The sequence below is a fragment of the Pituophis catenifer genome, unplaced genomic scaffold (genome assembly GCF_029215685.1).
Source record: "Pituophis catenifer annectens isolate HBS135680 unplaced genomic scaffold, rPitCat1.0.hap2 SCAF_2, whole genome shotgun sequence".
NCBI classification, from domain to species: Eukaryota; Metazoa; Chordata; class Lepidosauria; order Squamata; family Colubridae; genus Pituophis; species Pituophis catenifer.
The window spans coordinates 293,600,502-293,671,868 of record NW_027256882.1 but is presented as its reverse complement, the minus strand read 5'-3'; the positions used below and the strand labels follow the sequence as shown (position 1 = coordinate 293,671,868).

At 46.2% G+C, this 71,367-nt stretch overlaps 1 protein-coding gene across 1 annotated transcript; it reads left to right on the top strand.

Annotated features, from left to right (window-relative positions):
* Positions 1-21,495: 21,495 nt before the first annotated feature.
* LOC139310422 (maestro heat-like repeat family member 5) lies at positions 21,496-47,156 on the top strand. The gene is made up of 25 exons (XM_070934577.1): positions 21,496-21,549; positions 22,889-22,984; positions 23,976-24,092; positions 24,345-24,467; positions 24,587-24,736; positions 26,683-26,802; positions 27,330-27,409; positions 28,682-28,817; positions 29,770-29,865; positions 30,261-30,365; positions 31,024-31,159; positions 31,732-31,850; positions 32,017-32,166; positions 32,770-32,924; positions 34,898-35,045; positions 36,920-37,071; positions 37,503-37,640; positions 38,586-38,700; positions 41,431-41,574; positions 42,465-42,641; positions 43,741-43,890; positions 44,142-44,267; positions 45,217-45,319; positions 46,809-46,874; positions 46,993-47,156. Exons 1-25 carry the CDS (start codon positions 21,496-21,498, stop codon positions 47,154-47,156), a joined length of 3,120 nt encoding a protein of 1,039 aa, XP_070790678.1.
* The last annotated feature ends 24,211 nt before the right edge of the window (positions 47,157-71,367 follow it).

Genomic DNA, 71,367 nt, shown 5'->3' with positions numbered 1-71,367 from the left:
AAGTCTCTGTTGATTTGGTTTCCAGAAACTGCAGTAACCACAGCAATGTTTCTCGAGTGGCTGACAAAATGGCTGATTGAGTGGGTGGATTTTCATAGGGTTCTGGGGTTTGGTGTTTGAGGTGCTCCAGGGGGGTTGTGCAAAGTAGTGAGCCTTGTGTCTTTTGCTATTCTAAAGGTGGTGGGTAAATCCTCTTAGGTCCTAAAGATCCTGTCCTTAGAGTTTGGGTGGGGGATGTAAATTCTTAATCCCATGAGGTCCCATCCTGGGGGAGCTGTTGCTTCACAAGCCGCGAAGTACTATCCTGAAGAGCAGCGGGAGGCCGATTGGTGTCAGTGCAAGCATGGGCTTTGCGGGGGGGATCAGCTGAATGATTGGCACTAACTCTTCTTCCTTTGTTTGATTTAACAATACAGTGCAAGCCATCAAAAACTTAATCATGTGTGCCGGCTATCAAGAGGAATTCAACGATTTGGGGGTGCTTGGATGCTGGGATATGCTGGTGACCCCTGATAGCTTGTTTGAAGCCATTTTCTACCTGGTCCGGAAAGAAATTAAAAGTCAAAAGAGCTTGGCTACAAGTGGCAGCAGGTGGGAGAGGGAGGGGAGGGGAGGGGAGAGGGAGAGGAAGAAGAAGAGGCAGAGAAAGAGAGGTAGGGAAGGAGAGAGGGAGAGAGAAAGAAAAGAACTGGGAGGGGGAGAGAGAGGAAGAGTAGAGAAGGAGGGAGAAAGAAAAAGAGAGAAGGAGAGGGGGGTGAGAAATTCTCTAAATGGAGTAATTCATTGAGTAGTTGAATTCAGATCATGATATCTCTAGCTTGGTGATTTTCTTCTCCCTAACCAGCAGATCTCGTCTGAGCTCTCCGTATTTGCTCTTTTGGGAATTTATTCAGCTTCTCTAAAGAGGAGCTGAAGGTGATGTTCAGAGAGGCCAATATCTACCTGCCCCGTCCCGATCTAAGAGAGAAGACCATCAGGAAGGTTTTCTTCTCGGAGGTGAGGAGACCTTGGGATGCACCCCAATATTCTGGACAGCCATTTGTCTGACGTTGTAGAGCAGGGGTCCTCAAACATTTTAAACAGGGGGCCGATTCACAGTCCCTCAGACTGTTGGGGGACCGGACTGGGTGGGCGGGCGTGGCTAGGTGGGCATGTGACTGGGTGGGCGTGGCCAGTTTAACTGTCCATTTTTTTGCCTTTCTCCTTCTAAGCCCCCGTTTAAATTGTTTTCAAAGACTTTTAATTTAAAGCAGTACTTTACAAGCCCACAGCTGCTTCTCAAGGCTGCACTGGTGAGATCAGCCCTCAGCTGGCCCTCAGCTGGCCTTACAGCTGGCTCCCTGGAAGATAAGGCAGTGAGGGGCGGGGCAAGGGGCGGGGCTTAATCACACCACTCCGCGGGCCGTATTCTTTGCCCGTGGGCCGTAGTTTGAGGGTGCCTGTTGTAGAGGGTCTGCTGCTTGAGCAGGGGGTCTCCAAGGTCTTCTGCTAGTCTGTTAATCGATGGAAGGGCTTCCCTCCAGAAGTTGTTGGGGGGGAGGGAGGGAGGCAGGGAAAAGAAGGGAGGGAAGGAGGGAGGAAGGAAAGAAGGAAGGAAGGAAGGAAGGAAGGAAGGAAGGAAGGAAGGAAGGAAGGAAGGAAGGAAGGAAGACTCAATGACCACAATTTCCTTTTACTCTTTGTATTATAGGCAGTTTTGTATTCTTACAACTATCATTTACATTACCTTTTGCCATACTGTAGTCCTCGACATATGACCGTCACAGAACCTCCAGTGGTCACTAAGTGATTTCAGCAGTCCTTAAGCCAATGCCGTGGTCGAATATTTAGGATAAACCTGATCTTTCAGTGATTTCTGTCTAAAAGTTGTCCTCCATATACGACCACAACTGAGCCCCAAATTTCTGTTGCTGAGCGAAAGTTCTTAAGCAAGTTTTGCCTCATTGTTCAACCTTCCTTGCCACAGTTGTTAAGTGAATCGCTGCAGTGCAGTTCTTATGGTGGTCAATCTGATGAATTAGTGAATCTGGTTTCCCCATTGACTTGGCCTATCAGACAGTCACAAAAGGGGATGACGTAACCTTGAAACACTGCAACCGTCATAAATATGGACCGGCAAGTACCCAAATTTTGAACACATGACCATTAGGATGCTACAATGGTCCTAAGTCTGAAAAATGGGCATGTCCCTTTTGTCAGTGCCATTGTGACTTTCAGGGGTCACTAGACGAGGACTGTATTTTCTTTTTCTCTCCCTGTAATGGCTGAAAGTGGCATCTCTTAGTAGAGGCTCTCAGGGCAGTTCCCTTCCTTGGCTTGGCTAATGCTCCGTATCTCTACTCTTCTTCCTCAGCTGCTGTATCACCTGGAGGTTGGAAACATCTTTATGATGCAAGACATTCTCGAGGTTCTCCTGGAATGGATGATTCAGCCGTATCCTCTCATCCAGATCTTTAGCATGAGAGGACTGGGATATATTCTTCAGCACCCTTTCGAGGTAAGAGATGGGGGGCAGGAAGTGAGTGGCTTCCAAGGTGGTAGCAGGTGTGGCCTCACTCTCTGGGAAGTCTTCAAGGATGGGAAGGACAGAAGAAGGAGAAGAAGACAATCATCAGGAACAGGATGGACTCAGCTAGAGTGGTGTCTCTTCTACAAAGATGGGTGCACCCCTGGAAGATCTGAAGGATCAAGTAGATCCTCTTGGAGAAGATCTCAAAGCAGAAAAAGAGGAAACATATGGGAACTAATGAAGGAGAGAAACAACCTAGACCTAAGGAGAAATTTCCTGACTGTGAGAACAATTAATCCTTGGAACGACTTGCCTCCAGAAGTTGTGGCTGCTCCATCACTGGAGCTTTTCAAGGAGAAACCAGACAGCCATTTGTCCAGCATAGTCTAGGGTCTCTAGGGGTTGGACTAGAAGACCTCCAAGTTCCTTTGCAACCCTCTTCTTCTCTGCTCTGTGGGCTTCTCTTGTGTTTGTCATGATTGCTGCGAGACTCAGAGAACTCCAGTGACCATGTTTAATTGCTCGTTCCTTTCCCTGCTTCCTCCAGAAGAACATCTCAGGGTCAGTTTTCATGCCGGTCATCAACTGCGCTTGTCACCCACAGAAGACCGTAGCAAAGGAAACTCTCCGGACCCTCCATTTCCCCCTTAGGCACCTTGCTGCGGACATCCATGCATTGAAGGCGGTCCATCTAATTCCTCTCCTGTTGAAATATTTTCCTGACATAAGTCAACCAAATCACGACAAACTGGTTTCCCCTCCTCTTTTTTAGTTATTTCTGTAAGATATAAGAAATGAAGGAAGGAATCAATAAATACACGAGTGAATGGATGAATAAAGGAATAAATGAACAAAGGAATAGATGGATAAATGAATAAATAAATGAATGGATTAATGAATAGATGAACCGATGGATGGATGGATGGATGAATGAATGGATTAATGAATAAATGAACCAATGGATGGATGGATGGAAGGATGGATGGATGAATATTAAAGCTATTCTGGCGAGGAAGCCCACAGATGCCTCTACTTTCAGTGGTGCATTTTGGAGGGTGGGGGTTTATGTCAAATTTTGCTCCAATTTCAGCCCCCACCAGTTTGCCCTCTGCCTCCCTCCAACCAGGGCATGCCTGCTCTTGATGGGGAGACCCCCCGAGGGTGACTCTTCTGCTTAGCCCCTTCCCCCTTCTCTCAGGCGTGGCCCACCTGTAGATCTAAGGAAAGGAGAGCCGCCAGTTGAGGGCTTACCGCAATGGGCATGATGGATTTGCTATTTCTCCTCCCAAAAGCTTCGGTGCTGGGGTCTTCCTTCTGAAGCCTTTTGAGGAGGGGCTTCATGATCTTCATGTTAGCATAGGGGTCTTCAGCCAGCGCCCTCCATAACTCCTTGGCACTTCTGTGCAGGTGGAAAAATAGATTGGGGGAAAATCAGATTCTTTCCCCATTTTTGAAGAGACGGCCAATCCAGATAGATTAACACCCCCCCCCCAATGGAAGAAAGGATTAGAACACAGATGGCCAAATGAACCACTTTAATACAAACAGGGTGTGGCTAACTGATGAGGACTTATAAGTCCGAAATAGATCTATCTTAGTCTCCTTAGTCTCCCAATGGGCAGCAGAGTGTTTGCTGGCTGCCAGAAAAAAAAAGCCTAGAAACTTGGATTGTGATTTCACTGAATTAGGGCTGCATAAAAATCTTGGTTTACGTAGGAAGAACCTGGCTAAAGCGAAATACACATAAAGCCTATGAAAAGGAAAGGAAAAAAAAAAACAAATACTGTACCTTTACAGGGAGGATACATGGGATGAGGGTGTGGCTAACTGATGAGGACTTATAAGTCCAAAATAGATCTATCTTAGTCTGCTTAGTCTCCCAATGGGCAGCAGAGTGTTTGCTGGCTGCCAGAAAAAAAAAAGCCCAGCATCAGACGCTTGGCCAATGGATCAGATTTATGACCGTTGCTGTGTCCCAAAGTCAAGCGATCACAGTTTGCGACCTTCTGACGAGGAAAGTCAGTGGGGAAACCAGATTCACTTAACAACCATGTTTCTAACTTGAGAGCTGCAGTGATTCACTTAACAAATGTGACAAGAAAAGTCCTAAAATATCTTTAAAAGGTCATTCCCATATCCTCTCCCGCTCCCTCTCCCCTCCTTCCCTCCTTCCCTCCTTCCCTCCCTCCCTTCCTTCCCTCCTTCCCTCCTTCCCTCTTTCCTTCCCTTCCTCCCTTCCTTAATCCCTTCCTTCCTTCCTTCCTTCCTTCCTTCCTTCCTTCCTTCCTTCCTTCCCTCTTTCCCTCCCTCCCTCCCTTCCTTAATTCCTTCCTTCCTTCCTTCCTTCCTTCTTTCCTCAACAACTGTTTCTAATTCAACAACTGCAGTGGTTCACTTAACAACCATGGCAAGAAAGCTCGTAAAATGGGGGAAATCCACTTAACAACTGTCTTGCTTCAGAACAGAAACGTTGGGCTCACTTGTGTCGTAAGTCGAGGACCGCCCATGTATTCCTCTGGGTTGGTATCTCCCTGTGAAGGAGCAAGGGTTGCCAACTGATCTGATTGCAGGAAGCCTACGTTGCTCCTGGGCCTTTGCTGCTTTTTCTCTGCAGCAATGAAAGCCTTCCGAAGCACGGAAACCCTGGTCCACTCCCGAAGTTTGCTTTTCAAGGAAGCCCAGGCAGGTAAAACGTTGGCCATTTCCCTGCCACATCTGCTGAGGAGTTGGCAAGCCACCCCACACCCTCCGTGGCTGAGAGTTCAGTGGGCCGTCCCTCACGGAGGGCCTCTGCGCCACCGGAAGTGCCAGGGACCCCCAAAACGGATCAAGGGGGGGGGAGGTTTCCAGGAGCAGCGTGTCTCCAAAATTAACCCAAAGGTGCTTTTCCCAGAATGACCCAGTTGGAAGTTGGAGCAGTGGGGAAATTCAAAAATTGTCCCTACCGGTTCTGTGGGCGTGGCTTGGTGGGCAGTTGACCGGGTGGGCATGGCTTGTGGGCAGTTGACCGGGTGGGCGTGGCTAGGTGGGCAGTTGACCAGGTGGGCGTGGCCTGGTGGTTATGTGACTGGGTGGGCGTGGCTGTACAATTGACTCACACGCAATGCAAAAACAGCTGGACTTCACACAAAATGGCCCCTGAAACAAACAGGAACCTCACAGAGTCACAGAGAGCTCAAAAACAAACTATCACACTTTACACAAAAATAACACAGAAGCTGCACAACTGACTCAAAATCAGCTGGACTTCACACAAAATGGCCCCTGCAACAAGCAGGAACCTCACAGAGTCACAGAGAGCTCAAAAACAAACTATCACACTTTACACAAAAATAACACAAAAGCTGCACAACTGACTCAAAAGCAGCTGGACTTCACACAAAATGGCCCCTGCAACAAGCAGGAACCTCATAGACAATCAGGCACAGCTGATCTTTCACAGCTGATTGGTAGTAAAAAAATGCTAAAAAAAAGTTTTAAAAAAGCTCCGATATTGCCCGGTTCAGCTGATTGTCGTTCTTTTTAAAGCATTTTTTAACCATCTGTTTGGGCGAATGGTAGCAATTATTACTATCGGTTCGGGCTCACCTGCCCAAACTGGTAGCATGTCACCCCTGCCTTGGAGGTCTTCTACTCCAAGCCACTTCTCAGGCAGGAAAGAGTCAGGGTTCCAGAAAACCCCCAACTCCAAGGAAAGACTCTCAAGCAAGCATTTCCCAAAGGTCTCTTTACTAGGATAGGTAAACTGGCCCATCTGGGAAAACCCGAATCTGAGAGGTCCAGGTTTTCCCTCAGTAGATCAAAACCCCCCCAAACCGTCCCCTCACTCCTCAGTCGATCCCATGCCCCAATCACCATCCGTCCATCTCGAGACCTCACTCCGACCACTCCTCCTCCAGATGCAGGATCGCCCTGACCTTGACCGACAGGAAGAATGCGATTATGACCTCAGACAACCCCTCTACTAACCCCCCCCTCTTACTTTCCCACGCATGAGAAGGTGGCAGCATGGAAGCTTCCGGCCTAATATGGCTTCCAAAGCTGACACCTACGATCAGTTTTGCACCTAACCATTCCTTCTTTCTTATGGGGGTTACACGGCACATCCAGGTGTCTGCTGTTTCTCCAGAGATCTGAGCTGCTATTCACTTGCTGTACATTTTCTGGATTGGACAAAAATAGTTTCATTACTGGAAGAGACTTCAGACATGAAATAAACGCTAATAAGTCAAACAACAATATGAGATCGTGTTACGTTCAGGGTCCCAGCGTCTGTGAGAAATATACCCTATTAATAATGTCTTTGGGTATTTCGAATGCCTTCACTGAACATAATTATCTGCTCTTTCCTTGAGTCACAGCTATTGTCTTAATCAGTTGAACTTTGACCTGAGTAGAATTCTCCAATTATTTCAGAATAAGAGACCTGGAAGGGACCTTGGAGGTCTTCTAGTCCAACCCCGAGCTCAGGCAGGTGACCCTACAATCATCTCAGAGAAATGGTTGTCCAATCTCCTGTTAAAAGCTTCCAGTGTTGGAGTTTCAACTTCAGCTTCGACTTCTGGAGGCAAGTTGTCCCACTGGTTGAATGTTCTAACTGTTGGGAAATCTCTCCTTCGTTCTAGGTTGCTTCTCTCCTTGATGAGTCTCCATCCATTTAATAATAATAATAATAATAATAATAATAATAATAATAATAATAATAATAATAATAATAATAATAATAATACCGGGACTTACAAATTGAAGTTGAGCGACTGTGGAAAAAGAAATTGTGTGCTGTCCCGATTGTAATTGGAGCCCTCGGAGCAATACCCAAAGGGCTACCCCGCTATTTAGAAATCCTAAATTGGCCGGACTTGAACATTTTGACTCTACAAAAAACCACCTTACTCAGAACAGCTTACATCCTCCGACGATACCTTAACAGTTCCTAGGTCCTTGGTTAGGACTCGAGCTGCTGAGCTATTAACCAGCCTCAAAGGCTATGAATCTCACTAAAGATTAACCAATAAATAATAATAATAATAATAATAATAATAATAATAATAATAATAATAATAATAATAATAATAATTTTATTTCTATACTGCCCTTCTCCCGAAGGACTCATGGTGGCGTACAGCCTATTTAAAAATATAGAACAAAACAACGATTAAAATTTAAAATCATTAAATAATTAGGCTCCAATTAAAATCCCAGAAATTTAAAATACCCCAATTTAAAATCGTTATGTTAACAGCCCGGCCTGGCGGAACAACAGGGTCTTCAGTGCGCAGCGAAACACCTGGAGGTCGGAGATCTTACGTATTTCCGGGGGCAGTTCGTTCCACAGGGCTGGGGCTCCCACAGAGAAGGCCCTCCCCCTGGGTGTCGCCAGCCGACATAACTTGGCCGATGGCACCCTGAGGAGACCCTCTCTGTGGGAGCGGACTGGTCGGTGGGAGGCTATTGGTGGCAGAAGTCGGTCTCGAAGGTACCCGGGACCTATGCCATGGAGCGCTTTAAAGGTGGTAACCAACACCTTGAATCGCACCCGGAAGACCACTGGGAGCCAGTGCAGCTCGCGCAGGAGGGGTGTCACGTGGGCGCAACAAGTTGCACCCATAACCACCCGCGCGGCCGCATTCTGGACCAGTTGGAGCCTCCGAGTGCTCTTCAAGGGGAGCCCCATGTAGAGAGCATTACAAGGGGAGCCCCATGTAGAGTGACTGTGCGCAGGGCGTCCCGATCCAGAAAGGGCTGCAACTGGCGAATCAGGCGAACCTGATAAAAGGCCCCCCTGGCCACGGCCGTCATATGCTCTTCTAAAGACAGCTGTGCATCCAGGAGGACACCCAGATTGCGAGCCCTCTTTGTGGGGGGCAAAGATTCACCCCCAATAGTCAGCGATGGCACCTGCTGACTATATCGGGGCACCGGAAGCCACAGCCACTCGGTCTTGGAGGGGTTGAGTCTGAGCCTGTTCCTCCCCATCCAGGCCCGCACGGCCTCCAGGCAGTGGGACATCACATCAAGGGCATCGTTGGGGCGGTCTGGGGTGGAGATGTACAGCTGAGTATCATCAGCATACAGATGACACTTCACCCCAAAACCACGGATGATCTCACCCAGCGGCTTCACATAAATGTTGAACAGGAGGCGCGAGAGGACCGACCCTTGCGGCACTCCCCATGCGACATGCCTCGAGGTCGACTTCTGTCCCCCTGCCAACACAAACTGCGAGCGGTCGGAGAGGAAAGAGGAGAACCACCGCAAAACGGTGCCCCCTATTCCTAACCCCCTCAACCGCTGCAGCATGATACCATGGTCGATACAGGGGTTTAAGGCACCCTGTTATTAAGCTTATTAAGACCAGCTGCCTGCAATTACTGCAGGGTTCGAATCTCGCCAAGGCTCAAGGTTGACTCCGCCTTCCATCCTTTCTAAGGTAGGTGAAATGAGGACCCAGTTTGTGGGGGCAATAAGCTGACTTTGTATAAATATACAAAAGGATGAAGGCTATTGCTGAGCACATTGTAAGCCGCCCTGAGTCTTCGGAGAAGGGCGGCATATAAATCAAATTAAAAAAAAAAAAAGCCGCTGAGAGGTCTAATAGGACTAGGACAGAGGAGCAACCCCTGTACCGAGCCCTCCAGAGATCATCCACCAACGCGACCAATGCCGTTTCTGTGCTGTACCCCTGCCTGAAGCCCAACTGGTACGGGTCCAGATAGATAGCTTCATCCAGGTGCCAGGGAAGCTGTCGTGCCACTACGCTCTCAACAACCTTTGCCACAAAACGAAGATTGGAGACTGGACGGTAGTTGGATAATTCAGCCGGCTCCAGGGAAGGCTTCCCTCACTACCGCCTCTTTCAAGGCGGCAGGAAAGGCACCCTCGCTCAGAGAAGCAGTTATAATCCCCTGGAGCCAGCCTCGTGTCACCTCCCGGGAGGCCAGTACCAACCAGGAGGGACACGGGTCCAATAAACACGTGGCGGCACTAATCTTACCCAGAACCCTGTCCACATCCTCGGGAGCCACAGGCTCAAACTCCTCCCAGATAACATTCTCAAGACCTGCCCTCGTCTCCTCCCGTGGACTCATCCAATCGGAGTCCAAGCCATCCCGAATCTGAGCGACTTTATCGTGCAGGAATTGCACAAAATCCTCAGCACGACCCTGCAAGGGATCTTCCCGCACTCCCCCCCGAAGAAGGGAGTGGGTCACCTTAAACAGGGCGGCTGGGCGGTTCTCTGCAGATGCGATAAGAGCGGAAAAATGGTTAGATTTTGCCGCTTTTATCGCCACTAGGTAGGTCTTGATATAAGACCTCACCTGTGTCCGGTCGGAATCGGATTGACTAGTCCTCCAAATGCTCTCTAGGCGTCTTTTCCGATGCTTCATCTCTCTCAGCTCCTCAGAGAACCAAGGAGCTAATTGAGATCGGTATCGGGTCAGAGGCCGCAAAGGCACGACACGATCCAAAGCTCCGGCGGCTGCACTCTCCCAGGCGGCCACCAGCTCTTCAGTCGAGTCGTGTGTCAGAGTCTCAGGAAACGGCCCAAGCTCCATCAGGAACCTTTCGGGGTCCATCAGGCGCCTGGGACGGAACCATTTGGTCGGTTCCGTCTCCCTGTGGTGGGGGAAAGCGGTAGGAAAGTCCAGGTGGAGGAGCGAATGATCTGTCCATGACAAGGGTTTGATGTCTAGATCCCCTCTACCAAGATCATTCAACCACTGACCAGAGATAAAAATCAAGTCCAGAGTGTGTCCCCCTATGTGAGTGGGGCCCTGAACTACCTGGGTCAGGTCCATGGCCGTCATGGAAGCCATGAACTCCCGAGCCACCTCTGACGCCTCACCCGCAGATGGAAGGTTGAAATCCCCCATGACAATAAGTCTGGGGGTATCAACCGCCACCCTGGCAATGACGTTGAGTAGCTTGGGATTCTTCTTGGGTTTTTGCTCTCTCAGTACCAGCAGAAGTTCCATGCGCAACAGTTTTTCAGGCAGTTCCTGCCCTCTTTCTTAAGGGTATGGCTGCCGTTGTTAAGTTAGTCACATGGTTGTTAAGTGAATCCGGCTTCCTCCCGGATTTTGCTCTCCGAAGATTGCAAAAAGTGATCTTTGACCCCCAAGACACTCTAACCGTCATAAATACGAGTCGGTTTGCCAAGAATCTGATTTTTGATCTGGGGGATGTGGCAACACTTGTAAGTGTGAGAATCAGTCATAAGTCACTTTTTTCAGTGCTATTGTAACTTTGAATGGTCCCTAAATGAACTGTTATAAGTCGAGGACTACCTGGCCTGTATCCTTCTCTCTTGTATAGGCAACCCCACAGCAGTGTTTTTTCCCTCTGGAAATATTTCCAGCTGGCCTCCCATTCTAGTTTTGACTGGATTCAAGGCTGCTTAGGTTGTTTCCCAAGATGATGGTTGTTTGCACAGTCCTAGAAGATAAAATAAGACAGTTGGAAGGGACCTTAGAGGTCCTCTAGTCCAACCCCCTGCTAAAGCAGGAGACCCTCTTCCATTTCAGACTGGTGGCTGTCCAATCTCTTCTTTAAAGCCTCCAGTGAGGCCTGGAGACAAAAACATACGAAGAACGGCTACCCCTCGTCCTTCTTTTTATTAGACAGACCCAATCCCTGGAACCATCCCGTAAAGTCCCAAAGCGACTCTTCCAAGTGGAAACCAATGAATTGCGTGTTTTTTTCCTGAATCAGTCGATTTAGCCGTCTCTGTTAACCCCACCAACGTTTTCTTTTTATGCGCCTAGGCTGCTGCGCGCAATACATGCAACCGGAAGTGGTGACTTCTAAACAAATCGAAGAAGTTTTCCTCGGTGAGTTTCAAAGTTCCCTCGCTTGAAACAAGGAGTTTTTCTCCAGAAGCTCTTTCGCTGATCAGGGTTGGTCCTCACAGTTGATCCTGGAAATCCTTTGTTTTCTGGATTCGTTTCAGGTCTCCGGGATCTGCAAGGCGATCGTGAAGCCTCTGTGGCTCAGGCTGCAGCTGACTCAATGGAAGAAATCTTTTGGCAGTGTGGCCATCGGATCGAGCCGGGTCTTGTTAGTAGTCAACTCCTCTCCAAGGTCATCAGGAGGATCTCCGAGACCAAGCAATCATAGTTTAATAGTTTCATAGTTTTCTTTATTATCATGGCACCTCATACAATTAAAGTGCCATCTTCACTGTATATTATACTTTTTAAAAACCTTATTAAAATAAAACAAAAACACACCTCCTTCACATTGGATGCAATTGAATTGAAAACCCCTGATATTGCATTAATATTGCACTCTACAGTAGAATTGTATTGTTGGAAGAAATCTCCTTCTGGGTTCAGCTCCAAGTGGGGAAAAAGACACTGGAGACATGGAGACTGCTTGGAAAGATGGTGTAATGGTGGACAGGATCACATGGCTTGAGTTCCCGAACAGAAAAGGGCAGAGAAGCTGAGTGTGCCTTGTTTTTTTATGCCCTCTCTGGCTTTGAAGTTCCTGGGGCCCAGGAAGAATATCCTGATTGGTCATAGCTTCGCCCTTTAGGTTGTCTGTGTGCCAAGTTTGGCTGAAACTTGGTGGGTGGTGCAATAAAGGGCAATAAAATGGCTCTGCCTGAAGGAGGTAGATCTTTGTTATGTAGAATAGACTGGCTCAGGCCTTAATGGCCCATTGACAAAGGTGGGGGGCTGAGTTTCTGGTTCTCTGAGTTTGTCTTTTAGGGAAAATATTCTGCCTTTTTAGTATATCCTAAAATATTTTCTTTTCCTAGGAGAGGAGTGAGTGCTAACTTCCTACAGTCTAGTTACTGCTCTGGGATAGAAGCAGTTGTTCAGCCTATTTGTCCTTGTTTTTATTGTCCTGTACCGTCTGCCAGATGGTAATAGTTCAAAAAAAGGGGGGGCCCAGGATGAAATGGACCCTTAAGGATGTTTTGAACTTTCTTAAGGCAGTGGGAGCTATAAAGCTCTTCCAAAGTGGGGAGGGGGGCAACCAATGACCCTCTGGGCACCTGCCCTCCAGCTGGTCTTTGGGGAAAGTGAGGAAGCACGAAGAGAATTCTTACATCGTGAAGGACAACGAAGGAACATCGTGGAAACAGGACCTGGCAGGGAGATTGTGGAAACAGGCCCTGGAGAAAGACAGAACAATTTAATGTCAGAGAGAGGAGAAGGTTCCACGAGAAGGTCACAGAGCCACAGGTGCTATTGGAGAAGGGTGGTAGCAACCATCAACCATCGACGATATCTGGAACATCTCCACTCTTGGTCGTCTTCCAGCAGAAATAGGAATGCCTAGAGTAGGGCAGATGCAGAGAGCTGAACACTCCGTGGGGGGAGATCTAATGTCCTCCAAAAAGATGCTCATTATTATCCACATAGATGGAGCATTTGAATAAAAGCCTTCAGGAAAACCTCTGGATCCCAAAGGCGTCTTCCCATGGGCCCTGATCTCCTTTGGAAAGCATGCAACGTTTCTCAACTTAGTTTGTTAAGCCAGAAGGTGGCCGAGCACTGGTCCCCTCCTCATATCTGTTCCTGGCAGTCCTTTCAACTTTCAGCCCTGAATGAGCCCAGCCTCATAGGTTGTAAGTTGCACCGGTCATAAACCAGGTCACCCTGGGCCCGTGATCGATTTAATGACCTTTGAATGGATTAAGGGAGTTGTTCAAAAGTACAGATGTTGTAAATAATCATATATTCGTCTGCCTCTCCTAGGGGGAATTGTTTCTAAGACTAGAATTAAAATGACCACAATTGAGCCCAAAATTCCTGTTGCTAAGTGAGACATTTTTAAGTGAGTTTTGTCCCATTTTACGAACCATTCTTGGCACCGTTGTTAAATGAATCGCTGCAGTTGTTAAATCAGTAACAAGGTTGTTAAGTGAATTGGCTTTGCTGGTCAGACGGTCACAGAAAGGGATCACGTGACCCGGGACACTGCAACCGTCATAAGTCCATGCCAACCGTCATAAGTACAAGCATCTTGAATTTTGATCATCTGACCGTGGGGATATTTCAAAATGGTCATCAGCCACTGTTTTTACTGTCTTCACTTCAAAGCGTCACTAAATGAATGGTTGTAAGTCGAGTACTGCCTGATACGTAACCCAGGTGGTCCTCAACCTACGACCACAATGGAGCCAAACATTTCTGTGGCTAAGTGAGATATTCGTTATGTGAGTTTTGCCTCATTTTACGACCTTTCCGGCCACTGAATCACCGCCCTTGTTAAATTAGTCATACCATCGTTAAGCGAATCCAGCTTCCCCATTGACTCGGCTTATCAGAAAGTGACGAAAGTTGATAGCATGACCCAGGGACACTGCGACCGTCGTAAATGTGAATCAGTGGCCAAGTGTCTGAATCTTGATCGCGTGACAAACAAGGCATACCTTGTTTGGACTTTCTGATCATGTCCCGGTCAGTTTCTCAGCATGATCAGTTTTTCTTTGCCTCCTTCCAGGATTTCTTTCCTTCTTTTTTTTAAATCTACCTCTTCCCCTACTTCTTTGTTGTTGGTCTCTCAGCCCCTGAAGACTTCCTGACCATGCTAGGATTTTAGAAGAGCAGAAAAAGGCAGATGGGTGCTGCCATCTGCTGAAAAAGAGACCACTTGGAAACCAAATTATATTTCAGAAAAACTGCTCGGAAGAGGAATGTTGGGAGTGCCTCCTTAGGACAATTCCTACATCAGTTTAGGAGACATAATAGGAAGCCTGCCTTCAATTTCTCCCTAATTCCTTCTCTGTCGGTGCTAATGAAAGACAAAGAGAAGGAAATGAAGGTTAATGTTGATTGAAGGAAGGCAAATCTATGCGTCCCAGGATAATGTCTATGGAGACTCTCAGCCATCCAAGTCATGGTTGTCCCAAAGGTGCCTTTTCAAGAGGCCACTGGACTTCCTCGGTTTTTCTTGGAAGGCGTTTTGCTTCTCATCCAAGAGAGCTGAAGAAGCTTCTTGGATGAGAAGCGAAATGTCTTCCAAGGAAAACCAGAAAGTCCAGTTCCCTCTGGAAAAAGCAGCTTTGGGAGTCCCAGGATAATGTTGCAAGGTCCGATCTGGGTCAGTCTTCTCAGCTTTTGAGCTCATGCTGGAGCCCATCTTCAAGGAACTTCTCTCTACCAGAATATGGGCTATTCTACGCTTCATTTTTATGTGGTGCTTTCCTATTGGTTGATTGGTGGGTTGATGGCCGGTGATTGGCTGTTGTTTCCTTGTGCTGCCAAGCCCTCGGCTCCTAAGTACCTGATAAGCTGGTGGTAAACCAGCCCTCCAATTGACTGGAAGGGACCTTGGAGGTCTTCTAGTCCAGCCCCCTGGTCAAGTGTAGGAGAACCTATACCCGTGATGACGAACCAATTTCACACGTGTCACAGGTGGCACACGGAGCCATACCTGTGGGCATGCGAACGTTGCCCTAGCTCAGCTCCAGCACATAAGAGCATGCCAGCCGGCTGATTTTCAGGCCTTCCTGGCCCACCAGAAGTCGGAAAATGGCCGTTTCCGGCCTCCGGGATGGGGGGGTGGGGAAGGCTGCTTTTGCCCTCCCCAGGCTCCAAGAAACCTTCTGGAGCCTGGGGAGGGCAAAAAAACAGGCCTACCAGGCCCACCAATAACCTTTTTGCTGTCGCGTGCCAAAAGTGGGGGGAGCATGGGAGGGTCGCATGCTCATGCGTGGGGGGTGCGGGGTGCAGGGGGCATTGAATTGTGGGTGTGGGCACACACGCACACGACCCCACCTGTTCTCCACCTGCTTTTGGCACGCAATGGCATAAAGGTTAGCCATCATTGACCTATACCATTCAAAATATCCAAGGACATTATTAATAGGGTAAATCTCTCACAGACGCTGGGACCCTGAACATAACACGATCTCATATTGTTGTTTGACTTATTAGCGTTTATTTTGTGTCTAAAGTCTCTTCCGGTAAAGAAACTATTTGTGTCCAATCCAGAAAACGTTCAGCAAGTGAATGGCAGCTCAGATCTCTGGAGAAACAGCAGACACCTTGATGTGCCGTGGAACCCCGTAAGAAAGAAGGAATGGTTAGATGCAAAACTGACTGTAGGGAGATCTGATGCCATGAAGGTTGTTCAAAGCTGAAGAGGTCAAGAAACTCGAAATTTAAAGAGCTGCCGGTGTTTAAAGCAACTGGAGCAGACTCAGCTCTGGAAGCAGAAGCTGCATTGAATCACCAAAATCGCCCCCTTCAAAACAAACTTTCTTTCTTTCTTCATCTAAGTTTAAGGATTGTCCATCTCACAAAGGAAGAGATTCTGGATGGTCTGCAAGGAAACGGAAACGCAGGCAACTCTTGACTTGCCATCACAATCTGGGCCAAAATTTAGGTTGCTAAGTGAGACGGTTCTTAAGTGAGTTTTGCCCCATTTTACAACCTTTCTTGCCACCGTTAAGTGAACCGTTGTCTAGTCCAGGGGGCTGGACTAGAAGACCTCCAAGATCCCTTCCAGCTCATTCTGTTCTGTTCTGTTCTGTTCTGTTCTGTTCTGTTCTGTTTCTATCCTATCCTATCCTATCCTATCCTATCCTATCCTATCCTATCCTATCCTATCCTATCCTATCCTATCCTATCAGTTAGTCACACGGTTGGGAACTGAATCTGGCTTCCTTATCATCTTTGCTGGTCAGAAAGTCAGAAAAGGGGGTCATGTGACCTCGGGACACTGCAACCGTCATAAGTACATGCCAGTTGCCAAGCCTCCTGGGCTGAATTGTGGCTCTACGTCTAGGTAGCCCAGCCCCAGAGAGGAGGCAGGCCCCCAGCCTCCTGACCTTCCCCAGGAGCACGAAGACTCAACTCTGCCAGCTGGTCTGGGGGCCCAAGGGGGCCCTGCAAGCCACGGAGGGGTTGGTGGGCCGAAGGAGCTTCCTCTCCTTTCGACTCTGCAATTGTCCCTTTTACCTTTTTGTTTAAAAAAAAAAACTGTTTGGTTTTTTCACAAAAACTTTGTTTTCAACTGCAGCTTTTATATCGTTGGAGAGTTTTACCAAAACTACTACAACACCCCAGCGATGATGGGCAGTGCAGAAACTGGACCCCCCCAAAAATCATATATACAAGTAGTCCTCGATTTGCGACCACAACTGAGCCCAACATTACATTAGTAACATGGTTGTTAAGTGAATCGGGTTTCCCCCTTGACTTTGCTTGCCAGAAGGTCGTAAAAGGGGATCACGTGACTCGTCATAAATGTGAGTCACTTGCCAAAGGTCCGAATTCTGATCATATGACCATGGAGATGCCAGAATGGTCATAAGTGTGAAAAATACTTTGTTCAGTGCTGTTGTAATTTGAACCATCACTAAAAGAACTGTTATAAGCCAAGGACTCCATAAAAATAGAATAGAATAGAATAGAATAGAATAGAATAGAATAGAATAGAATAGAATAGAATAGAATAGAATAGAATAGAATAGAATTAGAGAGTTGGAAGGGACCTTGGAGGTCTTCTAATCCAACCCCCTGCCCATACAGGAAACCCTACACCAGTATATCATGTATCCTATATCTCCTATGTCATATCTCATAATAAAAAAATATTAAAAAACCAAGCTCAGTGGAAGACTTAGCCAATCAAAGAACAAAGTTGATCAGCCGTAAGCTTGGTTAGGTTCTTTTGAGATCTACCAAGTTGAGGGACACCATCACACGGGGTCATTCCATAGTAACCCCTAGCTTTGCTCCCCATAATGTGGCTAATGTTATCAAGGGGGTTATCCAGGGGACCCTCCATATCCCACCCCTATTATCTTGGGAAGTAAGAGGCCCCTTGGGTCATGACACCAGCTGTCCCCCCTGAGAACATAATGCGCTGATGTCACAGCCCCTGGGGCAGAGATATAAAGGCAAAAGGGAAGAGAGGGGAGCTGTGGAGAGTTGAGGAGAGGAGGAGAGTTGAGCTCAGTTGAGTTGTGTTCAGCAGACCAGAGCAGAGCGGAGTGGTCTACTTTGTCAAAAGCCTTGCTGAAGTCTAAGTAGAGTATGTCCACCGCATTTCGCTGGTCTACTTATTTAGTCACTTTGTCAAAGAATGAAATAAGATTGCTTTGTCTTGATCTGTTTTTAACAAACCCATGCTGGCTTCTAGCTAGAACTTTATTTATTTCTAGATGTTGGCACCTCTGTTTTTTGATTATCTTTTCCAGTATCTTCCTAGGTATTGAATGTTAGGCTGATTGGTCTGTAATTTCCTGGGTCTGATTTTTTCCCCATTTTTGGAGATGGGAAGCACATCAGCTCTTTTCCAATCCTCTGGTGGTTCCCCAGTGCTCCAAGATTTTTGAAAGATATGGTACAATGGTTCTGAGATAACCTCTGCCAGCTCCTTCAAAACTCTGGGATGTAATCCTTCAGGTCCTGGTAGCTTATATTCCTCAGCATCAGACAGGTGTTCTCTCTCTTTTTTTATTTTTTGCTTATTTTAACTTTTATTTCTAGTCTGACTTTTACAGTTACATTTTTGGTAGGTTGGGCTATAGTTTCTTTTTGTGTGAAGACCGAAGCAAAGAACGAGTTAAGCAGCTCTGCTTTCTCTCTGCTGCCTGTAACTTCCTTGCCGTCTTCTCTCTTTAGTGGACTTTTAGTTTGGTTGCTGTGTCAAACCAGACAGTTGTAGAAGCACAAAGGAGAGACGCCAAAATTCCTCTGTAGATCAGCAGCTCCTTGGGCAGTCTGAGCTTGTTGACACAGGAAGAACATGTGATAAATAAGATAGATAGATAGATAGATAGATAGATAGATAGATAGATAGATAGGTAGATAGATAGATAGATAAGAGCACCAAGGACCCCTCCTTTCAACCTGGAGTTACAAAACTTCTCCTTTATTGACAGGATCTCCCTCCAGTTCAAGAACTCCCTCTTCACGAGAGAATGGACCACATGCTGAAGAAGTTGCCCTTCTTGCAGAAGAAGGACAGCAAGGAGACCCATCCACAAATCAGCAGTAATGACCCACGGCAGTGGAACAACCAAGAAGCCCACCCGTCCACTTCTTCGGCCACTCAAAGAACCACGCAGGTCTTACCCCTCCTTGTGAAGTCAGCTCCAGTGGACATCAGGAAGAAGGTGCAGCCTCCAGCACTGGGGCTGCCCGATTTAGTGCGAAGGACAACTGCCAGGACCCCTCTGAGGGCTCCTCAGGGGGAGATCAAGGCTGGCCAGAAAGAGCCCCCTCCCTTGCCAAGGAGGCCCGAGAGGGAAAGGGCTCCGGGGAGAAAACGGTCTCCAGATGCTGTCCTGCCTTCGTATCCAGGTATAGACGCTACAGGGCTGGGCTACCTATGGAACCAGCCTTGTCCTATCACATCAGCCCACCCCACACAATCAATCCATCCATCCATCAATCCATCAATCAATCAGAACAGAGCCAGAAGGGACCTTGGAGGTCTTCCAATCCAACCTCCTGCTCAAGCAGGAGATGCTATACAATCCCAGACAAATGGCTACCCAGTCTCTTCTTCAAAGGCTCCAGTGATGAAGCACCCACGATTTCTGGTGGGAAGCCATTCCATTGGTTGATTGTCCTCACTGTTTGGAAGTTTCTCCTTAATTCCAGGTTGCTTCTCTCCTTGAGTAGCTTCCACCCATTGTTTCTCTTCCTGCCTTCTGGTGCTCTGGAAAATAAGTTGACCCCCTCCTCTGTGTGGCAGCCCCTCAAACACTGGAAGACTGCTCTCATGTCACTAGTACACCCTTCCTTCCTTTTCCTAGACTCCCCAAATCCAAACCCTGCAACCGTCCTTCATTAGGCAGGGACGTTATGGCGCAGACTCCATCAGTCAAAGAGTTTCGACTGGTGGGGTCTAGGAAGAGGGTCTTCTCTACCGCTGCCACTGTATTAGGGAACATCTTGCCCTCAGAGGTGAGGAAAGACCCCTCCCTCTTAGCCTTTTTCAAAGGCTATATCTAAATTATAACATTACGACATCATGAAATTTCAAAGCAATAAAAAATTCCAATTCCATATATAAGATGGTTGTCTAAGGACATGAAGATCAGGGACTCGAGACGTATGACGCGTTTGACTCCTCCCTCAGGCTCAGCCTGGTGATCCACTACGCACGCCTTGCCTCTCTCTGCTTTGAGAAGGCTTGTCCTGTCGAATTGCCCATCAATCTATGTCTGTCTCTTCTTTTTTTTTAATTGCAAAAGTTTTACAATTACATTTTCACCGCTTTTTCCCCCCCCACCTCCCCCCCCAAACTTCCCAACCTCCCTAACCCTCCCTAACCCTCTCCTCCCCCCAGACTTCCCTATGATATACTCATACTCATAAAGAACCCTTAATATAACACTTATATGTAAACTTGAACCCCTCCCTCCCCTGTATAATTTTTCTCTTTACCTCATTACATTAAAATATTTCTAATACATTATTTTCAAATAAAAGCTATTTGATACTTTCTAGTTTGGTATTTGTTCTGAACATATTCTATCCACTTTTTCCATTCCCATTCATAAGTCTCTTGTGAACAATCTTTTAAATATGCTGAAATCTTCGCCATCTCTGCAAAACTGGCCATCTTCAAAGTCCATTCCTCAATAGTGGGCAAGACTTCATTTTTCCAATATTTACCTATCAACAATCTTGCTGCTGTTATCATATACAATATCAGTTTTGTTTCACCCAATGTAAAACCCTTAACTATGCCCAATAAAAACAATTGTGGAGAGAATTGAATTTTTTTCTTCAAAACATTCTGCATGACCCACCAAATTTTTATCCAAAAAGCCTTAACTTTCCTACAGGTCCACCAAACATGATAATACGTAGCATCCAAACATTCACATCTCCAACATTTTGGCTGAACATTAGGGTACATACACGACAATTTTTTGGGGTCTAAATGCCATCTATAAAACATTTTATAGAAATTTTCCCTCAGGTTCTGCGACTGTGTAAATTTAACGTTCTGAACCCAAATTTTTTCCCATGTTTCCAACATCACTGGCTCCTCAAAATTTTGTGCCCACTTAATCATACAGTCTTTAACTAATTCAGTTTCTGAATCCCTTTCTAGCAAAACATTATAAAGCCTTTTGATATGCATTGGACCTTTCTCTTTTATATGTCTAACCAATTCTTCCTCATGAAACATAATACCAGTTTTTTGGTCCTCTTTCCATCTCAATTGTAATTGATTATATTGTAACCATGTTAGATTAATCCCTTCATCCAACAGTGTCTGCAATGTCTTCAGCCGCCATCTGCCCGCATCTGTAAAAAGAACCTCTTTGTATAAAACCCCCCCGAGTGACATTATATTTGTATTCCACAAAGTATGACCAAGATCCAGCCATAGCGGTATTTTATAATCCCATTTGAGTCGGTGCTTCTTCCAAACTCTCATCAAAGAGTCTCTAAGTATATGACTTTTAAATACTTTATCAACTTTGTCGTCATAAAATAAGTAAGCATGCCATCCAAATTCGAGATCAAAACTTTCTGCATTCAATATTCCAGTCTTTTTCCTTCCAAACCAATCACTTGTTAAAGTTAAAGCTGCTGCATCATAATATAACTGTAGGTTTGGAAGTTTAAGACCTCCTCTTTCTGGAACATCTTGCATAATTTTTTCTCGTTCCAGACAAACTTATTCACTCCAGTTTGCCAGACTTTCAATTGTTTATCACTTTTAAGCACCGGAATCATTTGAAACAGAAAAAGAAATCTTGGCAAAATGTTCATCTTAACTGCTGCTATTCTTCCAAGTAGACACAGCTGCAGTTTTTTCCAAGTCTCCATGTCTTTCTGCACCTCTCGCCACAACACCTCATAGTTATTTTGAAACAATTTAATGTTTGATTCTGCAACCTGAACTCCTAGATATTTTACCTTAGGCACAGTCTCAAAACCTGCCCTTCTGTCTGTCTCTTCTTCTCAGAACTCTCGGACGAGTGCTTCAGAAACTTATGGGAGAGCAGGAAGCCATTGAAAGGCAGACCCGTCAAAGAAATCTTGGATCTGATGGACGAGAGAGAAATATTAGAGACCATCTTGGACCATCTTCGTCCTTTCCAGGTAAGCAGCTGGGTTTGTGTCGCGGTGGGCCCTGAGGTCCATCGTGGAGAGGGTCCAGAAGCCAGGGCTGCCTCGGTGGAGATCATTTATCCCAAAAGGAGACAAATGTAGTTATGGAGAATTTGCTGAACTATGGGGTCCTTGCTGGAAGGATCATGGAATGACCATGGAAAGATCGCCTCAACCATTTCGGACTCCACCTCAACATCAAGACAACTGGGTACTTAGGGACTGTCACCACCCCTGGAATGCTTCAAATCAATGGAGAAAACCTAAAGAAGGTGGACATTTTTTGGTATCTGCGATCCCACCTCCAATGTCAATGGTGACATCAATGGCGAGGTGCGAGCGAAGGAGAATGCAGCCTAGATACGAGAACTCACCAGTGTGTTACTGGACAGACGAATGGCCACCCATCTTAAATCTAAGATCTACAAGACCACCATCTGCCCTGTTGCACTGTCTGGCACTGAATGCTGGGCAGCAACAACAGGTGTGAAAAACAAAGTCCCTTTTTTTCAGTTGTAAACTACCCGTTATAACTTCGAACAGTCAGTAAATAAATGTTCTGACCCAAACACGACAAACATTCTGAAGTGAACTCAAAGATTCCTTTATGAGGAGAGCCAGCAGCCCCGACAAAAAGTTTCTCTCTCACTGCAGGCTAAGAAGTCCATCCGGCAGGGAGAAGAATCGTTGTCTGCCACATCTATTCATCTCCGCCCCCTGCCTTTTATCCCCAGAGCTAGGGAGGGGCTTCGCTAGCCGTGGTGGCTCGTCTGTCCCAAGGACCGGCCCATAGATTTCCACTGCTCTCCTCTCCTCTGCCTTCTGTGTATCCATGCGTCAGGCACTGGACCCAGATGTTCCTCCTCTTCCTCATCCACCTCCAGACCTGGGAACTGTGACGGACGGCCCAGGCTCCTCCTCTGTCTCTCTCTCTGCCAGCCCCATTCCCTCTTCCCCCTCGGAGCTCTCAGGTTGCCTTGATGCTGGCCCTGACTCCCACGCCTCCTCCTCCTCCTCCTCCTCTGATTCGGCTGCTGGAGGGCCACAACAATAAATGGTGATAAATCAAGTTCTCACAATTTGTGGCAGAGATTTTCCAACCGTTCATCTCAAAAGCTGCCTCAGCTCCAGCTGATACAATCCGGATGGTCCTTGTTACGTGCTTCGTGTCTGTCCCAGCTAGAAAAGTCTAATTAATTATAATATGCATCCGGACGCAGAAGGGAAACCAACCCTCCCCTTGGAAACACACAGAAAGCTGTTCCTTCCTCTGCTCCTTCACTTTCTCACAACTTCTTTTTTGTTGTTCTTGTTGTGGTTGGCAAAGCAGATTCCTTCAGACCACAAACTGCCCAGGAGGAAAACAAGCCCATTGCCACCCATCGACCAGGAGCAAAGCACGTCCCAGGTCTTGTCTAAAGACAAGGTAAATATGTGGAGGTTTTACACTTTTAGGGCCGCAGTTGTCTTAGATGCAACGTCAGAAGAGGACGACTTGCCGTGGCCAACTCACCGTGGCTGCCCACGAGCCACAGCAAACTCGCTGAGGTTAATTCAACAATTCCGTTCTCTCCAATAATGTTAAAAATCATTTTAATGTTTGTCGTTCGTGTCTCATTTTGTCCTTCCTTTGGCATCCTTTCTTTGACGCTTCTATTCCAGCGTTTCTTCGATATTAGACAGACAAATGAATAATAGAATTACAGACTTGGAAGGGGCCTTGGAGGTCTTCTAGTCCAACCCCCTACTCAAGGAGGAAACCCTTTACCATTTCAGGCAAATGGTTGTCCAATCTCTTCTTAAAAGCCCCCAGTGATGCAGCAGCCACAACTTCTGGAGGCAAACTGTTCCACTGGTTAATTGTTCTCACTGTTTGGAAGTTTCTCCTTGGTTCTAGATTGGTTCTCTCCTTGACAAGTTTCCACCCATTGTTTCTTGTCTTGCCTTCGGGTGCTTTGGAGAATTGGCTGACCCCCACTCTTTGTGGCAGCCCCTGAGATATTGGAAGCCTGCTATTAGTGTAACTCTTGTTCCCTGGTGAGTTGGCCAAGCCAAGAGGCCCATGGCAAGTTGTCCCAATCCACCACGGAGAGCTACTGCATTTAAAAAGATGAAGCTGCACGATCTCCACAGAAACCATAAAGCATATCAGGACCCCCAAACAGAGAATCAGCAAGGGCATCCATAGGGATGTGGGGGGGGTTAAAGTAGCTAAAAAGAAGAAGAAAGTCAAAATGGCAATTATTAACTTATTAGATTTATATGCTGCCCATCTCCCCGATCATGTCACCCGGGACCACTTTCCTTGTGCTTGGCTACAGGGAGTCCATTTTTGATCATAATTTGTCCTATATTTCCTTTTCCTGGCCGATTGGTGGAGCTCCCTAAGACTCATGGACACTTTTTCCCACCTTCAGATTAACCTATACAAATATTATGGCGTTAAACTGCGAAACTCAAGACAGAAGGACCTGGTGATGGAACAGCTCAAAAGCCTTCTAAATTTTTCGTTCCAGGAAGAAACAGACCGAGAGGTGAGTGGGAGTGGGATGCCTGTGGGGGCTGAGACCTCCATCTTTGTGGGGTCCTTGGTGCTCTCTGAGCTTGGATGTTTTCTTGCAGACATTTCATTACCCAGCTAGGTAATTTCATCAGTGCTAGAAGGGCCTGGGGTTTGCAGAGAGGAGGAGGAGGAGGAACAGGAGGTGGAGAAGGGGAGGAGAAAGCGGAAGAGAAAGAGAAAGAAAATGTGCAAATGTCCTAATTTACAACATCGCTTTGCCTAGGGAATCTCGGAAACCATTCGAATGGTTGCCTTTTGCCACCTGCCTGAGATTCTGGAGGTCCTGAAAGAGGCTGGACATTTCAGGCAGCCCAAGGCACCTTTTGCGCTGGAAGCCACCAGTGAGGTAAGACCAGGGATGGGGTTGCAAGGTCTGAAGAGAAGTTCAGAAGGAGCCTGGGGGATTCTGGGAAGGAAAGTCCAACGTGCTTGGAAGGACTTATGCCCCAGGCTATCTACTGACAGGAGTCACAGACTCTCTCCGAGAGACGGATTCGGACCACACTAATCCTCTGCTACGGCCAGGCAGTCCTGGGAGCGCAAGTGGAAGACATGGTGCCTCTCATGGACAACGTTATTTCAGAAATACTCGACCAGTATTCCACCAGGAACAAGGTAGGCTGGTTTCCACCCTATATTTCTCTGAATGCTGAGTTTAATTACGAGAACAATTATAATCCGGAGTCCTTAGCTTGATTGCTTTCTTAAAGGCAATTCATGACCCAACTAGCATGTTGGGGGAGAGGAGGAGGAGGAGGATCCATGGTCATGCTGCATTTATTATACTCAAGGCAGCGCATGTGCATTATACACTTTCTTCCTTTCCACACAACAACAACTCTGTGATGTTGTGTGAGTCAACTCACTCAGCCGGCCCTCATGCCTAAGGCGGGACTAGAACTCACAGTCTCCTGGTGATTGGCCCAAAGTCTCTCAGCTGCCTTTCATCCTAAGGCGGGACTAGAACTCACAGTCTTCTGGTGATTGGCCCAAAGTTACCAATCCAGCTTTCATACCTAAGGCAGGACTAGAACCCAGAATGCCCAGTGATGTTTTGATTGTGAGCCCCCAGAGTTCAACCAAAGACAATCGGCTACCTAAAGGTTTAAATAAATAATTACATCCTCTTCCTTTTGTCTTTTCTTTCTTTTTTTTTTTTGAATAAAGTTTTTTTATATTTGTGTAGTTTATACATATCATTATGTGAATGGTGTGGTATCTGACTATCATATAATTCAATACAAATAAACATATTCATAATTATTACATTCCATTTTCCTTATTCCATATTATTAATACATTGCTTTACCACCCTTCCATTCTAAACGTGTAACATTTTCCCCCTTCACATTATTATATTCAAAGACATGATCATCTGTTTTATTATTCATATTCCCATTATTTAACTCTTCTTCTCTATTAAATTTCCTTTCTTTCTTTTTTCCATTATTTAATATCTCAATAGGAACTTCTAATATCAATCACAATCATTTAAAACATTCAACATATTCCTATCTATCTTTTTTCTAATTTTCTCATTCAAACTCTAGTTTTCTTGTTCCATAAAATTCTACTATTATTACACATAGCTATATCTACTTATCACATTACCTACACAATAGTATTCTCTTAAGTCTTTTATCCCATCTACTTTGAGGTTTATAGTCTCAATCTATCATTTAATTTTTTCTCCTTGCCCTGTCCTTTCCCACTGTTTAATTTGAAAGCTTTCTGTTCTAAATCCTATATTTCCCCCCCCAAGCCTCTTCCTGTTCCTCCTATTTCTTTTTTAAATCTTTTAAAGTGATTTCCCCCTCCTTTAGTTCCTCAATCCGTATTCATTTTAAGAGTCTCTCCTCCTTGTCTTCTTTTCGCTGGTTTCTCAATTTTAATTCTGATTCTATTCCAACTGTTAATTCATTCTTTCCTTCTTGTCCTGGTCTTTGCTCCTTGTCTCTTGTATACAATTTTCCTGTCTTCTATCTATACGATCATATATTTCCACCATGTCCTTGTGTAGTTCCAGTATAAGGTCCTTAATGCTTTGAATCATTGACTCCGTTCTGTTTAAGTCTCCACAATCATCGGTTCAGAAACCAAGCCTCCAAGTCAAATTTTAATGTCTCATCAATGTTCAATCAAATCAGTTAGTTGCTTCAGAGATCCTCCACTCCTCAAGTCATTTTTATATATCCAATATATATATATTTATATCTCACCCAGACAACACATCATTCACCATTTCTCTTTTCCTGCACAAACTGATGGTTTCTGGATGTTCCCCGGCTTCATGGCAGCCATTTTTGAATGCTGCTACTCCTAGTCTTCAGATGAGAGGTTTTTCCGAGTCAGGGAGGGGAGATGCGGCTCCCCTCAACCTGCAAGGTGGTCCCCCTTTGCTTCACCACCCCTACAGGGTGGCTATGGCTTCGAATGAAGCCCCCGACAGAGAGAGCTAGGAACGGGGCTGTGGAGCTCACTTCCGATGGTGCCAGAATTTCAACCGGAGGCCCTTCCTTTGGTTTTTCTGACCCCACCCTATTCCCACGTGTGTTTCCCAGGACGAAGGGCTGAAGACAGCGTTCATGAGGTCTATCATCATGATCACCAAAGCTGTTGCCTACAGCAGGAGGCAAGACATCCATTTGCCCCATAAACAGGAATTGGTCATAAACATCATTGTAAGTGGGGAGAGGGAAGGGAGGCAGGTGCTCCTGGGCTTATTTATTTTTGAAAGTGAATTTGAATCGAATTGAATACCAATCAATTGAGCCCAAAATATTTTTGTTGCTAAGTGGGACATTTGTTAAGTGAATTCTGCCCATTGTACGACCTGTCTTGCCACTGTTGTTAGCTGAATCATTTTCCTTAAATTATTTGCATGGTAGTTAAGTGAATCTGGCTTCCCAATTTTATATAGGTTGTAAAGAGCAATTACCCATCCCTGACTTAAATTGTGGTCACAGGACACTGGTTGCCAAGTGACCAAAATATGGTCCCTGAGGAAGGGACGTCTCTTGGAACTTTGCATCTGGGTCATAAGTAGTCCTGGAGAGATCCCTCAAAACTTTAAATGGTGGCTAAGCGACCGGTTGTAAGTTGGGAACTTCCTGTGTCAACCAGAAAAAGCATAGGGCTGGGAAGAGGGGCAGCTGGATGGTGGCCATATCTCAGGAGCTTTCTTAGATGTGTTTCTTTCTTCTTTCAGGAAGTCATTGAAGATCAACCCGCGAGACCCTTGTCCGTCGTAAATCTCCATCAAGCAATCGTCACCATCACCTGCATAAGGTACCTACCTGCTCCGCCCTCATCTTCCCACCAGCTCGGTAGGAACTTGGAGTTGGACCCAGTGATGGGATTTCAATGCCAAGTCCCCATGCTCTAGAGCAGGCGTGTCAAACTCAATTTCATTGAGAGCTGCATCAGAGCTGTGGTTGACCTCGGGGGTGGGTGCGCGGGGGTCGCCAAATGAGTGGGTGTGGCCGACGGGGTGGGTGTGGCCAGCTTGATGTCACTCCCCAAACTGTTGGCATGTTTCCTCTTCACATTGGGTAGACCGGTCAGAAGCCACGCTGGCCCGATCTTTCCTCTTTGCACTGGGTAGACCAGGATGGCCCCCACGGACCAGATCCGACCACATCGCAGGCCGCATCCATCCCAGGGCCTTGAGTTTGATGCCCCTGCTGTAGAGCATGCATTGAGTTAGCAGGTCAGCCCCAGAATTTGGAAGGGTGAAGAATTTGCACGCTGCCAATCTGGGCAGTTGAGAAATATGGGAAACTAGGTGAGCGTGCTTCTTTAGATGTGAGGGGTCCTTGGTTTTCTCTTAGCGTGGTGGTTTTCTTGCAAACATTTCATGACCCAACAAGGTAACATCATCAGGGCTAGAAGGAAGTGGGGTTTGCTCTCACTTTAAATTCAAATCCATGGCTTGTCTTCTCAGGATTGGTGGGAGTGTTTCTCGTGGTCTGGTCTAGTAGATTAGAGAGAAGAGAGATGAGAGATGAAAGAGAGAGAGAGAGAGAGAGAGAGAGAGGGAGAGAGAAAGAGAAAAAGAGATTATATCACAATATAAAAAAGATGTTGAGACTCTAGAAAGAGTTTAGAGAAGAGCAACCAAGATTATTAGGGGACTGGAGGCCCAAACAGACGATGAACAGTTGCAGGAACTGGGCCTGGCTAGTCTAGTGAAGAGAAGGACCAGGGAAGACATGGTAGCAGAGTTCTGATATTTGAGGGGCTCTCACAGAGAGGAGGGGGTCAACCTCCTCTCCAAAGTACCTGAGAGCAAGATAAGAAGCGATGTATGGAAGCTTATCAAAGAGAGATCCAGGAGAAATTTCCTGACACTGAGAACAATCAATCGGTGGAACGGTTTGCCTCCAGAAGTTGGGGGTGCTCCATCACTCGAGGTTTTCAAGAAAAGAGTGGTCAACCATATGACTGGGATGGTTGAAGGACCATCAAGCAAGGGTTGGAGTAGAAGACCTCCGAGGTCCCTTTTAGCCCAATGAGTCTATGATCTTCTCACCCTCCTCCTTTTTTCTTGTCTTTCATCAGCCGTATGAAACCCGCCTTGAACTCCGAGATGAGGTCTAAAGTGGTGAGCAAAAGCATCCAGAAGGTGTTTTCCTTGCCGGCTTTCAAGATGACCACACTGAAAGCGAACAGCCCAGGGCAATCAACTCAAACTCAGGTGAGCAGTCCAGATGGAGAAAAGCCCTCTGAGATCCACCTGGAAACAAGGATCTGGTAAACATGATTCAAGATCTCCTCAAAAACTCTAGATCCATCCTTCGATCCCAATGGCACCTTGGCCTGTCCCTTCATCTTTGGTCCTGAAAGTATGCGTCCACTTCTCATTATACGTTCCTGGAGCATAGGACTATCTATTATTAAGTCCTAAGCATCTCCATATGGTTTTCCTCGCCATCTTTTCTCTCTTCCTCCACTTCTCTTTTGTGTTCTGGTTGAAGTGTCTTCTCAAGACCAATTCCCATCTCCCCCCTTTGGCCCCGAACAAAAGAAGGGCCACGGTGGGGCAGAACAACCATGTTCTGCATTCACTAGCTGTGATTCCTAGGTAGTCTCAGAATTCAGATGCTTAACAACTGGTTCAGATTTACAACAGTCGCACCAGTCAAGGGGGAAGCCCGATTCACTTAAGAACCATGTGGCTAACTTAACAACAACAGTCAGTGGCAAGAAAGGTCATAAAACGAGGGAAAAATTCACTTCACTAATGTCTCGCTTAGCAATGGAAATTAGGGTGCAATTGTGGTCGTAGGTTCAGGACTGCCTGTATTTGAATATCCCAAAACTGTTAAGGAAGACATTCAACCTTTTAGTCGGTCTGTTCTGAACGATAACAGGAAGGAAGTCCTTTTGTTCCTCGTGTTCAGCCGAGAAAGCATTTCCTCCAACTCTGGAAGAAAAATCAGCCCTGCAAGGTGGACCACTCCATTTAATGTAGGTGTGTGGACTTCAACTCCCAGAAGTCCATGGCTGGCTCAGGATTGTTGGGAGTTGCAGTCCACCAGTCGTACTAAAAGGGCCATAAGTTCCCCACCCCTGGATTTCTTCCTCTTTTAGGCGCTGTTCTTCCTTTACGCCACTTCTTCCTTCGGACATTCTTGTTCTTCTTTTAGGACTTTTATCACCAGACAGCGTACGCCTGCAACACCATGCTCACCGGCTTGCTGTCCGAGACTCCCAATCTGGATTCCCTGCAGGAGATCTTGACGGTAAAGAGTGATTCTTTCTTGGGGTTGGTCACACTGTCAGCCAGATGGTTAGGCTGGATTTGGCAATTCTGTCACGGATTCTGGACGGAAGGCTGAGTCAACCTGGAGCCGGTCAGGATCGAACTGCTGGCAGTCGGCAGAATTAGCCTGCAATACTGCATTCTAACTACTGTGCCACCACGGCTCTAAATGAACTGTTGTAAGACTAGCTGTACTCCAGAAATCTTCAACTCCTACTCTAGTTTTGAGCCGAGAATAGACCTAAATTGATAACCGCCTCAAATTCGTTTAGTTCCTTAGATTTTCTCCCCAGTAATGGCAAATTCTGTGGCTCTTCCTACTGTGAATCACAAATTCTTCCTTTCCTCCTTCTCCTCCTTTGTTTTTCCTGGCAGCACACGAATCCCTGGATTGAATCTCCCAAGAGTCACGAGAGAGAGAGGGCCATCAAGAGCACCAGGCACCTCCTGAAGTTCGTTTCTGAAAACGTCAATTTCGACGTAAGTCTCCATTTGGGATGAGACGGGAGATGTTTTCAAAGAAAGGGAAAAAAAGAAGAAAGTCCTTTTGGAAAAAGCATCTTTGGGATGTGACCAGGAGGATATAAGGAGTCCCGCTTGAGCAAGGGGTTGGAGGAGAAAACCTCCACAGTCCCTTCCAGCAACTGAGGTTCTGGGATTCTCAGGTTCTATGATTCTGTGAGTCTACAATCCTAAGAGTCAAAGATTTGAAGATGTGAAGACTCAAAGGTTATGATTCTAAGATTCTGTGATGCTATGATTCTATGACTCTATGATTTGAAGACTCAAAGATTTGAAGATTCAAATATTTTATGATTCAAAGATTCTATAATTCTATGATTATGATTCTATGATTCAAAGATTTTATGATTCAAAGATTCATTGATTCAAAGATTCTAGGATTATGATTTGTAGATTCTAGGATTCTAAAATTCAAATATTCAATAATTCTATGATTCTAAAATTCTAAGATTCTCTGTATCTAAGGATTCTAGAATTCTCTGTGATTCTAGGATTCTAAAATGGATGATTCTAGGATTCTATGGTGCTATGGTTCATATTCTCCGATTTCAGCTGCCTGAAACCTTCATGAGCCCCCCTTCTCATCTCTCCCCTCCTTTCTGCTTCCTTTCATTAGACCACAGCTGACTTTTCTTTGCTGGGACAGCTGGTGGCTTTGCTGGGCCTGCACGTTGGCGACACCAGCGAAGAAGTTGGCCAGATGTCCGCAGAGGCCGCCTACCACCTCCACCACCTCATCATGAGCAAACTGGGTGAGAAAGTTGGACTCCAAGGGCTGCCAGGAGCCCAGGGATGCGCCCTGCCCAGGAGATCACTGGGTGTCTCAGCCTGCTGGTCATTGGGCTGGGCAGAGATGCCTGGAATTGGCAGCTAATATTGGCACCTCTCAGGGCCAGGGGTCATTTGAAGGCTGAGTTTCTCACGTGAAGCGTTTCAGCTGGGGAGGGAGGGAAAGAGAAGGAGGGAGGGAGAGGGAGAGGAGGAGGAGGAAGACTGTGGTGCTCTCTGATATTTGTTGTTTTCTTGTGAACATTTCATGACCCAACTAGCTAAGGTCATCAGTACTAGAAAGGAAGGAGCTTTTCACTGAGAGTTCTGCCCTCTCAGTGCTGATGGTCATCATCACTGATGATCTTCCCTAGTTGGGCAATGAAACGTCTGCAAGAAAACCACCGAGCCCAGAGAGCACCAGGGACCCCTCAGGTCAGCCCTGAGCTGCAGATCTTCTCTTCTGTTGGAACGACTAAAGCGGCCGTCAGACGAAGGATCTTCAGAAGCTCCGAATGCCAAAATCTGACCTTCTCTTCTTTTCCTCCCTCCACAGCCAAAGAAATGGACAAGAAGGCCAAGAACAAGAAGGGGAACATCGTCAATTGGCTGAGGGAAGACTTCTTCCTTTCGGGCCCAACCATATTTTATAATAACGTCTCCAAAATGGCTAAGGTACGTTTTAGTTTAGTTTACCTGATGGGTGACACGGAATAAGGCCTGCCTCTCTACGTGGGGTGCTGTCCCCAAATTTGGGTCAAAGTCTCTGGCTTGTCGAGAGAAGGAGGGAATCAAAACCCTGATGCATCTCCTCATGGTCTCCTTTTCTTTTTTCCGATAGGCCTTTGGCGAGCATCTGAGCCCATCACAAATAAACGACCTGATCTTAAAAGCCCTGGAGGCTCTGACAGACCCGGACAAGAACATTTCACACACTGCGGGACTCCTGCTCAATTCGTTCTTGGAGGAATGTGGGATGGAGATGGAGGAGGTAAGAAAATGGCAGGGTTTGGAGCAAAAGGGATAGAGGAGATTTTGTCAAAAAGAAAGATGAGAATGGGTGAGACCTTGTTGGCTTGGTGACAACACTTTGGCTGGATTGAAGAAGGCTAGGGCTGGATGGGAGACCACCAGGTGATCTTAGGGCTGTTGAGAAAGTTGGCCAAGCCTTCCAGAAGAAGGTAAGGGCAAAACAAATAGCCCTATTGTTTTCATGAGAAATAACAGTTGGAGAGCCAGTTTGGCAGTGGTTAAGGCACCAGGCTAGAAGGCAGGAGAAGGTCAAGTCCTGTCTTAACCATGAAAGCCACACGGGTGACTTTGGGCCAGTCTCTCTCTCTCTCTCTCAGCCCAACTCACCTTGCTAGTGGCTGGGGTGGTCCTAAGTTCTAGATCAGTCTTTTTGGATGTTCCTCATCTGTTCCTGGATCCATTCCAGTTGACATTAAAAAACAAAGGCCAAGCAGGGTTTGGACGACCTCTTGAGGCTCTTAAGCATCCTCAGGGTCACGGGAAATTCAGGGGCTTAGCAAACGTGTTCCATATTATGACGGTTGCAGACGGTCTCATCCCTCGGATCTCTCTTTTGCCATAGCTGCCCATGATCCTCAAGGAGATCTACATGCGTCTCCCGAAGATCTCGGACCGTGCCACCAAAGAACAAACTCTCAAGGCAGTGTGTCACGTGGCGTCCAAACGGGTGAACAGAGTCGTGGATATTCTCCTCGAGTGCTCGGTGGCCTGCGATGGGTAAGAAGAACCTCAAGGAGATGTGCCTCCTGCTTTCTTATATGCCACAGAGATTCTCAACCATTTGTGATAGGGGTGAATACCTGTAGCTCGGGTGGAGGATGAGGGTGGAGGTTGGTTCTCTGAGCTTCTGGGTGGGTTTCCGAACGTTTCGTTACCAGGCCAGGTAACATCTTCAGCGGAGTTTAGGGAACACCAGTGTTGATGTTCTTCTGCTTGTAAGGGCTTTGTGTGGTCAGTAGGTCTTATGATGGAGAAGTCACGTCAGGTGAGGGTCATGTCAGGTGAGGGTCTGGTCATTGGTCAGTTGTGGATCACGTCAGGTGAGGGTCTAGTGATGGGGAGGACACATCAGATGAGGGTCACATGAGGTGAGGGTCTTCTGATGGGTCAGGTGTGGGTCACAGATGAAGGATTTGGGGTGGGTCTTGGGGTGCTGATTGGGGGGGAGGTTGCAGTGGGTTGGTTGAGGGCCAGTGCAGTCGCTGGTTGGCTGTGCAGTCGATCTGAATTCTGAGGGCTTCCTAGGCTGGTTGTCTCCACCATCCAGGTCATGGTTGTCCCAAAGGTGCTTTTCCAAAAGGCAGCTGGACCTCCTTGGTTTTTCAACTTTCTTGGTCGCCACACTGTAGAAACAATGCAGAGACTCGGAAAGAGTGCAGAGAAGAGCAACGAAGATGATTAGTGAACCGGAGCCTAAAACATAGGAAGAAGAGTTGCAGGAATTGGGTCTCTCTAGTTCAATGAAAGGAAGGATTGAGGGGGGACAGGATAGCAGTGTTCTGACATCTGAGGGGCTGCCACAAGGAGGAGGGGGTCAACCTATTTTCCAAACCACCTGAGGGCAGGACAAGAAGCAAAGGATGGACACGAATCAAAGGCAGAAGCAACCTACTATATGCAGAACTTTCCTAACAGTGCAAACAATTAACCAGTGGAACAACTTGCCTCCAGAAGTTGTGGCTGCACCATCACTGGAGGTTTCCAAGAAGAGATTGGGCAGCCATTTGTCTGAAATGGGATAAGATTTCCTGCCTGAGAAGCGGTTTGGAGTACAAGACCTCCAAGGCAGGGGTGAAATCCTACCAGTTTGGTCTGGTTCGCCCGAACCGATAGTAATAATTGCTACTGTTTGCCAGAACCAGTAGTAAAAAAAAAAACACTTTAAAAAGTACGACAGTCAGCTGTTCCGGGCAATGTCACAACCTTTTTGTAATTTCTAATTTCAGCATTTTTTTACTACCAGTCAGCTTTGAGAAAATCAGCTGTGCCTGATTGTCTGTGAGGTTCCTGTTGCTTGCAGGGGCCATTTTGTGTAAAGTCCAGCTGCTTCTGCATTGTGTGTGAGTCAGTTGTGTAGCTTTTGTGTTACTTTTGTGTAAAGTGTGATAGTTTGCTTTTGAGCTCTCAGTGACTCAGTGAGGTTCCTGTTTGTTGCAGAGGCCATTTTGTATGAAGTCCAGCTGCTTTTACATTGTGTGTGAATCGCTTGTGCAGCCACGCCCACCCGGTCACATAACCACCAAGCCACGGCCGCCTGGTCATATGACCACCAAGAAACGGCCGCCTGGTCACATGCCCACCAACCAACGCCCACAGAACCGGTTGGGAAAATTTTTGAATTTCACCACTGCTCCAAGGTCCCTTCTAACTGGGTCATTCTGTGAAAAGCACCTTTGGGTTAATTCTGCAGACACACTGCTCCTAGAAACGTCCCCTCCCTTGACCAGTTCTGGGTTCCCCTGGCACTTCCGGTGGCGCAGAGGCCCTCCTTTGAATGGCTACTAGACAAACGGTTGCAAGTCAAGAACTACCTGTAGATATTTTTTTTCCATGCATTAAAGCACTTCATTTGGCCATCGGTTCTCTAATCCTTTCTTCCGTTGTGGGGGTTAATCTCTCTGGACTGCCGTCTCTTCAAAAATGGGGAAAGAAACTGATTCTTCCCCCAATCTATTTTTCCACCTGCACAGAAGTGCCAAGGAGTTATGGAGGGCACTGGCTGAAGACCCCTATGCTAATATGAAGATCATGAAGCCCCTCCTTAAAAGGCTTCAGAACGAAGACCCCACCACCGAAGCTTTTGGGAGGAGAAATAGCAAATCCATCATGCCCATTGCGGTAAGCCTTCAACCGGCGGCTCTCCTTTCCTTAGATCTACAGGTGGGCCACGCCTGAGGGAAGGGGGAAGGGGCTGAGCAGAAGAGTCGCTCTCGGGGGTCTCCTCATCAGGAGCAGGCATGCCCTGGTTGGAGGGAGGCAGAGGGCAAACTGGTGGGGGCTGAAATTAGAGCAAAATTTGGCGTAAGGCCCCCCCAAAATGCCCCATTGAAAGTAGAGGCATCTGTGGGCTTCCTTGCCCGAACAGGTTTGATATCCATCCATCCATCCATTCATCCACCCATTCATCTACCCATCCATCCATCCACCCATCCACCCACCCATCCATCCATCCAGCTCTATCATATATCCACCCACCCATCCATCCACCCATCCGTCCGTCCATCCATCCACCCATCCATCCACCCATCTGTCCGTCCATCCATCCATCCACCCATCCATCCACCCATCTGTCCGTCCATCCATCCATCCATCCATCCATCCATCCATCCATCCATCCATCCAGCTCTATCATCTATCCACCCATCCATCCATCAATCCATCGGTTCATCTATTCATTAATCCATTCATTCCTGTATCTATACATTGATTTATTTGTTTATTCATACATTTCTTCATTTATTCATTCCTTTACTCATCCAATCATTCATAATTCAATTGATTCCTTTATTCATTTCTTACATTGTTTCTTACAGAAATAACTAAAAAAGAGTTTGATTTAAGAAAATACATGATAGGAACCAACAAAGGCGAATGCCCAACGGAGTACTTTGTGTCATATCTTATTTTAAATATTTTTAATCTGTATTCTTATTATGTGTTATGTTGTTTTATTACATTGTTGTAAACTGCCCAGTATCAGGTAGCTCAGATGGCCTGTGTAGAAATTTAATTAATTGAGACCAATAGAAGAGAATATTTGTAATCCAGGTTTGAACTGTGGGGTCCTTGGTGCCCTCTGAGCTTGGTGGTTTTCTTGCAGGCATCTCATGACCCAACTAGGTAACATCATCAAGACTAGAATGGAGTGGGGTGTGGGGAGTGGAGGGGAAGAAGAGGGAGGAGGAGGACTGTGAGGTCCTTGGTGCTCTATGAGCTTCGCTGTTTCCTTGCAGACATTTCATTACCCAACCAAGTAATATCAGGAGGAGGAGGAGGAGGAGGAGGAGGAGGAGGAGGAGGAGGAGGAGGAGGAGGAGGAGGAGGAGGAGGAGAACTGTGGGGTCCTTGGTGCTTACTGAGCTTGGTGGTTTTCTTGCAGATGTTTCACGACCCAACCAATCTAACCCTACCTCTAAGCCGAACTCTTCGAGCACTGATGATGTTACCTAGTGGGGTCATGAAACATCTGCAACAAAAAAACACACCCTCAGACAGCACCAAGGACCCCTCCAATCACCTAATAGTGGAGAGTCAAGAGCCACTTAGGAATGAAGACAAACAGAGAACCGTGAGGTTACCGATCTCTTTGTCCCCAGTTCTGTCTCACTTGTGCTACTCGTTGCCTCCCTTTTGCTCTGGATCTACACCCCACTGGCCTCCCAAAGTCTGGAGGGGGGGTAGAATGGGAGTTTTCGAAGTCCCACTTCTAGCAAAATTTTGCTCCGTGTCTCAGACATGGACATTCCTGGCTCAGGTTTCATGGACATGAGGATTTTTTTCTTTCTCTGGGCACAATGAGGATGTATCTGCCGAACAAAACTCCGCACTGGTGACAAGAAGGGCATCCAGCCAGTAAACCCTCAGCTCCATTCAGTTGCCCAGACTCCACCCCGCAGGGGATTATGGGGTCGTTAAAAGAAGGAGAAGAAGAAGAAGATGAATCTAAGTAACCTGATGAGGCCGAGCTGACTCTCCTCTCCTCCTGTTTCTAGGCCACCAATGCGCTCGCCTTCCTCCTCTCGCTTCCTGAGGCAGCCACCATTGTCCAGAATAAGTTCTCCAGCCTGCTCCTGGCGCTCGTGACGCAGATCTATTTCCTGCTGGGAGCAGGCAAGAGCGGGTCAGAGGAGACCAACCACCTGGGGTAAGGAATCTCCTAGCCCCAATCTGGATCCTTTCTCCATTTCTGCAAAGCTCAGGAGATGCCTACAGGTTTTCCCCAGGTCGACGTACGACCACAACGGGGCCCCACTTCACTCTGTTGCTGAGTGAAACAGTTGTTAAGTGAACTTTGTCCCATGTTGCAACCTTTCTTGCCAGAGTGGTTAAGTGAATCATTGCCCTGGTTAAGCCCCATGGTCGTTAAGTGAATCTGGCTTCCCCGTTGACTTTGCTTCTCAGAAGGTCCCAAAAGGGGATCGCGTGACTCTGAGACACTGCGACCGTCATAAATACGGGTCAGTTGCCGAGAGTCTGACTTCTGATCCCATGACCATAGGGATACTGTAACAGTCGTAAGTGCAGGGGGATCAGCGGAATGACTGGCACCAACTCTTCTTCCTTTGTTTCATTTAGCAACGCAGTCGAAGCCGTCAAACACCTCATCTTGTGCACCGGCTATCAGGAGGAGTTCAAGGACTTAGACATGGTTCGATGCTGGGAGATGCTGATGAGTCCTGATAGTGTGTTTGAAGGCATTTTCCACCTGGTCCGGTAAGAAATTAAAAGTCAAGAGACCTTGGCTACGAGGGGCAGTGAGTGAGAGAGGGAGGGGAGGCAGAGGGGGAGGCAGAGGCAAAGAGATAGGGGGAAGGGGAGAGAGAGGGAAGGGGAGAGAGAGGGGAGAGGGGGAGAAAGAGGGAGAGGGACACAGAAGGCAAAAGTGAGAGAGAGGAAAGATTAGAGGGGAGGAGAGGGAGAGGAGGGGATAGTAAGAAAGAGAGAGGGAGGGTGAAAGAGAGAGGGAGGGGAGAGGGAGAGGGGAGAGGGAGAGAAAGAGGGAGAGAAAGAAGGAGAGAGAGACAGAAGTCAAAAGTGTGAGAGAGGAAAGATTAGAGGGGAGGAGAGGGAGGGGAGGGGAGAGGGAGAAAGAGAGAGGGAGGGTGAAAGAGAGAGGGAGGGGAGAGAGGAGAGGGGAGAGAGAGGGAAGGGGAGAGAGAGGGGAGAGGGGAGAGGGAGAGAAAGAGGGAGAGGGACACAGAAGGCAAAAGTGTGAGAGAGGAAAGATTAGAGGGGAAGAGAGGGAGGGGAGGGGAGAGGGAGAAAGAGAGAGGGAGGGTGAAAGAGAGAGGGAGGGGAGAGAGGGGGGAGAGGGAGAGAAAGAGGGAGAGAGACAGAAGTCAAAAGTGAGAGAGAGGAAAGATTAGAGGGGAGGAGAGGGAGGGGAGGGGAGAGGGAGAAAGAGAGAGGGAGGGTGAAAGAGAGAGGGAGGGGAGAGAGGAGAGGGGAGAGGGAGAGAGGGGGAGTCAGAGAAGGAGAGAGAGAAAGAAAGGGAGAGGAACGGGTGATGGAGAGAGGGAGGGTGAGAAATTCTCTAAATGGAGTAATTCATTGAGTAATTCATTTATCGATCATTCAGATCATGATTTCTCTAGCTTGGAGATTTTCTTCTCCCTCACCAGCAGATCTTGTCTGATCTCTCCATATTTATTCTCTTAGGAACTTGTTCAACTACTCCAAACATGAGCTGAAGGTCATGTTCCGACAGGCCAACATCCACCTGCGCCACCCCGATTTACGACATAAAACCATCGGGATGGTTTTCTTTTCGGAGGTGAGGAGACCTTGAGGTGCACCCCAACCTTCTGGAGCTCAAGGAAAGTTGCCCAGGGTTATTTTTTGTATTCTTGCAACTATCCTTTACATGACCTATCAGACGGTCACAAAAGGGATGACGTAAGCTCGAAACCCTGCGACCGTCATAAATATTTATTTATTTATTTATTTATTTATTTATTTATTTATTTATTTATTAATTATTGTGATTTATATGCCGCCATTCTCCCGAGGGACTCAGGGCAGCTTACAAAAACAATATCCAATACAAATCATAATAAATTAAAATCAACAACCCAATTAAAACAATTTAAAATTATAACAATGAACACCCATAACGGATCAGTTAAGTTGACGAAAGAGCCATGTCTTCAACTCAAATATGGACGGGCAAGTCCCAAATTTTGATCACGTGACCATGAGGATGCTACCATGGTCATAATTCTGAAAAATGGATGTATCCCTTTTGTCAGTGCCGTTGTGACTTTCAGCGGTCACTAACCCAGGACTTTATTTCTTTTCTTTTTTTTTCAATTTTGTTTATTTAAAGATACAAACAAAACAAAACAAAGTAATAACAAGACATACAAAACATGTACACAAAAGAAAAGAAATCAGGTATAATCTTATCAAAGTTATCGCAACTGTAGTCTGTTATATGGTTCTCATTTGTATGTTTGACTCCTCCCTCATTGGGTCTTTTATGTTGTGTTTAAACTTTTTTAAGTCACTATTGGCCTGCGGTAAGTAATTTGTATTTCTATATCTATCTTAGATTCCACTGGCTACCTCCTAGTCCTGTTTTTTCCTTTTCCTATCTTCCAACCAAGTGTACCACTTATCCCATACTAAGTAATAATCATGTTCTTCCTTATCTTAAAGTTCCTTTGTGAGTCTGTCCATTTCTGCACATTCCATGATTTTGCTAATTACTCTCTCTTCACTTGGTATGTCATTACTCCTCCAATTTTGTGCAAAAATTATACGTGCTGCCGTTGTTATGTGGATTATTAGGTATTTTATTTCGTTTTCATATTGTCCAGATATAATGCCTGATAGGAAGGTTTCTGGCTTAATTTCTATTCTATGCTGTGTGATTTGTTCTATTTGTGTTTTGATCATTCGCCAGTATTGTTTTGCCTTTGGGCAGGTCCACCATGTATGATAGTAGGTTCCTTTGTGTAGCTTACATTTCCAGCATGTTGGAGATGTGTTGGGAAACATTCTTGCCAACCTGGCCGGGGGGAGATGCCACCTATAAAACATTTTAAGCAGGTTTTCCTTATAGGGTACAGACATTGTCAGTTTGTAGTTTATTGTCCATAGTTTTTTCCATTTATCTAATTCGATGTTATGGCCGAAGTTCTTTTCCCAGCTTAACATGTTGTCCTTGACTACCTCCTCTTCTAATTTGTATGCTCGTAAATAGTTGTAAACTTTTTTAATCAATTTGTCCTGTGGTCCTTGTAAGATTTTGTCTAGCTCGTTTTGGCCTTTTTGGAATTCAAATTGAGTCAAATCCTTCTGATATCTTGATTTTATTTGTAGGTAGGGCCACCAGTCGATGTCTGTACCCATCTCCTGCAGTTCTTGTCTTGTTCTTAGCTCTCCTTGGTTGTTTAGTAAGTCCTTATAAGTTTTCATTTTGGTGCTGTCCATGGCATTTGGGTAAATCTGGGCCTCCATGGTTGATAACCATTCCGGGATTTTATAATAATGTGCTTTTTTGATACCCTGCCATGTGTGGTATAATGCCTGCCTGACAGTATGTCTCTGGAAGTATCCGTGTTGTTTATCAGTGCCCTCCCACAAGAATGCATGCCATCCTCGCTGTAGGTCAAATCCTTCTAGATTTAGCAGTCTTTTGTTTTTAGTTCCATCCATTCCTTGGTCCAAATCAATGTTGATGCTTTATAATATGTTTCCCAATCCGGTAACGCAAGTCCTCCTCTTTCTCTTGAATCTTGTAAGTATTTGATTTTAATTCTTGCTTTCTTGCCTTGCCAGATGTAATCCGCTATTAATTTATTAAGGTCTTTGAAGAAATTCCTTCCCGGCTTTATTGGAATCATTTGGAATAGGTATAAAATTCTGGGAAGGACGTCCATTTTAATTGAAGCAATTTTTCCCAACAAAGATAATTGTAATTTTTTCCAGGTTTCTAGGTCCTTTTTGATTTGTCCTATAAGTTTATCATAATTGTCTTCTCTAATTGATGTGCTTTTATTGGTGAGCCATATTCCTATATATTTTATCTTCTTTGTAGTTAGTATACCTAATTTGTCGTCTAATTCTTTTTCTTGCTGGTTAGTAAGTTTCTTCGTTAGTATCTTTGTCTTTTGTTTATTAATTTTAAGTCCCGCTACTCTCCCGTATTTCTCTATTTTGTCTAATATTTTAGTGCCCGTTATTATTGGTTGTTCTGCGATAAGTACGATATCGTCTGCGAAGGCTTGGAGCTTGTATTCCTCCCTCTTGATCTTCAGACCTTGTATTTCCTTATCACTTCGAATTTCCCTTAAGAGAATTTCCAGTGTTAATATGAATAGGAGGGGAAATAACAATAACAATTTCAGAACAATTTGAAATAACAAAAAAGAGTAGGACTGTATTTATTTTCTTTTTCTCTCCCCGTAATGGCTGAAAGTGGCATCTTTAGTAGAGGCTCTCAGGGAAGTTCCCTTCCTTTGCTTGGCTAATGCTCCGTATCTCCACTCTTCTTCCTCAGCTGCTGTACCATCCGGAAATTTCCCAATTCTTTATCATCCAAGACATCCTCCAGGTGCTGATGGAATGGATGAGCCAGCCATATCCGCTGATTCAGATCTTCAGTGTTAGAGGACTGGGGAACCTCATCCAACACCCATTTGAGGTAAGAGACGGGGGGCAGGAAGGGAGTGGCTTCCAAGGTAGTAGCAGGTGTGACCTCACTCTCTGGGAAGTCTACAAGGCTGGGAAGGATAGAAGAAGGAGAAGAAGAAGAAGGCAACCAGCAGAAAGAGGACAGCTAGAGTGGTGTCTCTTCTACAAAGATGGCTGCACCCCTGGAAGATCTGAAGGAGCAAGTAGAGGCCAGATCCTCTTGGAGGACACCTGAAAGCAGAACAAGAAGCAACGGATGGAAACTAATCAAGGAGAGAAGCAACCTAGAACTTAGGAGAAATTTCCTGACACCGAGAACAATTAACCAGTGAAAGGACTTGCCTCCAGAAGTTGTGGATGCTCCAACACTGGAGCTTTTCAAGAAGAGTTTGGATAACCATTTGTCTGAAATGGTATAGGGGTTCCGGCTTGAGCAGGGAGTTGGACCTTCCATCTCTGGGATTCTGTTAAGGACCAGGGGAGACCTGAGAGCAGTCTTCCAGTATTTGAAGGGCTGCCCCAAAGAAGAGGGGGTCAACCTATTCTCCAAAGCCCCTGAAAGCAGAAGGAGAAGCAGCGGATGGGAACTAATGAAGGAGAGAAGCAACCTGGAACTAAGGAGAAATTTCCTGACCCTGAGAACAATTAATCCTTGGAACGACTTGCCTCCAGAAGTTATGGGTGCTCCATCACTGGAGCTTTTCAAGAAGAGACCAGACAGCTATTTGTCCAGCAGAGTCTAGGGTCTCTAGGGGTTGGACCAGAAGACCTCCAAGTTCCTTTTCAACCCTCTTCTTCTATGCTCTGTGGGCTTCTCTTGTATTTGTCATGATTGCTGCAAGACTCAGAGAACTCCAGTGACCGTGTTTAATTGCTTGTTTCTTTCCCTGCTTCCTCCAGAAGAACATCTTGGAGCCACTGTTGATGCCAGTGCTAAACTGCGCTTGTCACGAAAAGAAGACCGTGGCGAAGGAAGCTATAAGGACCCTGCGTTTCCTCCTCAGATACCTCGAGATAGAAACCCATGCATGGAAGGCAGTCAACCTCATTCCGCTCCTTCCAAAATATTTTCATGATGTAAGTCAACCAAATCATGACAAACTGGTTTTCCACCTCTCTCTCCCTTCCTCCCTCTCTCCCTCTCTTCCCTCTCTCTCTCCCTCTCTTTCTCCCCCTCCTCACTCCCTTCCTCCCTCTCTCTCTCTTTTTCTCTCTCTCCCTCCCTCCTTCCTCCCTCCTTCCCTCCCTCCCGCCCTCCCTTTCCCCTCCCTCTCTCTCTCTTTCCCTCTCCCTCCCTCCTTCTTCCCTCCTTTCCTCCCTCCCTCCCACCCCCCTTTTCCCTCTCTCTCTCTCCCTCTCTTTCTCCCCCTCCTCCCTCTCTCCCTCCCTCTCTCTCTCTTTCTCTCTCTCTCCTTCTCCCTCCATCCCTCTCCCCCCTCTCTCTTCTCTCTCTCTCTTTCTCTCTCTCTCTCTCTCCCTCCCTCCTTCCCTCCTTCCCTCCCTCCCTCCCTTTACATCTCCCTCTCCCTCTCTCTCCCTCTCTCTCCCTCTCTCTCTTTCTCCCATAAGGATGGCCTGGGTACCCTCTGCAGAATCCTAATTTTACCGAAAATGCTTAGAAAGTTCAGCAACAACTGTGTTGTGCTGATCTGAAACAGGGGAAAGCTTGCAGATGATCCTTGAGCCCTTCTAGAGAGCTGGAGAAGTGCCAGAGGAGGTGGAAGAGAAGGAAGGTTGCCCCTCTCTTCAGCTTCACCAAACCAGGTGTCCGCCTAGAAAATCTACAACACCACACAGCCTATCTAGCAAAATGCCCTAGATTGGTCATCTAGATTGGTGTTGCTTGATCTCAGACACTTTAAGTTGTGTGGACTTCACCACTGCTGGCCTGAGAAGTCCAGAAGGAGCTGCTAAGATTGAACAACTCTGGTCTAGATCAGGATTTCTCAACCTTGGCACCTTTAAGAGGGGAGGACTTCAACTCCCAGAACTCTCCAGCCAGCATACTGGAGTTGGGGTCCCCATCTTTGGGGCAACCATGACCTGGATGATTGACCATCTCCATGGACATTGAATTGGGAATAGGTGGGCTCTGAACTTGTGTGTTCTCCTTCAAGAAGCTTCTGCATGGCTATTCTGCTATTGGAGGGACTAACCTGTCTCTCTTCCTTCGTAGGATGACATCGAACTGAGGAATACCTCCATCACCATTTTTGGCATGCTCCTGAAAGGACTGAAGGAGATACGGAACAGTAATATGGCTGAAAACATCCTGAACAGCCTTGTTCCCCTACTCATACAGCTGTCAAATGATCGGACGAAAGAGGTGAGTTGAAGGGCTGCGTAACCTGAGCTCCTGCTCTGATCATGCTACCTTCTCAGTGAGACCACCCCGTACCCCCATCTTCACTCAGAGCAACGTGGTTGTACCACATGGACACTCTGGAGAATGCAAAGAGATTCTAGACAATCCTGAAGTTTTGGGGTCCTTGGTGCTCCCTGAACTTGATTGTTTCCTTGAAGTCCCTTCATGACCCAACTAGGTGACAGCATCTCCCCCTTTCCTCCCTCGGCCAGGTCTCCAGGAAGACCCTCGACTCCTGCGTGTCCTTTATGAACTGGGGGGGCTTTCCCAGCAACTTGTTTGACTATGAAATGTACACCAGTCTCCATAGCATGTACTCCAACATCTGCTACGTGGTTGTAAGTAGGAGCCAAGCTGTCCGGTTTTCTTCCAGATTAGAGTATGCTAATTGTTTATTTCTTTATTTTGTCCTGCCTTTCTTATTTTTATAAATAGTTCAAGATGGTGTGCATCCCTAATACTTCTTCTTTTCTTCACAACAGCCCTGTGAGGTGGGTTGCCCTGAGACAGAGGGACTGCACCAAAGGAGGGACTAGAACTCCCAAAGTCACCCAGCTGGCTTTCATGCCTAAGGCAGGACCAAAACTCACCATTCCCTGGTCATTGGCCCAAAGTCACCCAGTCCGCTTGCTTGCCCAAGGGGGGACTAGAACTCACCGTCTCCTGGTAGTTAGCCAAAATCACCCATCCAGCTTTCATGCCAAAGGCGGGACTAGAACTCTCAAAGTCACCCAGCTCACTATCATGATGAAGGCGGGACTAGAACTCACCGGCTCCTGGGTTGTTGCCTGATGCCTTAACCACTAGACTCAACTGACTAGAGGGATTCTTCTTGGGTTTTTGCTCTCTCGGGAACAGCAGAGGTTCCCTGCAACCATGAGGACTAGAAACCTTGCTGGTTTGTGGGTTTGAGGATTAGAAATGGCAGTTTGTGGGAAAAGGAAATTAGGACGTAGAGGGGGACAAAATATAAATGCATTTATAAATTCAGAAGCCATTTCCTTAGCATTTTTCTTTCCCTTTTCTTTTTCTATTTTCTGTTTTTCACTATCTGCTATTTTTCTTTATTTTCCTTTATGCTTTTAATTTGGATAAAGCTGTCTCTAATAACATAAATATCAATTAGTATAGTAAAGTATAGCATAGGATAATGATGTCATAGTAAGTTGTTGAGGACACGAGGACTAGAAACCTAACCAAGAAAGCGGCCCCTTGGTAAAAAATAAAGAAAGAAAGAAAAGGAAGCTCTCTAGTTGAGTGGCTTGTTTGTTGCCTTGTGTTCCCCAGATGAATAAATGCAAGCAAAACCTTCCTGCAATGTTGGATCAGATGCTGGGATTCCTGAGGAGCCGGAACTCTTCCCATCGCGAGGCAGCTGCCCTCTTAATTGGTAATCACCAATGCCAACTCTGGAAGGAGGGCAGGAAAACCCAAGACGGGCGGGCGGCCTTATCACCAAAAGAATCTATCCAGAATTAAGCCATGTTGCTTAATCAGACTGGAAGCTGCTCTTATACCGTGTGGCTTCTCCGGAACTGCTACGATTGCGCAACAGTTTTTCAGGCAGTTCCTGCCCTCTTTCTTAAGGGTATGGCTGCCGTTGTTAAGTTAGTCCCATGGTTGTTAAGTGAATCTGGCTTCCTCCCGGATTTTACACGGGGTGAAATAAAACTAATATTGTATATGATAACAGCAGCAAGATTGTTGATAGGTAAATATTGGAAGAATGAAGCTTTGCCTACTATCGAGGAATGGACTTTGAAGATGGCCAGTTTTGCAGAGATGGCGAAGATTTCAGCGTATTTAAAAGATTGTTCACAAGAGACTTATGAATGGGAATGGAAAAGGTGGATAGAATATGTTCAGAACAAATACCAAACTAGAAAGTATCAAATAGCTTTTATTTGAAAATAATGTATTAGAAATATTTTAATGTAAAGAGACAAAGAGGAAAAATTATATAGGGGGAGGGATGGGTTCAGGTTTATTTATTAGTGTTATTAGTTATGAGTATGTAATAGGGAAGTCTGGGGGGGGAGGGTTAGGGAGGGTTAGGGAGGATGGGAAGTTTGGGGAGGGTGGTGGGGGGGTGAAAAAAGGGGTGAAAATGTAATTGTAAAACTTTTGCAATAAAAAAATAAAAAAAAAAAGTTAGTCCCATGGTTGTTAAGTGAATCTGGCTTCCTCCCGGATTTTGCTCATCCAAAGATCACAAAAAGTGATCTTTGACCCCCAAGACACTGTAAGCGTCATAAGTACGAGTCGGTTTGCCAAGCATCCAGATTTTGATCTTGGGGATGTGGCAACGCTTGTAAGTGTGAGAATCAGTCGTAAGTCACTTTTTTCAGTGCCATTGTAACTTTGAATGGTCACTCAATGAACTGTTTTAAGTCGAGGACTACCTGGCCTGTATCCTTCTCTCTTGTATAGGCAACCCCACAGCTGTGGTTTTTCCTCTGGAAATATTTCCAGCTGGCCTCCCATTCTAGTTTTAACTGGATTCAAGGCTTCTTAGGTTGTTTTCCAAGATGATGGTTGTTTGCACAGTCCTAGAACATAAAACAAATACAGTTGGAAGGGACCCTAGAGGTCTTCTAGTCCAACCCCCTGCTAAAGCAGGAGAGCCTCTTCCATTTCAGACCAGTGGCTGTCCAATCTCTTCTTTAAAGCCTCCAGTGAGGCCTGGAGACAAAAACATAGGAAGAACGGCTACCCCTGGTCCTTCTTTTTATTAGACAGACCCAATCCCTGGAACCATCCCGTAAAGTCCCAAAGCGACTCTTCCAAGTGGAAACCAATGAATTGCGTGTTTTTTTCCTGAATCAGTCGATTTAGCCGTCTCTGCTAAGCCCACCAACGTTTTCTTTTTATGCGCCTAGGCTGCTGCGCACAATACATGCAACCGGATGTGGTGACTTCTAAACAAATCGAAGAAGTTTTCCTTGGTGAGTTTCAAAGTTCCCTCGCTTGAAGCAAGGAGTTTTCTCCAGAAGCTCTTTCGCTGATCAGGGTTGGTCCTCACAGTTGATCCCGGAAATTATTTGTTTTCTGGATTCGTTTCAGGTCTCCGGGATCTGCAAGGCGATCGTGAAGCCTCGGTGGCTCAGGCTGCAGCTGACTCAATGGAAGAAATCTTTCGGCAGTGTGGCCATCTGATCGAGCCGGGTCTTGTTAGTAGTCAACTCCTCTCCAAGGCCATCAGGAGGATCTCCGTGACCAAGCAATAATAGTTTAATAGTTTAATAGTTTTCTTTATTATCATGGCACCTCATACAATTAAAGTGCCATCTTCACTGTATATTATACTTTTTAAAATCCCCATAAAAATAAAACAAAAACACACCTCCTTCACACTGTATGCAATTGAATTGAAAACCCCTGATATTGCATTAATATTGCACTCTACAGTAGAATTGTATTGTTGGAAGAAATCTCCTTCTGGGTTCAGCTCCAAGTGGGGAAAAAGACACTGGAGACATGGAGACTGCTTGGAAAGATGGTTTAATGGTGGACAGGATCACATGGCTTGAGTTCCTGAACAGAAAAGGGCAGAGAAGCTGAGTGTGCCTTGGTTTTTTATGCCCACTCTGGCTTTGAAGTTCCTGGGGCCCAGGAAGAGTATCCTGATTGGTCATAGCTTCGCCCTTTAGGTTGTCTGTGTGCCAAGTTTGGCTGAAACTTGGTGGGTGGTGCAATAAAGGGCAATAAAATGGCTCTGCCTGAAGGAGGTGGATCTTTGTTATGTAGAATAGACTGGCTCAGGCCTTAATGGCGCATTTATAAAGGTGGGGGGCTGAGTTTCTGGTTCTCTGAGTTTCTCTTTTAGGGAAAATATTCTGCCTTTTTAGTATATCCTAAAATATTTTCTTTTCCTAGGAGAGGAGTGAGTGCTAACTTCCTACAGTCTAGTTACTGCTCTTGTTATAGGAAAAATGACGGACCTGGCCAAGCTCTTCAATGCAGGAAAGAGTTTATTGCGCAAGGTTCAAACAGTCCAAAGACAAGAAAAGGGTCTGAACGCCGATGGCTTCTTCTGGCCATGTATTTATACAGTTTAAAGGCAAAAGTATTACAGAGAGTGATGCATTTCACACGTAGAAGCTGCCCTTTCATCTATCTCTGGGAAAGGAAATAACAATCTTCTTCTCACATACTCAGGTTCTCTGCTCTGGAGCTCAAGACATAACAAAAGGAGATAAGAGGCTTGGAGACGCCTCAAGGGCAATAAGGAAGCAGCACCCCTTATCCAGGGATATGCATGACATTTGGGGTGCAATAAACATTAAACAACAGGATGTATCTGTTTAGGGTCAGTTTGCCCTTTTACAATTCTGTGCCTACGTCAAATACCGTTTGTCATCTCAGCACCTTGGCACGGAAGAGACACTTCTGTCTTGACCAAAGATTTGGATTTCTAATATTTGAGTTTTATCCCAATATCGAATCTTAGCCTGGCTCATACCCCCCCTTTGTGACTCATCTGTTTATCCAGAAGAGTCACACCTCCAGGTCCTCTTCCTGCTGGAGCCCTTTGTAATCCCACATAGCCATCACCTGAGCAGTTGTCTTACGTTCCACCAGCAAGGATAGACTTTTAGAGATAGTTTTAACAAACAGAGGTAAGCGACATGGGAGAAAAATACACCCTGCAGCTATTAATCCCACCAGGCCAAAAATGGCCTGCAGGCCAGGTAACTTTGGCCACCATCCTGAAAACATGTCCTGTAAATTAAGACCTTTCCATGTCTGGACTGGCACATGAGCTATTTTAACCATTTTGTCTACCTTTCCTCTTTCATCAACTTCTATGCAGCAGTTAGTCAAATTAAACTTTCCACATACCCCTCCTTCCTTGGCCAACAAATAGTCTAAGTCTAATCTATTCTGCATAATATATGTCCTTGATTTGACACTCTCCCTAGCTAATTGAGTAAGAACTTTTACAGTTTCGTTGGTGATGATTTCAACCACAGCTTGCAGACGAATTAAATGGTTCAGAATGTATATAGGGGTCCGATAGCCATACATGCCATCTTCTGCCCATGTAGCTGGTCCATAAACCTCAATAATTCGCTCTGCAGGCCACTCCTCACTTCCACAACTACGTTGGTTACCTCCGACCCTAACTTTTCCTATTGCAGATGTATCTACATGTCTTCTTTGTCTTAAGTTCCCCACCACATCATACACCGGGACATCTAAAACCTGTCGAGTTTTAAGGGGAAGCAAAAAGAATCCTGGTCCAATTATTCCCAGGACACAAGCTCCACACCCATTCTTAGGTAGATACCCATATGCCATTTTGCCACAAATCCAGTACAATCCATCAGGAGCCAGCCATTCAAGGGTATGATTATCCGGATCCCTTAAGAAGGCTAATCTATTGATTAGCCGTTTCATCAATACCCTCTGTGACATTACTCCCTGACCACCATGTCTTGCTTTCCCATTTTCCTGTGCATATAAGGTTTCCTACCTGTTTACCATCAGTTTGAGTCCTCCTTTGGAAGCATACATTCCCTACCAAACTGGTGGTAAGTGTCCAGTCCCCATCTTTTCCCTGATTATGTGAAAGGTTACCCTTCTGTTCCATTTCTAATGCTCTGGAATAGTTCAATTCTTGAGCTTCCCATGGCCATTTTTCTCCCATGTTAGTTCCTCCACATACAAAACAATTTGATACATTCAGAGGGTGGGCTATGTCTTCTGCCAATTTGACAAAGGTATTTGTTACATAGCTAGGGATTTCGGGTATATTTAGCTTTTCCATTTTCAGATAATATAACTAGAACAATCCTTTCGTATCCTGTGTTGTCCTAGTAATTTTGGTAACATACCAGCTAAGGATTACAAGGGGATTTCTTCAGGATTTATTACCAAATAATGTACTAGCACCTCCTCTATAATTTTCACGTCACACTCTACCTTACAGCTTATACATAAAACACAATCAATACAGTGAGTGCAACAACAACACTCACACCCACAATTACAAAACCAACACATTTAAAGAAAACTCTCTTTTCTGTTCTTTTGCATCAAAAGGTAGCTTCCAGGGTGTCCTAAGCAGGGACTTCTTTCATCTGTAAGAGGTTCACACTCCACAGCCGGTTGGGGAAATATTAGGGATCGGAATGACTGAGAAATCAAATGGGCCCTGGTTGTCCACAAAACCATTGCTTATATCTGTAAAACACAATAATCAATAAAGCTACTACCCCAATTACTCAAAGTAATGAGTACGATGCCCTTGAAGTGATGTCCCGGTGCCTGGAGGCCGTACGGATCTGGATGGGGAGGAACAGGCTCAGGCTCAACCCATCCAAGACCGAGTGGCTGTGGTTTCCGACGTCCCGGTATAGTCAGTTGACGCCATCTCTGACTATTGGGGGCGAATCACTGGCCCCCACGGAGAGGGCTCGCAACTTGGGCGTCCTCCTGGATTCACGGCTGTCTTTAGAAGAGCACTTGACGGCCGTGACCGGGAGGATTTTTTATCAGGTTCGCCTGATTCGTCAGTTGCGTCCCTTTCTGGATCGGGACTCGTTACGCACAGTCACTCATGCCCTCGTCACCTCCCGCCTGGACTATTGTAATGCTCTCTACATGGGGCTCCCCTTGAGGAGCACCCGGAGGCTCCAACTGGCGCAGAGTGCGGCCGCGCGGGTGGTAATGGGAGCGTCATGGCGCTCCCATGTGACACCTCTCCTGCGCGAGCTGCACTGGCTCCCGGTGGTCTTCCGGGTGCGCTTCAAGGTTTTGGTTACCACCTTTAAAGCGCTCCATGGCTTAGGACCTGGTTATTTACGGGACCGCCTACTACCACCAATAGCCTCCCACCGGCCAGTACGCTCTCATAGAGAGGGACTCCTCCGGGTGCCGTCAGCCAAACAATGTCGGCTGGCGACCCCTAGGGGGAGAGCCTTCTCTGTGGGGGCACCTACCGTCTGGAATGAGCTCCCCCCGGAGATACGGAGGATCCCGGATCTGCGCACCTTCCGCCGCGCTGTGAAGACTCTTTTATTCCATCAAGCAGGCTTGGCCTAATCTCCTCCCTCTTTTAATACATAAATTTTAAATCTGTTCTTAAATTATTGGGGTGTTTTAATTTGTCTGGGCCAAAAAATGATTTAATTTGATTTTAACTGGTTTTTAAATTTTTGTATTTATGTATCTTATTGCTTGGCTGTTCACCGCCCTGAGTCCTTCGGGAGTAGGGCGGTATACAAATCAAATAAATAAATAAATAAATAAATAAATAAATAAATAAATAAATAAATAAATAAATAAATAAAAGTGCCCACACCCAATTTTCCTCCCACATGAATCTGCAATGATCTTCAATCTTTCGTCAGGATCCAAGTTCCGGACTAATTCAAGAGAGCAGGTGCTCCATCCTCTTTTTTTTTTTAGCTTACAGCGGGTTACATCGGCAGATATACATCAAGGTAACCTATATATAAAATACAGAAGCTTTCTTTAAGCACATTCAAATGTCAATTATGTTGGATGTTGTTTGTCCACGGACACTTTCCAGCCGGTGTCAGCTGCTGCCTTGACTCGTGTCCGATGGATCCATGATTTTGATTCTGCAATCTTAATAGCAAGTGGAGAAGTCATAATACCAATAAAAGATCCCTTCCATCTTCCACTTGGTCCCCAGGTTCAAATGAGTGACATTAAGTTACTAATCTAGGGGGTACTTGTTCCATCACATATCGTTGGAATCTCTCAATGTGCTTATTAAGTTCTTGTACCATCTCCATATTCAGCCTATTTGTCCTTGTTTTTATTGTCCTGTACCGTCTGCCAGATGGTAATAGTTCAAAAAAAGGGGGCCCAGGATGAAATGGACCCTTCAGGATGTTTTGAACTTTCTTAAGGCAATGGGAGGTGGGGTTTTTTTTTTTTTTTTTTGTAAATATTTTTTATTTATTTTTTTCCAAACATAAACATAAAATATAACTTTTAAGAACAAAGTCTCGATCCGGTCATAGATGGTTACCACGCTTACATTCCTTTAACAAGCTCCATTCAATTTCCCATTACATCTTTTGCGGATAGAAATTCAAAACATAAAAAAAACAAATTTTAACATAAAATCTAGCATCTCCACCTAAACAAATCCATTATATCAATACAATTTTACTTTCAAACTAACTTTCACTCATTTTTATATCTATATGTCAATCCTGATTTTATCTTGTTCTTCTTCACCTTGTATCTTTCACCATCAGTGTCAAAATAATTTTTAACAATATTCTAACCTCTTATTCCAATTATTTACCTTACAATTTTATCAGCACAAATCTTAATTTCAAGTTCAATACAACTCCATTTTTATTACACTTTCTAAAACAAAATTCTATCTAATTCTTAATCTCTTGACCCTTTTCCTCGAATCTTAGTATCTTAAACACACTTAAAAATACTTATCATCTATTACAATTTCCATGTTACACAGATTTATCACAAAAACATGTTTTATTTAAACTAATTTCTAGCATATTTTCTTCCATACCTCCCTCTATTGTTTGGCTGTTTTCCAGCATATTATGTTTGGCTGATTCCCAGCATAGTCTCCTCCAAAACACCAACTATTTTTGGCTAATTTCCAGTATAGTCTCCTCCAAGCCTACCACCATTATTAGCTAATTTCCAGCATATTTTCCAGCATAATCTCCTCCAACTCTCCACCTATTTGTTTGGCTGATTTCCAGCATTTTATTGGCTGATTTACAGCATATTATGTTTGGCTGATTTCCAGCATATTCTCCTCCAACTCTCCTGTAAGTGTTTGGCTGATTACTGCAAGTTCAAATCTCGCCAAGGCTCAAGGTTGACTCAGCCTTCCATCCTTTCAAAGGTAGGTAAAATGAGGACCCAGATTGTGGGGGGAATAAGCTGACTTTGTATAAATATACAAAAGGATGAAGGCTATTGCTTAATGCATTGTAAGCCGCCCTGAGTCTCCGGAGAAGGGCGGCATATAAATTAAAGCAAAAAAAAAAAAAGATATTTTAGGACTTTTCTTGTCACATTTGTTAAGTGAATCACTGCAGCTCTCAAGTTAGAAACATGGTTGTTAAGTGAATCTGGTTTCCCCACTGACTTTCCTCGTCAGAAGGTCGCAAAATGTGATCGCTTGACTTTAGGACACAGCAACGGTCATAAACCTGAACCAGTGGCCAAGCATCGGATGCTTGAAAGGGTGAAAAATGTACATGTGGCTTTTTTCAATGCTGTTGTTCCTTTGAATGGCTACTAGACAAATGGTTGCAAGTCAAGAACTATCTGTAGATATATCCTTGCATTAAAACAGTTCATTTGGCCATCGGTTCTCTAATCCTTTATTCCATTGGGGGGTGTTAAGCTATCTGGACTGGCCGTCTCTTCGGAAATGGGGAAAGAATCTGATTTTCCCCCCAATCTATTCTTCCACCTGCACAGAAGCGCCAGGGAGCTGTGGAGGGAGCTGGCTGTAGACCCCTTTTCCAACAGGAAGTTCATGAAGCCCTTCCTCAAAAGGCTTCATGATCAAGACCCCAGCACTGAAGCCATCAGGAGGAGATGCAGGAAATCCATCATGCCCATTGCGGTAAGCCCTCAACCGGAGGCTCTGCTTCCCTTTGATCTAGAGGTGGGCCACTCCTGAGGGAAGGGGGAAGGGGCTGAGCAGAAGAGTCACCCTCGGGGGTCTCCCCATCAGGAGCAGGCATGCCTGGTTGGAGGGAGGAAGTGGGCAAACTGGTGGGGGCTGAAATTGAAGCAAAATTTGGCATAAGGCCCCCCCCCAAAATGTACCACTGAAAGTAGAGGCATCTGTGGGATTCCTTGCCAAAACAGTTTTGATATCCATCCATCCATCCATCCACCCATCCACCCATCCATTTATTTATTATACTCATCCATCCATCAATCCACCCATCCATCCATCCATTCATCCACCCATTCATCCACTCATCCATCCATACCTTCATCCATCTATCTTTATCATCTATCTACCCATTCATCCATCCATCCAGATCTATCACCCATTCATCGGTTCATCTATTCATTAATCCATTCAGTCATGTATCCATTCATTTATTTATTTATTTATTCATCTATTCCTTCCTTTATGCCTTCCTTTACTCATCCATTCTGTAATGTATATAGTTTTGGCGGGAAGTTTAAAAGAACAATAGCACGTTGGTGATTGGCTAACTCCCTGGCTGAAGACCTATATAAAGGGAGCTGTTTTACTATATGCTTTGTTGGATTCACACTGTGAATAAAAGAGCTGTTGTTACTGAAGTTCTTGCTTCTGCCTCCTCATTCGCCCAACTTAACATTGGCGACGAGGATGGGATTGAGGTGAACAAGAAGCAAGACAAAGAGCTGACAACAACGAATCCAGCCAGGCGGACGAGCTCAGTGCCAAGCGAGATGACCAGGATGTCTGCTTTTGCACTGCCAACGCCTTTCAGTCCAGCCAGAGAGAAGTGGGGGTCGTACATGGCTCGGTTTGAGTGTTTTCTGGGGGCCAGCGACCTACAGAGCCTCTCCGACAACAGAGAAAGAGCTCTATTCCTGAGCCACTGTGGGCCCGAAGTCTTCGACATGGCTGAGTCACTATCTGAGCCGACCCCGGTTCAGTTGGTAATGTGGCAGGTTTTACAAGCCTTGCTAAAGGGATACTACGCCCCGGTACCCTCCAAATTCGTCCAGAGATACAAGTTCTGGCAACGGTTGCAATGAGAAGAAGAGCCAATCAGTGCTTACATGGCCACCCTGCGCAAGGGCGCAGACTGTGAGTACTGAGACCTCGATGACGCGCTCATAGAGCAACTAATCTGCGGCGTTAGAGATATTCACCTACAGAGAAGACTTCTGGCCAGGTCAAATCTGACCCTACACATCGCTCTTGACAAAGCAAGAGCACACGAATCCTCCACTAAGGCTGTGGACACCCTGCAACAACCAGAACCATCGCAGACGATGCACAAGTCAGTCCCGGTGCACAGTGAAGTAACCCAGATCGACAGTGAAGAAGAGTCTGATGAAGACGTCTTCCAAACAGAAAGGCATAGATGTGATCAGAGAGAGTGGAGAGAGGACTGCGCGAGCTGCGGAGGGTCACACCAATGGCAGACCTACAAGTTCAGAGACGCCGTCTGCAGACGCTGTGATAAAAAAGGGCACCTGACAAGGGTGTGCAGGGCGAGTCTACCATCCAACCATAAGCCGAAGAATGGACCTTGCCAATCTGAGCCAGAGGGACACAAAAGAGCCAACAAATATGGCGACCCCAAAAAGAGTACAAATTTCAAAAGCCACAAGACTGCAGCACCAGAGTAGGTCAAGCAAGTACCGCCCTAGAGAAGAAGATACACACCATGGTGGAAATAGAAGGACACCCATGTAAGATGGAGATCAATACCGGCTCATCTCTATCGAACATGTCCTGGGCCACCCTGAAAATGGCCATATCCAGCTTGAAAAGATGTCAACTACAGCCCCAGTGACTATGGCTACACGATTACCAAGGGAACTGCATTCCCGTGGAAGGAGTAGGCATGTTCCAGGTCAAGTACGGACAGCACCAGAAGAAGCTACCCCTCACCGTGGTCAGCGGACACCTACCGAGCCTCCTGGGCCTGGACTGGTTTAAGGTCTGGGAATGGGAGTCACCGGATTCCACAGCACGAGCGGCAGCCTGACGGACAACCTGATGCAAGAGTTCCAGGACGTGTTTGATGACCAGCTGGGCAGGTACGTGGGGACACCTATCTCCTTTAACTTAGACCCTAACATAGCCCCAATCAGGCTTAATGCTAGAAGAGTGCCTTTTGCACTAAAGCCAAAAATTGACCTGGAGCTGGACAAGCTCATCAAGCAGGGGGTGTTAGTCCCTGTAGATCATGCTAAATGGGAAACCCCAATAGTGACCCCATCAAGCCAGATGGAACTGTGTGCATCTGCGCTGATTATAAATGCATGATTAATAAGGCTCTCCAACAAAGTGCTTATCCTGTTCCAATCGTGCACTTTATTGTGTGCTTGGTTTTAAAACCTAAAATACTCAATAAAAATTATTTTATTAAAAAAAAATCCTATCCTATCCTATCCTATCCTATGCTATCCTATCCTATCCTATCCTATCCTATCCTATCCTATCCTATTCTACTCTACTCTACTCTACTCTATTCTACTCTGCTCTACCCTACTCTATTGTATTCTATTATTTGTCAAGCATGTATAAGATAAGAGATATAAGTATAAACATGATTATGAGTACAGGAAATGGATATGAACAAATGGAGATAATATGACAGGAATGGTAGGCAGGTTGGTGCACTTATGCACGCCCCTTACAGACCTCTTAGGAATGGTGGGAGGTCAGTGGTGGGATTCAGCCAGTTCGCACCACTTCAGGAGAACCTGTTGTTAACTTTCTGAGCAGTTTGGTGAGCTGGTTGTTGGAAGAAATCATTAGGGCACAGAACTGGTTGTTAAATTATTTGAATCCCACCACTGGGTGAGGTCAACAATAAACAGTCTAAGGTTAAAGTTTTTGGGGTTTTGGGATGAAACCACAGAGTCAGGGAGTGCATTCCAGGCATTGACCACTCTGTTACTGAAATTGTATTTTCTGCAATTGAGTTTGGAGTGGTTTACCTTAAGTTTCTATCTATTGTGTTCTTGTATATTGTTGCAGTTGAAGCTGAAGTAGTCATTCACAGGTAGGACGTTGTAGCAGACAATTTTGTGTACTACGCTTAGGTCAGATCGAAGGTGGCGTATTTCTAAATTGTCTAAGCCCAAAATTTCAAGCCTGGTGGCATAAGGTATTCTGTTGCAAGCAGAGGAGTGGAGTACAGTTCTCGTGAAATACCTCTGGACTCGCTCAATTGTATTAATGTCTGATATGCAGTGTGAGTTCCAGACAGATGAGCTGTATTCAAGAATTGGTCTGGCAAAAGTTTTGCATGCCCTTCTTTGCAGTTCAATATTACCACAGAAGAAGCTACGCAAGATTAGGTTAACAACTCTTAATGCGTTTTTGGCAGTTCTGTCTCACTTGTGCTACACGTTATCTCCCTTTTGTTCGGTATCTACACTCCACTGTCCTTTCCAAGTCTGGAGAGGGTGTAGAATCTATGTTTCAGAAATCCCACTTCTAGCAAAATTCTGCGCCGTGTCTCAGACATGGACATTCCTAGCTCACTTTTCATGGACATTTTTTTCTCCTGGTTGGCCCACATCAAAGAAGTTCTACTTTTGTACTTTGTAAACTAAGTAACCTGGTTCGCCTCACAATCAGGAGGCTGTGAGTTCGATCCTAGGTAGAGGCAAATATTTCTTTCTCTGGGCACAATTAGAATGTATCTGCCAAACAAAACTCTGCATTGGCGACAAGAAGGGCATCCAGCCAGTAAACACTCAGCTCCATTCAGTTGCCCAGACTCCACCCCGCAAGGGATTATGGGGTTGTTAAAAGAAGAAGATGATGATGATGAATCTAAGTAACCTGGTGAGCACAAGCTGACTCTCCTTTCATCCTGTTTCTAAGCCACCAATGTTCTGTGTTTGCTTCTATCTTGATGCAGTAGACACTCTGCAAAACAAGTTCGCCAACCTGCTCATGGCCCTCGTAACACAGCTTCATTTTCTCCTGGGAGCAAGCAAGAGTGGGTCCAGAAGATCCAGTAGAGTCATTTTGAGTTCAGAACAAACCAACCTTTTGGGGTAAGGAATCTCCTAGGCCCAATCTGGATTCTTTCTCCATTTCTGTAAAGCTCAGTAGATGCCTATAGGTTTTCCTCACGTTGACTTATGACCACAACGGAGCACCAAATTACTGTTGCTGAATGAAATAGTCATTAAGTGAACTTTGTCCCATTTTGCAAGCTTTCTTGCCACAGTAGTTACGTGAATCGTTGCGTTGGTTAAGCTAAAAAGAAAGTCTCTGTTGATTTGGTTTCCAGAAACTGCAGTAACCACAGCAATGTTTCTCGAGTGGCTGACAAAATGGCTGATTGAGTGGGTGGATTTTCATAGGGTTCTGGGGTTTGGTGTTTGAGGTGCTCCAGGGGGGTTGTGCAAAGTAGTGAGCCTTGTGTCTTTTGCTATTCTAAAGGTGGTGGGTAAATCCTCTTAGGTCCTAAAGGTCCTGTCCTGTCCTTAGAGTTTGGGTGGGGGATGTAAATTCTTAATCCCATGAGGTCCCATCCTGGGGGAGCTGTTGCTTCACAAGCCGCGAAGTACTATCCTGAACAGCAGCGGGAGGCCGATTGGTGTCAGTGCAAGCATGGGCTTTGCGGGGGGGATCAGCTGAATGATTGGCACCAACTCTTCTTCGTTTGATTTAACAATACAGTGCAAGCCATCAAAAACTTAATCGTGTGTGCTGGCTATCAAGAGGAATTCAACGATTTGGGGGTGCTTGGATGCTGGGATATGCTGGTGACCCGATAGCTTGTTTGAAGCCATTTTCTACCTGGTCCGGAAAGAAATTAAAAGTCAAAAGAGCTTGGCTACAAGTGGCAGCGGGTGGGAGAGGGAGGGGAGGGGAGGGGAGGGGGAGAGGAAGAAGAAGAGGCAGAGAAAGAGAGGGAGGGAAGGAGAGAGGGAGAGAGAAAGAAAAGAACTGGGAGGGGGAGAGAGAGTAGAGAAGGAGGGAGAAAGAAAAAGAGAGAAGGAGAGGGGGGGGTGAGAAATTCTCTAAATGGAGTAATTCATTGAGTAGTTGAATTCAGATCATGATATCTCTAGCTTGGTGATTTTCTTCTCCCTAACCAGCAGATCTCGTCTGAGCTCTCCATATTTGCTCTTTTGGGAACTTATTCAGCTACTCTAAAGAGGAACTGAAGGTGATGTTCAGAGAGGCCAATATCTACCTGCCCCGTCCCGATCTAAGAGAGAAGACCATCAGGAAGGTTTTCTTCTCGGAGGTGAGGAGACCTTGGGATGCACCCCAATATTCTGGACAGCCGTTTGTCTGACGTTGTAGAGCAGGGGTCCTCAAACATTTTAAACAGGGGGCCGATTCACAGTCCCTCAGACTGTTGGGGGACCGGACTGGGTGGGCGGGCGTGACTAGGTGGTCATGTGACTGGGTGGGCGTGGCCAGTTTAACCATCTATTTTTTTGCCTTTCTCCTTCTAAGCCCCCGTTTAAATTGTTTTCAAAGACTTTTAATTTAAAGCAGTACTTTACAAGCCCACAGCTGCTTCTCAAGGCTGCACTGGCGAGATCAGCCCTCAGCTGGCCCTCAGCTGGCCTTACAGCTGGCTCCCTGGAAGATAAGGCAGTTAGGGGCGGGGCAAGGGGCGGGGCTTAATCACACCACTCCGCGGGCCGTATTCTTTGCCCGTGGGCCGTAGTTTGAGGGTGCCTGTTGTAGAGGATCTGCTGCTTGAGCAGGGGGTCTCCAAGGTCTTCTGCTAGTCTGTTAATCGATGGAAGGGCTTCCCTCCAGAAGTTGTTGGGGGGGAGGGAGGGAGGGAGGGAAAAGAAGGGAGGGAAGGAGGGAGGAAGGAAAGAAGGAAGGAAGGAAGGAAGGAAGGAAGGAAGGAAGGAAGGAAGGAAGGAAGACTCAATGACCACAATTTCCTTTTACTCTTTGTATTATAGGCAGTTTTGTATTCTTACAACTATCATTTACATTACCTTTTGCCATACTGTAGTCCTCGACATATGACCGTCATAGAACCTCCAGTGGTCACTAAGTGATTTCAGCAGTCCTTAAGCCAATGCCGTGGTCGAATATTTAGGATAAACCTGATCTTTCAGTGATTTCTGTCTAAAAGTTGTCCTCCATATACGACCACAACTGAGCCCCAAATTTCTGTTGCTGAGCGAAAGTTCTTAAGCAAGTTTTGCCTCATTGTTCGACCTTCCTTGCCACAGTTGTTAAGTGAATCGCTGCAGTGCAGTTCTTACAGTGGTCAATCTGATGAATTAGTGAATCTGGTTTCCCCATTGACTTGGCCTATCACACACTCACAAAAGGGATCACGTAACCTTGAAACACTGCAATCGTCATAAATATGGACCGGCAAGTACCCAAATTTTGATCACATGACCATTAGGATGCTACAATGGTCATTAGTCTGAAAAATCGACATGTAACTTTTGTCATTGTGCCACAGTGCCATTGTGACTTTCAGGGGTCACTAGAGGAGGACTGTATTTTCTTTTTCTCTCCCTGTAATGGCTGAAAGTGGCATCTCTTAGTAGAGGCTCTCAGGGAAGTTCCCTTCCTTGGCTTGGCTAATGCTCCGTATCTCCACTCTTCTTCCTCAGCTGCTGTATCACCCGGAGGTTGGAAACATCTTTATGATGCAAGACATTCTCGAGGTTCTCCTGGAATGGATGATTCAGCCGTATCCTCTCATCCAGATCTTTAGCGTGAGAGGACTGGGATATGTTCTTCAGCACCCTTTCGAGGTAAGAGATGGGGGGCAGGAAGTGAGTGGCTTCCAAGGTGGTAGCAGGTGTGGCCTCACTCTCTGGGAAGTCTTCAAGGATGGGAAGGACAGAAGAAGGAGAAGAAGACAATCATCAGGAACAGGATGGACTCAGCTAGAGTGGTGTCTCTTCTACAAAGATGGGTGCACCCCTGGAAGATCTGAAGGATCAAGTAGATCCTCTTGGAGAAGATCTCAAAGCAGAACAAGAGGAAACAGATGGGAACTAATGAAGGAGAGAAACAACCTAGACCTAAGGAGAAATTTCCTGACTGTGAGAAAAATTAATCCTTGGAACGACTTGCCTCCAGAAGTTGTGGCTGCTCCATCACTGGAGCTTTTCAAGGAGAAACCAGACAGCCATTTGTCCAGCAGAGTCTAGGGTCTCCTGCTTGAGCAGGGGGTTGGACCAGAAGACCTCCAACCCTCTTCTTCTATGCTCTGTGGGCTTCTCTTGTGTTTGTCATGATCGCTGCGAGACTCAGAGAACTCCAGTGACCGTGTTTAGTTGCTCGTTCCTTTCCCTGCTTCCTCCAGAAGAACATCTCAGGGCCAGTTTTCATGCCGGTCATCAACTGCGCTTGTCACCCACAGAAGACCGTAGCAAAGGAAACTCTCCGGACCCTCCATTTCCCCCTTAGGCACCTTGCTGCGGACATCCATGCATTGAAGGCGGTCCATCTAATTCCTCTCCTGTTGAAATATTTTCCTGACATAAGTCAACCAAATCACGACAAACTGGTTTCCCCTCCTCTTTTTTAGTTATTTCTGTAAGATATAAGAAATGAAGGAAGGAATCAATAAATACACGAGTGAATGGATGAATAAAGGAATAAATGAACAAAGGAATAGATGGATAAATGAATAAATAAATGAATGGATTAATGAATAGATGAACCGATGGATGGATGGATGGATGAATGGATGGATGGATGGATGAATGGATGGATGGATGGATGGAAGGATGAAAGGATGGATGGATGAATATCAAAGCTGTTCTGGTGAGGAAGCCCACAGATGCCTTTTCTTTCAGTGGTGCATTTTGAGGGGTGGGGGCTTATGCCAAATTTTGCTCCAATTTCAGCCCCCACCAGTTTGCCCTCTGCCTCCCTCCAACCAGGGCATGCCTGCTCTTGATGGGGAGACCCCCCGAGGGTGACTCTTCTGCTCAGCCCCTTCCCCCTTCCCTCAGGCGTGGCCCACCTGTAGATCTAAGGAAAGGAGAGCCGCCGGTTGAGGGCTTACTGCAATGGGCATGATGGATTTGCTATTTCTCCTCCCAAAAGCTTCGGTGCTGGGGTCTTCGTTCTGAAGCCTTTTGAGGAGGGGCTTCATGATCTTCATGTTAGCATAGGGGTCTTCAGCCAGCGCCCTCCATAACTCCTTGGCACTTCTGTGCAGGTGGAAAAATAGATTGGGGGAAAATCAGATTCTTTCCCCATTTTTGAAGAGACGGCCAATCCAGATAGATTAACACCCCCCCCCAACGGAAGAAAGGATTAGAGAACCGATGGGCAAATGAACCACTTTAATACAAACAGGGTGTGGCTAACTGATGAGGACTTATAAGTCCGAAATAGATCTATCTTAGTCTCCTTAGTCTCCCAATGGGCAGCAGAGTGTTTGCTGGCTGCCAGGAAAAAAAAGCCTAGAAACTAGTGGATTGTGATTTCACTGAATTAGGGCTGCATAAAAATCTTGGTTTACGTAGGAAGAGCCTGGCTAAAGAGAAATACACATAAAGCCTATGAAAAGGAAAGGAAAAAAAACCCAAATACTGTACCTTTACAGGGAGGATACATGGGATGAGGGTGTGGCTAACTGATGAGGACTTATAAGTCCGAAATAGATCTATCTTAGTCTCCTTAGTCTCCCAATGGGCAGCAGAGTGTTTGCTGGCTGCCAGGAAAAAAAAGCCTAGAAACTAGTGGATTGTGATTTCACTGAATTAGGGCTGCATAAAAATCTTGGTTTACGTAGGAAGAGCCTGGCTAAAGAGAAATACACATAAAGCCTATGAAAAGGAAAGGAAAAAAAACCCAAATACTGTACCTTTACAGGGAGGATACATGGGATGAGGGTGTGGCTAACTGATGAGGACTTATAAGTCCGAGATAGATCTATCTTAGTCTCCTTAGTCTCCCAATGGGCAGCAGAGTGTTTGCTGGCTGCCAGGAAAAAAAAGCCTAGAAACTAGTGGATTGTGATTTCACTGAATTAGGGCTGCATAAAAATCTTGGTTTACGTAGGAAGAGCCTGGCTAAAGAGAAATACACATAAAGCCTATGAAAAGGAAAGGAAAAAAAACCCAAATACTGTACCTTTACAGGGAGGATACATGGGATGAGGGTGTGGCTAACTGATGAGGACTTATAAGTCCGAAATAGATCTATCTTAGTCTCCTTAGTCTCCCAATGGGCAGCAGAGTGTTTGCTGGCTGCCAGGAAAAAAAAGCCTAGAAACTAGTGGATTGTGATTTCACTGAATTAGGGCTGCATAAAAATCTTGGTTTACGTAGGAAGAGCCTGGCTAAAGAGAAATACACATAAAGCCTATGAAAAGGAAAGGAAAAAAAACCCAAATACTGTACCTTTACAGGGAGGATACATGGGATGAGGGTGTGGCTAACTGATGAGGACTTATAAGTCCGAGATAGATCTATCTTAGTCTCCTTAGTCTCCCAATGGGCAGCAGAGTGTTTGCTGGCTGCCAGGAAAAAAAAGCCTAGAAACTAGTGGATTGTGATTTCACTGAATTAGGGCTGCATAAAAATCTTGGTTTACGTAGGAAGAGCCTGGCTAAAGAGAAATACACATAAAGCCTATGAAAAGGAAAGGAAAAAATACCCAAATACTGTACCTTTACAGGGAGGATACATGGGATGAGGGTGTGGCTAACTGATGAGGACTTATAAGTCCGAGATAGATCTATCTTAGTCTCCTTAGTCTCCCAATGGGCAGCAGAGTGTTTGCTGGCTGCCAGGAAAAAAAAGCCCAGCATCAGACGCTTGGCCAGTGGATCAGATTTATGACCGTTGCTGTGTCCCAAAGTCAAGCGATCACAGTTTGCGACCTTCTAACGAGGAAAGTCAGTGGGGAAACCAGATTCACTTAACAACCATGTTTCTAACTTGAGAGCTGCAGTGATTCACTTAACAAATGTGACAAGAAAAGTCCTAAAATATCTTTAAAAGGTCATTCCCATATCCTCTACCCCTCCCTCTCCCCTCCTTCCCTCCTTCCCTCCTTCCCTCCTTCCCTCTGTCCCTCCCTCCCTCCCTCCCTCCCTTCCTTCCCTCCTTCCCTCCTTCCCTCTTTCCTTCCCTTCCTCCCTTCCTTAATTCCTCCCTTCCTTCCTTCCTTCCCTCTTTCCCTCCCTCCCTCCCTTCCTTAATTCCTTCCTTCCTTCCTTCCTCCCTCCCTCCCTCCCTTCCTTCCTTCCTTCCTTCCTTCTTTCCTCAACAACTGTTTCTAATTCAACAACTGCAGTGGTTCACTTAACAACCATGGCAAGAAAGCTCGTAAAGTGGGGGGAAATCCACTTAACAACTGCCTTGCTTCAGAACAGAAACATTGGGCTCACTTGTGTCGTAAATCGAGGACCGCCCATGTATTCCTCTGGGTGGTATCTCCCTGTGAAGGAGCAAGGGTTGCCAACTGATCTGATTGCAGGAAGCCTACGTTGCTCCTGGGCCTTTGCTGCTTTTTCTCTGCAGCAATGAAAGCCTTCCGAAGCACGGAAACCCTGGTCCACTCCCGAAGTTTGCTTTTCAAGGAAGCCCAGGCAGGTAAAACGTTGGCCATTTCCCTGCCACAGCTGCTGAGGAGTTGGCAAGCCACCCCACACCCTCCGTGGCTGAGAGTTCAGTGGGCCGTCCCTCACGGAGGGCCTCTGCGCCACCGGAAGTGCCAGGGACCCCAAAACTGATCAAGGGGGGGGGAGGTTTCCAGGAGCAGCGTGTCTCCAAAATTAACCCAAAGGTGCTTTTCACAGAATGACCCAGCTGGAAGTTGGAGCAGTGGGGAAATTCAAAAATTGTCCCTACCGGTTCTGTGGGCGTGGCTTGGTGGGCAGTTGACCGGGTGGGCGTGGCTTGTGGGCAGTTGACCGGGTGGGCGTGGCTTGGTGGTTATGTGACTGGGTGGGCGTGGCTGTACAATTGACTCACACACAATGTAAAAGCGGCTTGACTTCACACAAAATGGTCCCTGCAACAAACAGGAACCTCACAGAATCACAGAGAGCTCAAAAACAAACTATCACACTTTACACAAAAATAACACAAAAGCTGCACAACTGACTCAAAAGCAGCTGGACTTCACACAAAATGGCCCCTGCAACAAGCAGGAACCTCATAGACAGTCAGGCACAGCTGATCTTTCACAGCTGATTGGTAGTAAAAAAATGCTAAAAAAAAGTTTTAAAAAAGCTCCGATATTGCCCGGTTCAGCTGATTGTCCTACTTTTTAAAGCATTTTTTAACCATCTGTTTGGGCGAATGGTAGCAATTATTACTATCGGTTCGGGCTCACCTGCCCAAACTGGTAGCATGTCACCCCTGCCTTGGAGGTCTTCTACTCCAAACCACTTCTCAGGCAGGAAAGAGTCAGGGTTCCAGAAAACCCCCAACTCCAAGGAAAGACTCTCAAGCAAGCATTTCCCAAAGGTCTCTTTACTAGGATAGGTAAACTGGCCCATCTGGGAAAACCCGAATCTGAGAGGTCCAGGTTTTCCCTCAGTAGATCAAAACCCCCCAAACCATCCCCTCACTCCTCAGTCGATCCCATGCCCCAATCACCATCCGTCCCGTCTCGAGACCTCACTCCGACCACTCCTCCTCCAGATGCAGGATCGCCCTGACCTTGACCGACAGGAAGAATGCGATTATGACCTCAGACAACCCCTCTACTACCCCCCCCACAACTCCTACTTTCCCACCCATGAGAAGGTGGCAGCATGGAAGCTTCCGGCCTAATATGGCTTCCAAAGCTGACACCTACGATCAGTTTTGCACCTAACCATTCCTTCTTTCTTATGGGGGTTACACGGCACATCCAGGTGTCTGCTGTTTCTCCAGAGATCTGAGCTGCCATTCACTTGCTGTACGTTTTCTGGATTGGACAAAAATTTAGAAACTTTAAACACGAAATAAAGGCTAATAAGTCAAACAACAATATGAGATCGTGTTACGTTCAGGGTCCCAGCGTCTGTGAGAGATATACCCTATTAATAATGTCTTTGGGTATTTTGAAGGCCCTCACTGAACATACTTATCTGCTCTTTCCTTGAGTCACAGCTATTGTCTTAATCAGTTGAACTTTGAACTGAGTAGAATTCTCCAATTATTTCAGAATAAGAGAGTTGGAAGGGACCTTGGAGGTCTTCTAGTCCAACCCCGAGCTCAGGCAGGTGACCCTACAATCATCTCAGACAAATGGTGGTCCAATCTCTTCTTAAAAGCTTCCAGTGTTGGAGTTTCAACTTCAGCTGCGACCTCTGGAGGCAAGTTGTCCCACTGGTTGAATGTTCTAACTGTCAGGAAATCTCTCCTTAGTTCTAGGTTGCTTCTCTCCTTGATGAGTTTCCCTCCATTTAATAATAATAATAATAATAATAATAATAATAATAATAATAATAATAATAATAATAATAATAATAATACCGGGACTTACAAATTGAAGTTGAGCGACTGTGGAAAAAGAAATCGTGTGTTGTCCCGATTGTAATTGGAGCCCTTGGAGCAATACCCAAAGGGCTACCCCGCTATTTAGAAATCCTAAATTTGCCGGACTTGAACATTTTGACTCTACAAAAAACCACCTTACTCGGAACAGCTTACATCCTCCGACGATACCTTAACAGTTCCTAGGTCCTTGGTTAGGACTCGAGCTGCTGAGCTATTAACCAGCCTCAAAGGCTATGAATCTCACTAAAGATTAACTAAATAATAATAATAATAATAATAATAATAATAATAATAATAATAATAATAATAATAATAATAATAATAATTATTTTATTTCTATACTGCCCTTCTCCCGAAGGACTCAGGGCGGCGTACAGCCTATTTAAAAACATAGAACAAAACAACGATTAAAATTTAAAATAATTAAATAATTAGGCTCCAATTAAAATCCCAGAAATTTAAAATACCCCAATTTAAAATCGTTATGTTAACAGCCCGGCCTGGCGGAACAACAGGGTCTTCAGTGCGCAGCGGAACACCCGGAGGTCGGAGATCTTACGTATTTCCGGGGGCAGTTCGTTCCACAGGGCTGGGGCTCCCACAGAGAAGGCCCTCCCCCTGGGTGTCGCCAGCCGACATGACTTGGCCGATGGCACCCTGAGGAGACCCTCTCTGTGGGAGCGGACTGGTCGGTGGGAGGCTATTGGTGGCAGAAGTCGGTCTCGAAGGTACCCGGGTCCTATGCCATGGAGCGCTTTAAAGGTGGTAACCAACACCTTGAATCGCACCCGGAAGACCACTGGGAGCCAGTGCAGCTCGCGCAGGAGGGGTGTCACGTGGCCGCAACAAGTTGCACCCATAACCACCCGCGCGGCCGCATTCTGGACCAGTTGGAGCCTCCGAGTGCTCTTCAAGGGGAGCCCCATGTAGAGAGCATTACAATAGTCCAGCCGGGAGGTGACAAGGGCATGAGTGACTGTGCGCAGGGCGTCCCGATCCAGAAAGGGCTGCAACTGGCAAATCAGGCGAACCTGATAAAAGGCCCCCCTGGCCACGGCCGTCATGTGCTCTTCTAAAGACAGCCGTGCATCCAGGAGGACACCCAGATTGCGAGCCCTCTTTGTGGGGGGCAAAGATTCACCCCCAATAGTCAGCGATGGCACCTGCTGACTATATCGGGGCACTGGAAGCCACAGCCACTCGGTCTTGGAGGGGTTGAGTCTGAGCCTGTTCCTCCCCATCCAGGCCCGCACGGCCTCCAGGCAGTGGGACATCACATCAAGGGCATCGTTGGGGCGGTCTGGGGTGGAGATGTACAGCTGAGTATCATCAGCATACAGATGACACTTCACCCCAAAACCACGGATGATCTCACCCAGCGGCTTCACATAAATGTTGAACAGGAGGCGCGAGAGGACCGACCCTTGCGGCACTCCCCATGCGAGATGCCTCGAGGTCGACTTCTGTCCCCCTGCCAACACAAACTGCGAGCGGTCGGAGAGGAAAGAGGAGAACCACCGCAAAACGGTGCCCCCTATTCCTAACCCCCTCAACCGCTGCAGCATGATACCATGGTCGATACAGGGGTTTAAGGCACCCTGTTATTAAGCTTATTAAGACCAGCTGCCTGCAATTACCGCAGGGTTCGAATCTCGCCAAGGCTCAAGGTTGACTCCGCCTTCCATCCTTTCTAAGGTAGGTGAAATGAGGACCCAGTTTGTGGGGGCAATAAGCTGACTTTGTATAAATATACAAAAGGATGAAGGCTATTGCTGAGCACATTGTAAGCCGCCCTGAGTCTTCGGAGAAGGGCGGCATATAAATCAAATTAAAAAAAAAAAAAGCCGCTGAGAGGTCTAATAGGACTAGGACAGAGGAGCAACCCCTGTACCGAGCCCTCCAGAGATCATCCACCAACGCGACCAATGCCGTTTCTGTGCTGTACCCCTGCCTGAAGCCCAACTGGTATGGGTCCAGATAGATAGCTTCATCCAGGTGCCAGGGAAGCTGTCGTGCCACTACGCTCTCAACAACCTTTGCCACAAAACGAAGATTGGAGACTGGACGGTAGTTGGATAATTCAGCCGGGTCCAGGGAAGGCTTCCCTCACTACCGCCTCTTTCAAGGCGGCAGGAAAGGCACCCTCGCTCAGAGAAGCAGTTATAATCCCCTGGAGCCAGCCTCGTGTCACCTCCCGGGAGGCCAGTACCAACCAGGAGGGACACGGGTCCAATAAACACGTGGCGGCACTAATCTTACCCAGAACCCTGTCCACATCCTCGGGAGCCACAGGCTCAAACTCCTCCCAGATAACATTCTCAAGACCTGCCCTCGTCTCCTCCCGTGGACTCATCCAATCAGAGTCCAAGCCATCCCGAATCCGAGCGACTTTATCGTGCAGGAATTGCACAAAATCCTCAGCACGACCCTGCAAGGGATCTTCCCGCACTCCCCCCCGAAGAAGGGAGTGGGTCACCCTAAACAGGGCGGCTGGGCGGTTCTCTGCAGATGCGATAAGAGTGGAAAAATGGTTAGATTTTGCCGCTTTTATCGCCACTAGGTAGGTCTTGATATAAGACCTCACCTGTGTCCGGTCGGAATCAGAATGACTAGTCCTCCAAATGCTCTCTAGGCGTCTTTTCCGATGCTTCATCTCTCTCAGCTCCTCAGAGAACCAAGGAGCCAATTGAGATCGGCATCGGGTCAGAGGCCGCAAAGGCACGAGCGGGCCAAAGCTCCAGCGGCCGCCCTTTCCCAGGCGGCCACCAGCTCTTCAGTCGAGTCGTGTGTCAGAGTCTCAGGAAACGGCCCAAGCTCCATCAGGAACCTTTCGGGGTCCAAAAGGCGCCTGGGACGGAACCATCTGGTCGGTTCCGTCTCCCTGCGGTGGGGGAAAGCGGTAGGAAAGTCCAGGTGGAGGAGCGAATGATCTGTCCATGACAAGGGTTTGATGTCTAGATCCCCTCTACCAAGATCATTCAACCACTGACCAGAGATAAAAATCAAGTCCAGAATGTGTCCCCCTATGTGAGTGGGGCCCTGAACTACCTGGGTCAGGTCCATGGCCGTCATGGAAGCCATGGACTCCCAAGCCACCTCTGACGCCTCACCCGCAGATGGAAGGTTGAAATCCCCCATGACAATAAGTCTGGGGGTATCAACCGCCACCCTGGCAATGACGTCGAGTAGCTCGGGATTCTTCTTGGGTTTTTGCTCTCTCAGTACCAGCAGAAGTTCCATGCGCAACAGTTTTTCAGGCAGTTCCTGCCCTCTTTCTTAAGGGTATCGCTGCCGTTGTTAAGTTAGTCACATGGTTGTTAAGTGAATCCGGCTTCCTCCCGGATTTTGCTCTCCGAAGATCGCAAAAAGTGATCTTTGACCCCCAAGACACTCTAACCGTCATAAATACGAGTCGGTTTGCCAAGAATCTGGATTTTGATCTTGGGGATGTGGCAACACTTGTAAGTGTGAGAAACAGTCGTAAGTCACTTTTTTCAGTGCTATTGTAACTTTGAATGGTCACTAAATGAACTGTTATAAGTCGAGGACTACCTGGCCTGTATCCTTCTCTCTTGTATAGGCAACCCCACAGCAGTGGTTTTTCCTCTGGAAATATTTCCAGCTGGCCTCCCATTCTAGCATTAACTGGATTCAAGGCTGCTTAGGTTGTTTTCCAAGATGATGGTTGTTTGCACAGTCCTAGAAGATAAAATAATAGAGTTGGAAGGGACCCTAGAGGTCTTCTAGTCCAACCCCCTGCTAAAGCAGGAGACCCTCTTCCATTTCAGACCAGTGGCTTTCCAATCTCTTCTTTAATCTCTTTTTTAAAGCCTCCAGTGAGGCCTGGAGAGAAAAACATACGAAGAACGGCTACCCCTGGTCCTTCTTTTTATTAGACAGACCCAATCCCTGGAACCATCCCGTAAAGTCCCAAAGCGACTCTTCCAAGTGGAAACCAATGAATTGCGTGTTTTTTTCCTGAATCAGTCGATTTAGCCGTCTCTGCTAAGCCCACCAACCTTTTCTTTTTATGCGCCTAGGCTGCTGCGCGCAATACATGCAACCGGATGTGGTGACTTCTAAACAAATCGAAGAAGTTTTCCTCGGTGAGTTTCAAAGTTCCCTCGCTTGAAACAAGGAGTTTTTCTCCAGAAGCTCTTTCGCTGATCAGGGTTGGTTCTCACGGTTGATCCCGGAAATCCTTTGTTTTCTGGATTCTTTTCAGGTCTCCGGGATCTGCAAGGCGATCGTGAAGCCTCAGTGGCTCAGGCTGCAGTTGACTCAATGGAAGAAATCTTTCGGCAGTGTGGCCATCTGATCGAGCCGGGTCTTATTAGTAGTCAACTCCTCTCCAAGGCCATCAGGAGGATCTCCGAGACCAAGCAATCATAGTTTAATAGTTTAATAGTTCTCTTTATTATCATGGCACCTCATACAATTAAAGTGCCATCTTCACTGTATATTATACTTTTTAAAATCCCCATAAAAATAAAACAAAAACACACCTCCTTCACACTGTATGCAATTGAATTGAAAACCCCTGATATTGCATTAATATTGCACTCTACAGTAGAATTGTATTGTTGGAAGAAATCTCCTCTTGGGTTCAGCTCCAAGTGGGGAAAAAGACACTGGAGACATGGAGACTGCTTGGAAAGATGGTTTAATGATGGACAGGATCACATGGCTTGAGTTCCTGAAAAGGGCAGAGAAGCTGAGTGTGCCTTGGTTTTTTATGCCCACTCTGGCTTTGAAGTTCCTGGGGCCCAGGAAGAATATCCTGATTGGTCATAGCTTCGCCCTTTAGGTTGTCTGTGTGCCAAGTTTGGCTGAAACTTGGTGGGTGGTGCAATAAAGGGCAATTAAATGGCTCTGCCTGAAGGAGGTGGATCTTTGTTATGTAGAATAGACTGGCTCAGGCCTTAGTGGCCCATTAATAAAGGTGGGGGGCTGAGTTTCTGGTTCTCTGAGTTTCTCTTTTAGGGAAAATATTCTGCCTTTTTAGTATATCCTAAAATATTTCCTTTTCCTAGGAGAGGAGTGAGTGCTAACTTCCTACAGTATAGTTACTGCCCTGCGATAGAAGCAGTTGTTCAGCCTCTTTGTCCTCGTTTTTATTGTCCTGTACCGTCTGCCAGATGGTAATAGCTCAAAAAGAGGGGGGCCCAGGATGAAATGGACCCTTAAGGATGTTTTGAACTTTCCTAAGGCAGTGGGAGCTATAAAGCTCTTCCAAAGTGGGGAGGGGGGCAACCAATGACCCTCTGGGCACCTGCCTTCCATCTGGTCTTTGGGGAA

Coding starts and splice junctions, on each gene's coding strand:
- LOC139310422 (XM_070934577.1), top strand. CDS start 21,496: ATGGACGAGAGAGAAATATTAGAGACCATCTTGGACCATCTTCGTCCT. Junction 21,550..22,888: donor ACCATCTTCGTCCTTTCCAG/GTAAGCAGCTGG, acceptor TTGGCAAAGCAG/ATTCCTTCAGACCACAAACT. Junction 43,891..44,141: donor CAAATGATCGGACGAAAGAG/GTGAGTTGAAGG, acceptor TCCCTCGGCCAG/GTCTCCAGGAAGACCCTCGA.